Below are 72,089 nucleotides of genomic sequence, written 5' to 3'. Positions count from 1 at the left end.
TTCTGAAACTTGTTTAAGTTCCAAGCTTTCTTAAAATGTGTTCTTTATGCTTCAAATCAGTTCCTCATTCTATTGGCCTTGAACCTGCTATTTTATCTATTTGTTTTCACATGAATCCCTGAAAGAGACTTTTGAGCCTGTTTCAGTTATTTGCCTTCTCTTCTTTGTATCTGACTCGAGTTGAAAACCTTGGGATTTGGGGGTTTTGGGGCGAGGTTGATCTTGTGATTTGGACTACGGTTCTATTTGGGACCCTGGACACTCTCAAACTCATTCTGAGTCTATGTACTGGATTTGAGCCTCTTTGTTATGACCCAGAACTCTTCTATACTAGGCTTTTTCGCATGATAGTTCTTTCTTGTTCGATATGTCTATATGCTTTATATATGAGGAATTTTGCCTTCAAAAAGTTTTGTCAACTTGTGATTGATTCGGAATTCCTCTTAATAAGGTATGATTGATTGTTACTGATTTTCCTAAAGTAAAACCCTTTCCTCATTTTTCCTGACTTGGTTTATTAGAACAAAGCCTGCAATTCTGATTTTACTGACTATTGAGTGATCGCCTTTCCTTATTTGCACAAACCATGTACCACTAGACTTTTGCCTTAAATAACTTCTGTGTATTTACCCTTCTTGTGCTACTTTGGAAAAGATTTTGATCAAACTTTTTCCTTAATTATCTTTTCCGTTTGAAATCAGAATCCCTTAATTAAAGGGAGACCTTATGTGATTGATTTCAAAACTATTTTCTTACCTTTTCTTACTTGCTTTTTGCACTATAAAGTGCACGACCCTTCTGCACTTTTAGACACTTCCAATTCAATACTCTTTAAGACCTTGAGTTCAATACTCTGACAACACTTATTGAACACTTTCAATTTCAATACTCCTACATTCTCAATTCAACACTCTACTCTCTTCTGAAATCTTCTGGCTGTGTGTTTGCAATTTGGCTTTACTACTGCTCTTCTCTTCTTATTTCCCTGAAACAGGTATATTCTAATTTAACTTTCAGCTTCATCCCTATGTGTTTGCTTTACAGTTACAACAATCTTGTCTACTTTGCTGTTTATGTTCGGTATTGAATATGCTGTCTCTTTGCATCTATTGTTGTGTGAATTCCCCATACCCTTATTCCCTTCTATGTGTTTGAGTTAAAGTTCAAAGCATGGCAACATCCAAATTGTTGCTCATGTCTGGACTTGATCCTTTAATGGATCCTAACTCCCAAACAATGTGGCTAACAGGCTGGTTGGGGTGTGCCAGCACTTCCAATTGCTGGGTATGACCACCAGCCTGTCTTGGCTTTCCCCAAAATCCCCTCTATGCACTTGCACTCTCTCATAGATTCTAAGTTCTGCCCCCCCCTCCTATGAGCCTTGCTTTGGGACCTTGATCTCCTTCTGAACTTGGACATTTGAGGGCTGGCCCTTCCACACTACACTATAATCCAATTCTGCAATATATTTAGGTGTAAGCACTGCCCGGAGTCCACTTGAGACTCTTAGGGAACTCTAACACATCCCGTATAAGAGAAAGGCTTTGGAATTTGATCTTTGGAGTTGGTTTACTTCATGCTTCAGACAGAAGTCTGAATCAGGCTCTCCTTGGTTGGGATTTTTAGCTTTCTGATGTAATTTTATTTTACTTTTCTTTATTCATTCTGGGCTGTAATAATTTGTAATAACTTATGGGGTCTTAATGAAAAGGGGAGGGTCACTCATGTAAGCATACGGGTAGATATCATGTTCATAGGTATTTACTGCTGCAATTATGTCCTGTTTTCACTTCTGCATTTTTCATATAGAAGTCATGTTTACAAGTCTTGCACTTCTGCGTTTTTCATAGAGAAACCATGCCTACAGGTTCTGCATTTCATGTAGAAATCATGTCTATAGGTTCTGCATTTCATAAGTAGATACCATGTATATAGCCTCTGCATTTCATACATAGATAACATGTCTATAACTTCTGTATTTCATACATAGAGACCATGTCTATAGGTTTCTACGTTTCTGCCTATCACATAGAGAACATGTCTATAGAGCTTCCTGAATTCTGCATATGCATCTATCACTAGGCAAACGCATTTATAGGCTTAAATAATAAAAATCAGCTTTTAAGCATCATGCCTATAGGATTTCTGCATTTTCGTAAAGGTTAAACTCAATAACGCTTAGAAAGCATGTCTATAGGAGTAACCAACTGATCTGAATTATTTACAAGTCTAAAATCAGTAGTAACGTTACTCTATGTCTGCAGAACTTATGTTTTCTATAATCAACAGGCCTTCTTCTTGTAAAAATCAGTACACTTCTGCATTATTAGATGTCATGCCTATAGGTTTCACTTAGGCAAGCTATAAGGTAAAATTAGCTAATTGAATCAGACTCTGTTAATTCCAACCAGCAGGCAGGTTTGATTCTGGTTTCTTATCTGAAATATGTAATAGACCAGTCTGCCTCCTTAACGTTTAAGTTTAATTCAGACCATAACCAGTATCTGCAAGACAAGCTAAACAATCTGTCTTTAAGTGAGGAGGCCCATCTGAGCCTTTTAAATTGTTATGTGTTTCCCATATCTGCCTTATGTGTTTTTGTTTGTCGCTTTAGAATTTTATCCTTTTAAACCATACAAAGCCCACATTTCCCTTCCCTTTAGGACTAGTAGTCTCAAATGCTTCCGGGACTGATAGGATTGGGGCGGGGTACTAGCATGCAATAAGTAACAAAATCATTCCGTGTTTAAATACCTCAACGGGGTGGGAAATGGTAGATATGGATATGATGACCGGTGCGCTAATACCACGTGTAACCCCTCTTCTGAGGAGTGATTACCGGGTATTGCATTGATGTGATCCATATTATTTATAAACCTAGGACCCCCTTCCCTTTACTTGTTTATTTTATTACTTTCAAAATTTCAAACTCCTTTTTCTCAAATTTCAACTTCCTTGTTTCTTCAAACTTTAACTTATTTGCAATCACAATGTGACAACCCCTCATATTTGAAACCCTTAATTGATTATTTATTGTTTGTACTTAAGTCACAATTGTAGCATGGCCGGGAACCACACTAGTGGATCTTGAGGGGTGCCTAATACCTTCCCCTCGAAATAATTTCTAGCTCTTACCCAAACTCTGGTTTTTCTAAATAAATTCTTCCTAGTGTCCTAATGCACTTAATCATTAGGTGGCGACTCTTCAAATCAAAAAACCCAATTCCCAAAAGGGAACAAGTTGTCCTCCCAAATGTCATAAATCCGATTTTGCGAGAAAAAGGGGCGTGACACCATCCTCGATCTCAACCCCTGCAAGCTATAACTAACTCACCAGTATGCCTCAAACTGGAACCAACATAGCACATAACTGTGCAATGACTAATCTGTAGCAAACTCTCCCACTTGGCTCAAAACCATAGATCAAAACACACAATAACTCATAATGCCTATACTCTATTATTGCCATAATACCATAGTGAGATTAAACTCAATCCCTCATAAGCTCGTGCAACATAGACCATCTAGCACTTCAAATCTTCTGCAAATCTCTCATTCACCCTCGTAACAGTCAAGCCCACTCTCATACACGATCCAAACTCAAATAGCATCACACATATTTTACTGGTAAAAGAGAACTTACAATAAACAACATAGGGACCACACAAACTTCAGAACCACAGGAGATATTCCACCTGCTTTGCCTCAAACTAACATCTCTTTATACCCTTCCACCGTCATAAAAATCACGCAATCACTGAATCTTCCTGAGTATGAACTCATATCACAACATGAAATCTACTTCACTTCCCAACTAGACAACATGAAAGGATCCTTCAACACACCCACAACTCGGGGCTATGCATCAAATCACAATGGAAATCAAGCAATAGATTGTTATTTCTACCCTTAAGAAAACCCTTCTCATCTCACTCAAATCATATAAACACATCTCGCAGTCACGTCATACTCACTATGTACCTATCCAGTCATCACTTCCCCTAAGAGGGATACTATCAAACATATAAATCCAAAAGCACGTGCTCACACGATCAACACCTCGGTGCTCAAGCTACAAGCAGAGCCCGACCTCAAGTCCTCCAGACTGGCCCAACATCAACACACAGAAATCATATCTCGCCCCTCGATCAGGGAATCACAAGCTGTCGATGCATAGTTGATACCGAGCACTTATGCATGCATATGAACGCGTGGAAGGAATTTCAAGAGTTACATTTCAAGCTGAATCAATGTCGCACGATAAGAATTTAAGAATGTGAAGTTTTTCCTAAAGGTTCTACAGCCTCTCGAAGATAAGTATAAACATCTATGTACCGATCCGCGAGATTCTACTAAACCTGCTCATGACTCGTTAGACCTATGCAACCTAGGCTCTGATACCAACTTGTCACGACCCCAAAACCAACCCGGTCATGATGGCACCTATCATGGAACTATGCCAGCGACAAAACCCAAAACAAATCGGTATTTTCCAATCTTAGGAAAAAAGTAAATCTATTTAACAATAAACATTTATATAGTGTTTAAAACAAAACAACAGTGCGGAAAGAAAGCCCGACATCAGGGTGTCACTAATCATGAGCATCTACTACAACTGTGTGACAACCTCTAGACCAACATGGTCAGGAAAAATCACAAAAATACATTAAGGGAGAATAAGAAGGGAGAATAAGAAGGGAGAAAAGCAGGGTTGCGATCGCTAGGCAGCTACCTTGCTAACTCCGATGTACCTGCCATCGAGCTCAGAAATACCTAAATCTGCATACAAGGTGCAGGGAGTAATGTGAGTACGACAACTCAGTAAGTAATAAAAGTAAATAAAGACTGAGTAGTAGGAAAAAAAAGAATACACGTCATAACACCACAGTAACTACAGTGTGCTTCCACAACAATGTATAAATCAAATCATTTTGTCAAAATTTTAGTTTCCGGTGGAAATCATTTAAAGATGTGAAAAACTCCACTTAAAACATCTTTCGGCGATTCTCAAAACAAGTGATGAAATAGTGAGTAAAAATGGCGGATAACTTAGTTCGCCTCTCGGGCAAAACTCACTCAAATACAGCCCCTCGGGCAACATAAGTCATAAACAGCCCCTCGGGCAATCATTTATACATCTCATAACATAAAAATCTCAGTGAAAATTACAAAGCCAAATCAACAATTAAATTCCGAACATCTTTTGAAAACTCCAGTTTCAATGAAAGTTGTTTAAAACAATTGTTCAACATTTGCAACAGAGGCTTAATATAAAGAGGAGTGAAAACAGTAATTTCATAAAAATAAGCCCCTCGGGTAACGTATCACTCATGTATATATATATAGTCCCTCGGGCAACCTCTCAGTCACTCGAGACTCAGCTCTCATCAATCAGTGCTCACACTCAGCACTTACATTAAATAGTACCTTATAATAATCGTTGTGGCGTGCAGCCCGATCATAAATATATATAGTCGATTGCACTCACTGGGGGTGTGCAGACTCCGGAGGGGCTCCTACAGCCCAAGCGCTATATCGTTGCGGTGTGCAGCCAGATCCATATATCGTTGTGGCGTGCAACCCGAACACACACACACACACACACACACACACACATATATATATATATATATATATATATATATATATATATATATATTGATGCGGCGTGCAGCCCGATCCATAAATATATAATCCTCAAAACCAGGCCCTTGGCCTCTCTCAGTCATCAACCTCACAAAATATTATTTTTATACATCAAAAGAATAATAAATACTGAGTTACGAAATCAATAAGAACATAACATGACTGAGTGCAGATTTTAAGTCAAAACAGTGAGGAAATAATAAGAAAAAGCCCCTAAAGGTCCAAACAACTTGGCACGAGGCCCAAATATGGTATTCAACCCAAAACATAGTAATATTTTCCAAAGCACAAGTGTATCAAATAGGTTTCAGGCAAATACCCAACTTAAGAGTTGCTACGGGGCGGACCAAGTCACAATCCCCAACGGTGCACGTCCCCACGCTCGTTATCTAGCATGTGCGTCACCTCAATATAGTGAAACAAAGTGAAATATGGGGTTTCATACCCTCAGTCAAGATTTACCATCATTACTTACCTCAAACCAGACGAAAGTCTACACCGCGATGCCCTTGCCTCTCGACTTGGCCTCAAATCGCCTTGAATCTGTCCAAAATCATAATCATATCATCAATACATGCCAAAGGGACAAAGCCCATACGAAATTTATCAAATTAAACTCAAAATCCCAAAATTGGCCAAACCCAACCCCCGGGCCCACATCTTAGAATCCGATAAAAATTACATCACTAGACTCCTTATCCTCTAACGAATCCATACATACCAAATTTACCAAAATCCGACCTCATATGGTCACTCAAATTCTCAAAATCCACTCTCCAATTTAAAACCCTAAATTTCCAAATTTCTAGTCCAACTTCTCAATTAGATGACGAATAAGATCATAGATTCAAGAAATTTAAATCTTTATAGGTTAGAATCACTTACCCCAACATTGCTCCTTCAAATCCCTTGAAAAATCGCCTTTCTTCCGAGTTCATTAAGCCCAAAATCAAAATATGTAGAACAAACCTCGAGCTGGGGTTTTTCTGTCCAGCAAAATCGTACGTGCGGTCAAATATGTGCTTTTACGGCACCGCACCTGCGAAATTTCCATTGCAGGTGCGGAACCAACTAAATGTACCAATTTCGCATCTGCGGTCAACCCCATCGCACATGCGGTGCGCACCTGCGACTCAACTTTCGCTTCTACGGAAAAGACCTAACTCTATAGCGTTTGCATCTACGGCTCCCAACTCGCACACGCGACCTCGCACTTGTGGTCCCCAATCCGCAGGTGCGGAAATGACAGAAGCAGCACAATCAGCAATATCAACTCAAGGCCAAACTTTCCGAAAACTATCAGAAATCATCCTGAGGCCTCTGGACCTCAACCAAAAGTACGAACAAGTCATATATCAACACACGAAACTAGTCAAACCTTCGAAATACTCAAAATAACATCAAAACTCCAAATCACCCTCAGCTTCAAACCTAAGGATTTCCACACTTCCTAATTTCGCAACCGATCCAAAAACCCGTCAAACCTCATCCGAATGACCTAAAATTTTGAACACATGACACAAATGACACAGTGGACCTACTCCAATTACCGGAGTTCCATTCCGACCCCGATATCAAGATTTCCACTGCCGACCGAAAATGCCAAATTTCCAACTTCGCCAAATCAAGCCAAATTCTACCACGGACTTCCAAATTCCATTCCGGGCGCGCTTCTAAGTCCAAAATCACCCGACGGAGATAAACAAATCATAAAAATTCAAATTTGAGATCGAATACTAAAAAGTCAAGACTGGGTCAAACCTTTCAAATTTAAAGCTTCAAGCTGAGAATCATTCTTCCATATCTGTTTCGATTAGCCTAAAAACCAAAGTTGGCGATTTACACAAGTCATAATACATCATACGGGGCTAGTCATGCCCGAAAACTTGCGAGCAAAGTGCAAATGCTCAAAAGTTACAACTTGTCAGTTTAATTACTTAAATTTATAATTGAAATTTCATTAGGGATTATGTTACACCGAGCTTCATTATCTTGAGTTTTGGCGGAATACTTGATTGTTCGTAAATATTATGATTTCTTTATGTGCTCATCCTTGTGTTGTAGCTGTTTGACCCGTAGTTCGAAGAGATTTTCTATTCATGTAGATCGCGTCGTACGCCTCGGCGGTATATTTGAGATGCATATATGGATTAGGACATACGACCTCGGTAGTGTATGTACACGAATATTATGGATCGGGCCGTACGACCTCGACATAACCCATGCATAGTATCGCTAGGAGTCAAAATATACATGATATTTCCTTCTTGACTTGAGATTTGATATTTACTTGATAGTTCTTATTTATTGAGGTAGCACATGATATTTGGGGATTTTAAATTGTCATTAAGTTGAAGGATTATGTATTTACCATTTCTTATTCTATTATTGTTGTATTTTATGCCTATTTATAATTCTTGTACTTTATTTATTAACCACTAGTAAGTGTCGATGTCCACCCCTCATCACTACTTCTCGAGGTTAGACTAGATACTTAATGGGTACGCATTGATTTACGTACTCATGTTATACCTCTGCACTAATTGTGCAGGTATTGAGGCACAATAGAGGACTTGGGAGCAAAGGTAAGTCTCTTGCCTAATTTTATAAGAGGGAATTATCCACGTAGGTGCTTGAATTATTATTTTCTACTAGTTATGGGTGCTACGTACGTACGAGGTGATGAGAGTCCGTACGAAGCTAAAAGCATGTTTATGCCCGGGTAGACTTAGGACTTTATCATGTAGTATTTGTATTATTTGAACTCAACTTGTCAGTTTAATTACTTGAATTTATAATTGAAAGGGATTATGTTAGGCCGAGCTTAATTACCTTGAGTTTTGGCGGAATACTTGATTATTTGTAAATATTATGCTTTCTTTATGTGCCCATCCTTGTGTTGTAGATGTTTCACCTGTAATTTTAAGAGTTTCTCTATTCATGTGGATCGGGTCGTACGTACTAGGCAGTATATTTGAGATGCATCAATGGATCAGGTCGTACGACCTCGGTAGTGTATGTACACGAATATTATGGATCGGTTCGACCTCGGCATAACCCATGCATAATATCGCTAGGAGTCAGAATATACATGATTGTGAGCACGTGATTTCTGCCTCACACGAATTACTCCAAAAATAATTCCCAAAATTAGGACTTTTCTTTAATTATGTGTTACTCTAGGAATTACTGTGCGATTTTTCTGATTGATTGCATATTTTGGTGTGCATATTTAATTTTATTAATGCATTAAAAAATAAAAAATATATATAGCATCTGCACTTAGGATTTGATTTTACATGTTTTGGTAAATTTAGTAAAATGTTGTTTTACAAAAATGAAAAATTCACAAAAAAAAAATAATAACGTATTTTTGCATTTTAGTGTTTAATGTCAAAATTTTGCGATTTTCTTTTAATTTGGTATTAATTATGTGTAATAATTATTATTTAGAGATAATTAGTATTTTAAGATAATTTGGGTTTTTATAGCTTAATTTAGGATTGTAGTTTTAATTTTGAAAAATAGTTTGGGAAATAAATAGAAAAAGGAAAAGAATTAAATAGAAGAGGGGAAATAGATTTGGGCCAAAAATCCCCAGCCCAAATCAAATACACCCAAAACATGTCCCAACCCGGTCCGGCCTTTTACCATCCAAACGACATCGTTTACCAATCATTCATCTGAGCCATTGATTTAATATCTTCCAACGGTTCACATTAATCCCACATTTTAATAATACCAAAACCCCAAACAACCCCCACCCCTCAGAACCCCCCCCCCTCCTCTCTCTCGTCTCTCTTTAGAGACCAACCAACACACCACCGTGTTCCGCGCGCCGAAAATCGCCCACGGCGGCAGACGGTGGCCAACCAGCCCCAAATTTACACCTTAGAACCCCTCACTCCCCTCTTCCCAAATCCGTAACCCGTTACCTTCGAACATCCCTGGAGCCCTTCGAATATCGATTCAAAAGGATGAACCCTAGCGCCGCCTTAACTTTCTCTGGTGGCGGCGCCACCTCCAATAGACCCAAAACTAACACCCCTTGACCACCACAACTCTTTCCCTAATCCATAACCAGTTTTCTTCGAATAGGGCCCAATCTGCTCGAATCTTAAATCCAAGGGTCCGAATTCTAAAATCAAACCTAAACTCGAGAATTGATGATAATTTTAGAGCCGGTTTCATCACGAAATGGTGTTAATCGCTTGTTTTTAACAAAGAACAAGTGACTAACATCATTTGGCGATGAAATCGAAAAAAAAAATTGGATACCAAGTTGTCCAGTTTAGCCGGTAAGTTTTCTTGATTATTGTTTTTTTTTAGTATTTGTTTCACTTCTTTGGTTGTTGGTCCACTAACTTAGTCAGTTTAATTAGATCTTTTTAATTAAATTTGTTTGAATTTGTTTAGTAACAAGTCTAGTTAATTTGATGTTAATTGTTTTAAAGGTCGAATCACAAATGAGTTCATTCGTTGGTTATTTCTTGCTTGTTTCAATTCTAATCACTCATGTATGGGGGTTTTTCTGATTTCTTTTCAACGTTAAACCCTTATATATTCAGAAATTGATGTTGTTTGGTTTTGGCTGCTTGATGATTTTGTTTTATAGAATTGTTTGTGCAAGTTTGCAAATAATCAGAACTTTTAGTAGTTCTGATCAAATAATTAGGATTTGAGAGTATAGCTTGAGAATTGTTTATTAAAAAGGGGTATTCACCTAACTTAAGAAGATTCTAATTGTGGTAGGGTTAGAAGTGCATTAATTGAGTAAGTGGAATCATTTTAAAATGTTGAAAGGTCATTTTGTGAATCCAAGGGGCATTTTCCGTTGCCTATTTAAGAGATCTTAGGACTGAAAATACATGGGGGGAGATTCTGAAAATACTGGAAATAGAGAAAAATTAAGAGCTGGGAATAGTCTAAAAATCACAAAGCATATTTGTATTTTCTGGTTAAAATTGCTGTAATTTTTTTTTAAGGAACACTGTTCCATTGAGTTCTTGGTTTGAGTATTGAGATTCTCAGCTTCCAAAACAGTTTTTTGGTTCGGTTGAGTGTGGAATTGAAAAATATGATTTGAGTATTGGTTTAAAAATCTGATTCCAAGTCTGCTGGTGTTTGCTCGAGTGGAATTTTTCTTTTGGTTTGCTACATATCAATTTTGGGCTTAGAGTTGAGGTTCACTGATTGTGTTAGTCTACTGTTGTTGCTTCCCTTTAGTTTCAGGCTAATTTTGGTCTATCTTGCTGTTATCCAGGTATTTTCAAGCATTATGGATATCACCTAAGTGTAATATGGAGTTTTGACTTGGAAATATGATAATCTGATGTTATCATTATTGAATTTTATTTCTTTTTCTTTTAATCTCATCTATGGTGATAATATGTAGCTCTAGAGATATTTGATTATTATATCGGTCATGAATGGTATATTATAGTATGAAACTTAAACTTTGAGTGGTTGGATTCTCCTGTTTGGCATCAGTTTATCGAAAAGTAGCAGTAGGAGAAAGAAGTGTCTTAGTTTGTGCTGGTATTCGCAGTTTGAGTTGGATTTCTTAAATAAAAGTGTTGATTTCTACTGTAGTTAAATGCTCAATTCTGTTGTGTTATGATTCATTGGAGTGTGAAATTATGTATGATACAGTGCATTGCTAATTGATTTTCTATAATAAATGACGATAGAGAATGTGTATAGCTACAGTTCATAGATCTGGCTTAGATTGGTCAGATCTGTGAATTTGTTTAAGCAAAAAATTATTTCCTCATTTTCTAGCAGTTAGCGTTTCAACAAAAGCATGACAAGAGTATAATTATTGAGAGTTCTGGTAATTTTTGTTCAGATGTTGTTTGGATGGATTTTGTTCAAAATGAATCAAATAGATTTAATGGGTGGTGAATTGAATGGTTTTCATATGAACGCAGTCGTAGCTATGTCTTTGTCATATTTTATAATTTGAAGCATGCAGCCTCAATTCTAATAATACTTAATGCTAAAGCTCTTGGTAGAGCTCTTACGCATGTAAGATAACTATTTCATTATCACTTACACTTCTTTTTTCTTTCTCTAGAAAAGTTTCGTTTTCATATATTCCATGTTTATCTGCTTTTACTCTTTCGAAACTGATAACACAAAAATCATTTGAGTCAATTCAAGTATGATGAATTTGTTGATGCTAATCACATTTCTGAAAGGGAACTAATATTTTAAACGCCACATGATATTTGTATGATTAAAGTGAAAAGTTGAGGGAGATAATGTTGTGAAGTATACGAAGGAAAGATTGAAAGATGTGCCGAGTGAGGATTGAATGGTCACCTTCTGACTTGTTTTGTGGGATATAATCAGTGAAAAAGGTTATGCTTTTAGTATGAGTTAATTACATCCTAAATTTGTGTGAAATATTTCATTTGATACGCAACTGGCTTTAGTTCGTAGCTTCACAAAATCCCCGAACGTAAAAAGAATGAATTAATGAGCATCATAGTTTGCTTTAGGCCCGTTAATTAATAATTGAGTTGTGCCATATTAGATAAAACAAGTAGTTTATGGCCCTCCGAGCTTTAGTTTGAATACCTTTACTTTTTAACAAAAAAAATAGAATTGAGGTGCGCCGCATAAAATAAAATCCCAAATGCGTGGCGCCCTCGTTAATTACTTCCTTTAAAATACTTAGAACTTGAGGCATGCCATTTAGTATATTTCCATGGCCCTCGCAAAGTTAAAAACGCGTAGTTTCTTTTAGGCGCATTATTTTTGTACCTTCCTAAACTCGGGTGCGCATTTATGTGACCCAAATTTAAATCCCAACAATGTTAAAACATGATGAAGACCGCGGGTGCATTTATGTGATGTGGTCCAAGACGGGTTTTAACAGCGCTGTAATATTCCTCTAAAAATAATTAAATAAAGCAGTTAAAAGTTTAAAATGGCACATAGGTTCAAAAATGTTTTAAATCAGATAAATAGGCCAATAATAATAGTTGATCGATCGTGCTAGAACCACGGAACTCGGTAATGCCTAACACCTTCTCCCGGGTTAATAGAATTCCTTACCCGGATTTCTGGTTCGCGAACTGTGAAACAGAGTCAATCTTTTCCTCGATTCGGGATTTAACCGGTGACTTGGGACACCCTAAATATCCCAAGTGGCGACTCTGAATCTTTTAATAAAATAATCCCGTTTCGATTGTCACTTTAAGTTGGAAACACTCCCTTATTCCCTTACGGGTGTAGGAAAAAGGAGGTGTGACAACTCTGGCGACTCTACTGTGGACTAAACCCAGAATCTCTGGTTCAAGGTTCAGAATTCGAGCTTAGATAAATTGTTATATTTGGCTTTATCTGATTTTATTACATGTTTGGGCCTAATATGCTAAATGTTGCTTTTTACCGCTTTGATATTATCTGAACTGTATATATAAACTGCTACGAAATCCCTCTCTTCTCTCTTTTGAGGAGTGCACGTTGGTCGAGACTTCTTTCTGTTAGTGTCCTATTCCAAATAAAACGAGGTTCGGCCAAGTTGCAAAGCCGGATGATCTTTTGGTTACCGGTACGCAGCTCCCCCTCGGCTCGAGTTGTCCGCTCGGGTAAGCCAGGTCTAGAACAAATAAACCCAGGTTTTAAACCTAGTATAACAAGACATCATGCCAGATCACTAGTAGGAACGTTTGGCTGCATCACGTGCATTTTGACTTTGGAGACTCAACACAGGGGTTGGGTCTGTCTAGGACAGGTGTACCAAAAATGAAAAAGACCATCCTGATGCATCTTACTTGCTACTTGTGCATTTATTTGCTTCGAATTTGCATGCTGACCGGCTTTTGAATAAAATGAAAAAGTTTGGAAAAGAAAATAGCAGTGTGAGGGCTAAGGGAGATAACTACCTATTTTGAAAACCTATATCCCAAAATATACCGAAACTCTGCCGAAAATTTGAAAAGAAAAAAAGAACAAAAAGAGAATTTTTATTGTTTTCAAGAAAAAAAAAAGTTGGTTTTTTTGTTTTGTCAGAATTGCTCGAACTACGCTAGTTTGATTCTCACCGGATGTGAGATACGTAGGTAACCTCCATCAGGTCCAACTGCCCTTTTTGCAAAATAGCCCAAAAAGAACAAAAATTTTATTTTTCATTTTAAAAAATAAATAAAGTAATGTCATTCTTGTCAAAAATAGTCGAATGTCCCCAAAAGGGTGCCGGAAGGTTGCTTTTGCAAGAACATCCACCTTTGGTCATTATTCAATGTTTTGGCTGGTTAGCCGACACAGCCTTAAAATCTTCATTCTCGAAATGCTGAAAGGCTGTATTTGCAAAATCGGGTTTTTATTTTATTTTGAAAAAAAATGTGTGAGTCAAATAAGTCTTAATTTTTTCCTGAACACCCTAATAAACATGTAGAATGAGCACGAGTCAGAATTTGCCGGCAACAGTTATGAATAAAATCTCTTTGGAGTTGCGTATGTGGTGGGAAGATCTGGGCAAGTCAGAGCAAGATAAGGTCAATCTGCATTTGGAAGGTCTCACCGGGTTGATGAAGATAAGGCCTAGGGGAGACATCATAAAGGTGTTGGTCACATTTTGGGACCCAGCTCACAACGTCTTGCATTTCTCGGATTTTGAACTCACACCCACCTTGGAAGAGATAGCAGGTTATATGGGAAGTACTGAAGGTCTGAGGCATAAGTTTTTTCTCCAAGAATCGTTAACTCTCACAAATTCATGGATTTGTTAAAAAAATAAGCAAGGAAGTCCCATATTCCGAGTTAGAGGGTGGTTTTTCCACTTTACATTTTATATACCGGAGGTACGGGCATATAGGAGGGTTCAACGATTCGAAAAGTGGGGTTTGTAGCAAAGGGAACCAAGAAAAATAGGATGAACATAGGCGTTTCGCTTTCATGGTAGCTTTCTTAGGCCTTGTGGTGTTTCCCCGGAAAGATGGGAATATCGATCTGCGGGTGGCTGGAGTCGTCAAAGTCTTAATTACCAATGCCAAGAGCACCCTTTCCCCTATGATAATATCTGAGATATACCGAGCTCTTACAGCTAGTAAAGCTGGGGCAGATTTCTTCGAGGGATGCAATTTGCTACTACAAATGTGGATGATCGGACACCTGTGTCACCACCCTCAATATATGAGTTATGGGTCTGCAAAGAAACGTTGCATTGAAGAGTTCGACACAAGGATTTCAGGGTTCAAGTTACCGGAGGGGTTTGGAGAATAGATAGCCCGCCTTTGCGCCATCACTACGGGACAAATAGAATGGACACTAGGTTGGCTTCCTGTTGAAGAAATTGTGTATATACCCGCCACTGGTCCTTACTTCCTCCTAATGGGTCTTCGAGGTATTCAGCCTTATGCTCCCTACCGAGTGATGAGACAATTGGGAAGGTGTCAGGTGATGCATCCAGATGAAGATCTCAGTATTAACGTGGTCGAGATTAGCTCCGACGGCCAATTTCATGAAGAAACAGTTCGTTCTATCTGGAACGAGTGCCAATATTTGACGGTGAACACTCGAGTACGGGACCTATCTAGAGGCGAGGTCTCACCCGCCTATCTTGCCTGGTATAGAAAGAAGAACACTGCAAGGGCCAAACCTGAAAGACCGACCAAAAAACCGCACATTCAGGAATTTGTCGAGACATCGGAAGAACCGTGGGCTTGGTTGGTCAAAGAGAATGAGTATAGGGCCACAATAGGAAAGCTGGAAAAGCAAGTCAAAGACCATCAATTCGAGAATGGCTTACAAGCAGCGGCAGATGATGGTGAAAAGAAAAGGCTAGCCAAAGAAAATAAGGCCCTTCGAGCCCAGATTCAGAAAATGAAAATAGCGGCAGAAAATCTTGTCAGAAGTGCCAAAGATGAAAATCTCATATATAACCTGAGGCAGAAAGTGGGTGAATATAGTTTTGATCTAAACAAAGCAGAATGTGAACTAGCCAAGGCTCGAAAGTAATTGGCTAAACTTGCGGAAGAACGAGCATGCTCAGTTAAACAATTAAAAGAAAGATACGACAATGAGGTTGCGGGGTTAAATAAAAGGGTCGTCACCATTGAGGACAAAATGATCAAACAGGCAAAAGAATTCAAGGCTGAAAGAAAACACTTGGAAATAGATTTGCACCAACTTCAAGAACAAAATCAAGCAGCCGAACAAACTCTGGAAGCCATGGCACGGCAGATTGGGCGTTTGTTGCAAGAAAAGGGTGTCATAAGAGAAAGAGTCAGAAAGATCGCCGACTACATCACAATGAAGTGCAGTAGTTGTGAGGATATGACTAGATCTATGTTTTTTGCCACTGTGATGACCTTTGTCCACCGGTTAATGGAAAGTCTCTACCACCTCCAAGGGGATTTAGCACGTCGGCCCGAGCCAAGACTGAATGATGTCCCGCGGACCCCAGAAATAGTTGAGGCACTGATGTATTCGTGATTTTCACTTGAGTCTGTATTTTCTTCCTATTGGAGTCTGTCAGTTTGTTTTCAAACCTGTATTTTCTTCTGTTGTAATATGTTGGCTTGTTTTTCCTTTCATCAAAGTCCGTTAGTTTGAGTCGTTATAATCAAAATAGTTGTTTTTTGTGAAAATTCGAACATCCTAAAAAAAGGTTTTGTTATTTGTACCCCAGAACTACGCTCGGTCTGATTCATGCGGGGTCATGATACGTAGGCAATCTTCATAGGATTCGACCACAACCAAAAGAAAAGAATAAAATGAGAAAAAAAGTGAGGGGAATAAAAGATAGGCGTGAGTAACAATAAAAGGGAAAGGTCAGGAAAAGCCGGGATGACACAAGCAACCGAGCAAATACATGATAGAAATGACTAATTTCCTAGGTGCATTGCATTCCTATGTGTGGTTGCTTATTTGTTAAAACTCTAATCACTAACAAGTTTGGTTGTTGTTCCAGAATTCAAGCAGTTAGTTCACCTAAGCATAGTGGCAACCCACCCATACCAAACCAGATCCAAAGGAGAAATAATCATGTCTATCCCAGATGTAGACATCAGTGTCATCGAAGGAGAAGAGTTGGACGTTAACGCCATGAAAGAAGATATGTACAAATTGAAACAACAAGTGGCCGAAATATATCAGGCCTGGGCTAAAGGACAACCGCCATCCGCTTAACCGGCTAACCCTACCTTCACTCCACCACCAGCTCAAACTCAGGATCATCCTGCGACCAATCTATCCCCGAGATTTCCCATTTACCAACACTACCGGGGCACCACTTCTCATACACCACAATCTCCACCCCCTAAACCAATTCCATACCCTCCTCCACCAGTAACTCTTGTTTTCGTAGCACCTCCACCAGCTACACTCCACAAATCTCCTAGCGAGCCTATGTTCCAGGCCCAGGAAATCCAATACTACCCCTCGGAGCCCACTTTCAAAGCTCCAGAAACCCATTCATATACTCTTCGCTTTGACCTCCCGATAGAAGCTGATAAACCAGTCAAAAATTCCGAACAGGAGGAGATGTTCAGGGAGTTAAAAGCTTAGAACAATCATTCATAGACATGCGGGGATTGGGAGGGCAAGTAAGTGTGGCCTACAAGGACCTATGTCTATTCCCGAATGTGCAATTACCGGCAGGTTTCAAGATGCCCAAGTTCGATCTATACAATGGGCACGGTGATCCAGTAGCCCACTTGAGGGGTTTTTGCCGCAAGATGAGGGGAGCGGGAGGAAAAGATGAATTGTTAATGGCTTATTTCAGTCAGAGTTTGAGTGGATCAGCATTGGAATGGTATACCCGCCAAGACCATGGAAGATGGTACACATGGGATGATCTGGTGCAAGCATTTGCTTGTCACTTCCAATACAATCTTGAGATCATTCCAGATCGACTGTCCTTGACTAAACTGGAGAAGAAGCACAGTGAAAGCTTCAGAGAATATGGTTTCCGATGGAGGGAGCAAGCAACAAGAGTAGATCCCTCAATGAAGGAAAGTGTGATGGTAGATTACTTCCTATAGGCTTTGGAACCTACTTACTATGGACATTTGGTCTCAGCTGTGGGAAAGTCATTCAACGAAGTGGTAAATATGGGGGCATGGTAGAAGAGGGCCTCAAGTCGAATAAAATTATGAGTTATTCGGCTATCAAAGCGACTACACAGGCTATTCAGGGCGGCATAGGAGGGATTGGGAAAAAGAAGAGAGAGGAAGCACCAATGGTTGATTCAGGAACTTGGTCTGGATCCAGAGGTTCACCTTACCACTACAATCAACCTCGACCCCACCAACAAACTTATCACCACAATCCACCCCAACACTACTATCCCCTACCAGAACCTCAATTTTCCGTCCACCATGCACAAGCATACAACCAACCTTCTTGCCCACACGCAATGACGTGCTCCCATCCTACAAAATACTTATCCACATCCACGAGCCTACCAAAACACTCTCGGACCAAGTTTCCGGCCTAGTTAAGCATTCAAGGGTGAAAGGTTGCAGAAAAAGAAAACCTTTACTCCGTTGGGAGAATCATACACTAGTCTGTTCCACAGGCTAAAATAGCTAGATATGCTAAGGCCAATACAGTCCAAACTGCCAAATCTTCCTCCAAAGAATCTTGACTATATTGTCAGTTGTGAGTATTGTTCTGGTACTCCGGGTCATGATACAGAAAAGTGCTGGCACTTGAAAAGTGCGATACAGGAGCTTATTGATACCAATAGAATTGAAGTTCAAGCTCCCGAGGCACCCAATATTAACAGGAATCCAATGCCAACCCACCAGGAGACAAATATGATCGAAATAGTGCATGCGGAGGGAGAGCCCAAGAAGCCATCACAGACCGTCATGATGATTCGGTCTAGTGGAGTCAAGATAGATGAACAATCAGCAGGTGAGAAGTTGGTGCTCAAGCCGAGCAAAAAGAGTGTTGAGCCATCTGTGGCAGTTGAGAAGGGGTCTTTAAACAAAGTTGCAATGAAATAGGAAGGGGTGAAGGTGATTGTACTAGGAGCGGCCAGCAAACCCGTCATAATCGTGGAAGGTGCCCGTGCAGATCGGGTTATTATCAAGCCGGTAACCCAGTTACCAATAATCAACAGCAAGGCTATTCCATGGAATTACGAACGGGTAACAGTGATGTACAAAGGGAAGGAAGTCAAAGAAGAAATATGTGAAGTATAGGGTTTGACTCGCTCGGGAAGGTGTTTTACTCCCGAGGAGTTAAGAAGAGCTAAAGATAATCCAGTGCTAGTAAAGAAATCCGTAACTGAAGAAGAACCAGAAGAATTCTTGAGGAAGATGAAGCTACATGACTACTCTATCGTGGAACAATTAAGAAAGACGCCTGCTCAAATTTCCCTATTGTCATTATTGATCCATTCGGAAGAGCACCGTCAAGTTTTAATGAAGATCTTGAATGAGGCGCACGTTCTCGATAAGATCTCCGTGAATCACTTGGAAAAAATAGCCAACAAAATCTTCGAAGCAAACAGAGTCACGTTTTCCGATGATGAATTGCCTATAGAAGGTACTGAGCACAACAAAGCTCTTTGCCTCACAGTAAAATGTGAGAACTCTGTGGTGACCCAGATATTGGTTGACAACTGGTAAAGCGCAAACATCTGTCCTCTTTCCACTCTAAGCAAGTTAAAAATAGAAGGTGAGAGGATCTATAAGAACATTATTTGCGTGCGGGGATTTGATGGCGGAGGTAAAGATTCAGTTGGGGATATAGTGTTGGAGCTGACAATAGGGCCAGTTGTGTTCACAATGGAGTTTCAGGTGCTGGATATAGCTGTTTCCTATAATTTGTTGTTGGGTAAACCATGGATCCACGCCGCTAAAGCAATCCCATCAACACTACACCAGGTAGTCAAATTTGAATGGGATAGACAAGAAATAGTTGTGCATGGGGAAGACAGTTTATGCGCTCGCAGCAATGCCATTGTACCGGTCATTGAAGTGGAAGATGACCAGGGACCATGGGTCTACCAGGTTTCTGACACGATATTGGTAGAGAAAGTTCCGGAGGGGAAATACATTCCAAATCCAAAGATAACCGCTGCATCAGTCATGGTAGCCTATGATATGTTGAAGAATGGTTTTGTACTCGATAAAGGTTTGGGCTCATCTTTGCAAGGCATCATACAGTCGGTGTCCCTTCCTGAAAACTTAGGAACATTTGGTCTGGGATTCAAGCCCACTGCCGCAGACATAAGAAAGGCCAGAAAGCTAAAACAGAAGGCATGGGTCCTTCCAAAGCCAGTCCCACGTCTTTCCAAATCATTTGTCAAATCCGGTACCAGAAGTCGCCCAGTAACAACAACTCCCAGTTCTGTGATTGATCCTAACAAGGAGTTAATTGAAAGATTTGAAAAGTTGTTCGACAGTGTGAACATGGTGGAAATTGGAGAGGGTTCTAGAAACGCGGAAGTGCAATTTGTCGGGCCAAAAACAAAGCTTAACAATTGGAAGGCTACTCCTCTCCCCACTCAGAAGGAGTCTTGGTAGTTTATTTTGAGTTTCCTTCAGTTTGTCTGGGTTATTCCAAGGTTGTAATCCAGATTTTTTATCTTTCAGTCTGTTTGAAGTGTGCAAACCTTGTTATCTTTCATCATTCAATGAAATGCAGTTTCCCTTTCTTTATCATTCCTGATAATTTCCTTTTTGTTTTTCTTTTCTTTTCTGTACAGTTCTTTTTATGCTGGCTCTAATGATATGGCATGCATAACGAATCCTCATCCTAGTCTTAAAAATCAATCTGATTCCGAAATAATAGTTCAAGAAGTAGATTGTGACTACGAATTAGAATACAATGAGGATGAAGCCTTCGAAGAGATTAGTAAGGAGTTAATTCACTTCGAAGAAAAACCCAAACCCAACCTGAATGAAACAGAAGTCGTCAATTTAGGGGACATAGATAATATCAGAGAGACTAAAATAAGTGTCCAGCTCGAGCCAAAGATCCGAGAAGAATTAATCAAAGCACTCATCGAATATAAAGATGTTTTTGCATGGTCGTATGACGACATGCCGGGTTTGAGCACTGATTTAGTGGTCCACAAATTGCCCACTGATCCAGTGTTTCCTCCCGTCAAGCAAAAGTTGAGGAAATTCAAAACTGATATGAGTGTGAAGATTAAAGAAGAAATCACCAAGCAGTTGGATGCAAAGGTTATTCGGGTCACTCGATATCCTGTTTTGTTGGCTAATGTCATGCTTCTGCCGAAGAAGGACGGCAAGATCAGAGTATGCGTCGATTACCGCAATCTCAACAAAGCAAGTCCGAAGGATAACTTCCCACTAACCAATATCCACACTTTGATCGACAATTGTACCAAGCGTGAGATTGGATATTTTGTGGATTACTATGCCGGGTATCATCAGATTCTAATGGATGAAGAAGATGCAGAAAAGACGGCATTCATCACGCCATGGGGAACTTATTGCTACCGGGTAATGCCATTTGGTTTGAAGAACGCCGGGGCAACTTACATGAGGTCGATGACAACTGTGTTTCATGATATGATACACAAATAGATTGAGGTATACGTAGATGATGTGATCATAAAATCAAAGCATCAGGCCAACCACATTGGGGATTTGAGGAAATTCTTCCAGAGGCTTTGCAGGTACAACCTCTAGCTTAATCCTGCCAAGTGCGCATTTGGTGTTCCATCCGGAAAGCTGTTGGGGTTCATAGTTAGCCGTCGAGGCATTGAGTCGGACACGTCAAAGATCAAAGCTATCCAAGAATTGCTGCTCCCGAGGAACAAGACTGAAGTGATGAGTCTTTTAGGGAGGTTTAATTACATTAGCAGGTTTATTGCTCAGCTCACGACAACTTGTGAGCCGATTTTCAAGTTGCTGAAGAAGGATGTTGCGGTCAAGTGGACTGATGAGTGTCAAGAATCATTTGATAAGATAAAATGATACTTGTCAAACCCACTTGTGTTGGTTCCGCCAGAACCAGGGAGACCTTTGATTCTTTACTTGACAGTCCTGGAAAATTCATTTGGCTATGTACTGGGGCAGCATGACATCACCGGCAGAAAGGAACAAGCCATCTACTATCTTAGCAAGAAGTTCAGGGCTTATGAGGTTAAGTACACTCATCTGGAAAGGACATGTTGCGCCCTAACTTCGGTGGCTCAGAAATTGAAACATTATTTGTCATCCTACACTACTTACCTCATTTTGCGCTTGGATCCATTGAAGTATATCTTTCAAAAGCCTATACCGACAGGAAGACTTGCGAAGTGGAAGATTTTGCTCACAGAGTTTGACATCATCTATGTGACTCGGACTGCGGTAAAAGCCCAAGCATTGGCCGATCATTTGGCCGAGAACCCGATCGATGAAGATTACGAGCCATTGAGAACTTATTTTCCCGATGAAGAAGTGATGCATATCGATGAACTGGAGCAAATTGAAAAACTAGGCTGGAAACGTTTCTTTGATGGGGCTGCCAACATGAAAGGAGTCGGAATAGGAGTTGTGCTTATTTCTGAAACAGGGCATCACTATCCTGTTACGGCTCAACTTCGGTTTTATTGCACCAACAATATGGCTGAGTATGAGGCCTATATTTTGGGTCTAAGGCTAGCTGCAGACATGGATATCCAGGAAGTCTTGGTCTTGGGAAACTCAGATCTTTTGGTACATCAAATTCAAGAAGAATGGGAAACGCGAGATTTGAAGTTCATACCGTACTGACAATGTTTGCATGATCTTTGTCAACGGTTTCAATCAGTGGAGTTCAGGCATATTCCCAAGGTTCATAATGAGGTCGCTGATGCTTTGGCTACCCTGGCGTCAATGTTGCACCATCCGGACAAAGCTTATGTCGATCCTCTGCATATTCAAGTCCGAGATCAGCATGCTTATTATAACATGATTGAAGAAGAACTTGATGGCGAACCATGGTTCCATGATATCAAGGAGCACATCAGAATGGGGATATATCTAGTGCAAGCCACGGGGGATCAAAAGAGAACAATTCGACGGTTGGCAAGTGGATTCTTCTTAAGTGGAGGAGTTTTGTATAAAAGAACACCAGACCTTGGATTATTAAGATGCATAGATGCTAGACAAGCTACGACTGTCATGTCCGAAGTACATTCGGGAGTCTGCGGACCACATATGAGCGGATATGTTCTGGCAAAGAAAATTCTCCGAGCAGGTTATTATTGGCTTACCATGGAGCGAGATTGTATCAGTTTTGTGCACAAATATCATCAGTGCCAGATACACGAAGATTTGATTCATTCTGCACCATCGGAATTGCACACAATGTTGGCACCATGGCCCTTCGTTGCTTGGGGCATAGATGTCATTGGACCAATTAAGCCAGCAGCATCCAACGGGCACAGGTTCATTCTGGTAGCCATTGATTATTTCACCAAGTGGGTTGAGGCCAAAACTTTCAAATCGGTGACCAAGAAAGCAGTGGTCGATTTTGTTCACTCAAATATCATCTGCCGATTTGGAATCCCAAAGGTGATCATCACGGATAATGGTGCTAATCTTAACAGTAACTTGATGGAAGAGGTATGTCAACAGTTTAAGATTACACATCACAATTCTACCCCATATCGTCCTAAGGCGAATGGAGCAGTCGAGGTAGCCAACAAAAACATAAAGAAGATACTTTGGAAAATGGTAGAAGGTTCGAGGCAATGGCACGAAAAATTACCATTTGTGTTGTTGGGATATCGCACTACTGTCCGTACTTCGGTAGGTGCAACTCCTTATTTGTTGGTATATGGCACTGAAGCAATAATACCTACAGAAGTTGAAATCCCTTCCCTTCGGATTGTCGCTGAGGCTGAGATTGATGATGATAAGTGGGTTAAAACCTGTTTGGAGCAGTTGAACTTGATTGATGAAAAAGGATTGGCAGTTGTATGTCATGGCCAGTTATATCAAAAGAGAATGGCAAGAGCATACAACAAAAGGGTGTGTCCCTGAAAGTTTGAAGTGGGTCAGCAAGTGCTGAAACGTATCATTCCACATCAGGCTGAAGTAAAAGGCAAGTTCGCCCTGAATTGGCAAGGGCCATTTATTGTAACCAAAGTATTGTCCAATGGTGCTTTATGTTTAACAGATATACAAGGAAAATACATAGACAAGGCTATCAATTCCGATGCAGTCAAGAGATATTATGTATGATTTCTTTGTTATAATTGTTGATTATTTGTACTTGGCATTGTTTCGAAGAATGAAATGACGAAGGCAATTTGTTCCGCTATCTAAACACTCTACCCTTTGTTCCTCCTTTTTGAGCCTTATTTATTTCTTTCATACCCCTCTTTTGGAATTAATAACGAAAAAGAGAGAAAATAAAGAAAAGAAAAAGAGAAAAAAAAAGAAGTGAAAAAAGAGAAAGTATAACAACAAGGAAATTCCGCGTGAACTACGTTTGACCTGATTCCTGTTAAGGATACGTAGGCAGCCTCACGGCTCGGTCATAGTAAAATAAAAGTCAAAAGATCCCCAAGCAAGAAACTGGGGCAGAAGTTGTGATTGTAATAAGAAATGTGATTCCAAAAGTTGTACTTCTAACTCATTTGAAGTTGTTTTGAGCCCGTTTTATACCCTTTTCTTTCCAAAACATATCCAAGAACCCACATTGCTGTCCAAAGAAAGACCTCTGGATCAGTCTTCGAGAGATGACAAGTCAAGCAATGTAAAGAGAATTCATTTCAAGGACAACACTCCAATTTAAGCAAGTGAAAATCAAAAAAATGAGAGAGTCTTATTGGTGAAAACCCTCATGGGCACCATGAGGCGACGAAAGCCGAGAGAAAATAAAAATGAGAGAGTCTTATTGGTGAAAACCTTCGCGGGCACCATAAGGCTACAAGGAATTGAGGAATAAACAAATGAGAGAGGTTTGTCGGTGAAATCCCTTCAGGGTACTGCAAGTCGATCAAGGTCCGAAAGTTGGCGGAAAGTAAAAATTGGGTTGTGGAGATCTTGGAGCACAAAATAAAACAACTGGAAAAGAGAGTGGTTAAATAGACTTCGCTGATTAATCCAAAATGCATACCATGATCATTGGTGCCAGTGACACCACTCAGATAAGTTCCTTTTTCCTATCTCCAACAGTCATCCAAATTTGGATTTTCTTCTTTATTCTTAATTCTCAAAATCGTTGCATTTCATTGCTGTTAATTTTTACTCCTATAAAGCTCTCCCAAGGTTAGCCTTGTTCCAACAAATAAGAAGGAATGTCAAAGTGTACTACCAGAGTCAAAATTGCACAAAGCAAAATGCGGCTAGGACATGCTGAAGATAGTATGATGAAAAGTGGGACATAGGGTGTAAGCAAAGGTTAAATCGGTGGAATGGTTCAGTAATGTCATGGGAGATGTATGATTACGAATAAAAGGTTCAGAAGTGAAAAATAACAGTTGGGGATCCTGCAGTTAAAGATCAGTTAGGAGGTCAAAACAATTCTCGACCAGTTCAAGGCAGTCGGTCGAAGCAAAGCATGGCAAAGAGAAAACCATCCCCAGCAAGAATGCCACAACTAACCACCACGTTTTAAACTGACAAGATTCTTCTTTGATTTGAAACAGGGGCAAAGATGGCATTTGTTTCAAGAAGCACCCGGAAAGGAAAGCAAGTACCATGCAGGTTTGATCGCAGAATTCTCAGGACCCTCCTGGAAAATGGGACTTAGTTTAAGATCTAAAATAATCATGAGTAGCAGAATTTGGCATAAATGCACCCCAAAGGATTATAAGTGGAGCTACGAAGTTTGCATGTTTGAGATACACTTTGGACATTACCCCAGAGGCCTCGGATTTCAAAGCAATTTGGGGAGACTCTCATAGCCTCTATCCCTCGGGTTGGCCAACAAAGGGACCAAAAATAACCCGCCTCCGCTTTACTTCCTCAAGAAAGAAGAAACGCCATCTTTTTCCACCTTTTACCCCATGAGAATAAAGATTCTGACTTCTCTTCTTTCCCAGACTGATGATTATGATTTTCTGCTTCCTCAACTTTTTTCCCAAGCAGAAACACCATCTTTTTCCACCCTTTTACTCCATGAGAACAAAGATTCTGACTTCTCTTCTTTCCCAGACTGGTGGCTATGATTTTCTGCTTTCTCAACTTTTTCTCCCCAAAAGAAACACCATTTTTTTCCACCTCTTCCCCCGATTAATTGGAAATTTTCAGGACCCTCCTGGATAATGGGACTTAGCTTTAATTTGAAATATTCATGAGTACAATACCTAGCATAAGCCCTACTTTGTGAAAATATAAGTTGGTTTGAATTTTTTATTGTTTAAGACAAGACTCAATTTGAAACTTTAGGACCCTCCTGGAAAATGGGACCTAGGTTAAAATCCAAAACAAACATAAGTAGTGAATATAGGACAAATGTGCACCAAAAAGGATATAAGTTGGCTTCAAAGTTCGCATAAGAGTTTTCAGGACCCCCCTGAATAATGGGACGTAACTTTAAGCATTCCATTAGATAAGTAAGTGTTGTTATAAGAGAGTATAGTTTAGCGTTGAAATTGTCATTCGTAAGATAAGCTTTAATTCGAAATTTCAGGACCCTCCTGGATAATGGGATGTAGCTTTAAGACTGTCTTAAATAACAAGATTCGACGGAAATCATACCCCCTAATAAATATAGTGTAGCTTTGGAAACTTGCTAGAGATTTTCAGGACCCTCCTAGATAATGGAATCTAGCTTACAGATTATTAGAAATATTGAGTAAAATGATCCAATTAACACTCACAGATGCGCCCGGTTACCAAACTGGGGCAGAAAATTTTCTTTTGTTTTGTCTATTTTGTTGAAAGTCAGATACCTGTCTGAAGAACAGGGAAGAGCAACACGGATGTTAAGGACAAAAAGCAGTTCAGGATCAAGTAATCAGGAGCCCACCTGGAGAATAAGGGAAAACAAATCAAGTTTCAAGAAAGATTGGCACAAGTATTGGTAATCAGGCACCCACCTGGAGGAACGAGGGAGAAAAAGCCAAAGAAAGGCAGTTACGAGAAGAAGATGGACCAAGTTTCAGAAATCAAGCATCCACCTGGAGAACAAGGAAAAGCAGTTAAAGATTCAGCAATCAGGCATCCACCTGGAGAACAAGGAAAAACAGTTGAAATATCAGCAATCAGGCATCCACCTGAAGAACAAGGAATAACGGTTGAAATATCAGCAATCTGGCGTCCACCTAGAGAACAAGGAAAAGTAGTTAAAGACCCGGTAGTCAGGAGCCCACCTGGATAACAGAGGAAAGGAAACAATAGTCAAAGGAAGATGTTTATAAGGTTCAGCAATCAGGCGTCCACCTGAAGAACAAGGAACGACAGGTGAAGTATCAGCAATCAGGCGTCCACCTATAGAACAAGGAAAAACAGTTGAAGTATCAGCAATCAAGCGTCCACCTGGAGAACAAGGGAACACATTTCAAGTTTCAACAATCAGGAGCCCACCTGGAGAACAAGGGAGCACATTTCAAGTTTCAACAATCAGGAACCCACCTGGAGAACAAGGGAATACATTCAAGTTTCAGCAATCAGGCGCCCACCTGGAGAGCAAGGGAGTACATTTCAAGTTTCAGCTTTCAAGTTCTTATTGATATTTGGGAATATGATTCGGGTTAACAATCACATATGTGTCCAGCTACCAAGCTGGGGCAGAAGAATTTTCTTTGTTTTGTCTATTTTGTTGCAATCAGGAGCCCACCTGGAGAACAAGGGAATACATTTCAAATCTAGCAATCAGGATCCCACCTGAAGAACAAGGGAATACATTTTGAGTTTCAGCAATCAGGAGCCCACCTGGAGAATAAGGGAATACAATTCAAATTTCAAGTAGTCAGGAGCCCGCCTGGAGAACGAGGGGAAGAAGCAATTCAAGCTCGAGTAATCAGGAGCTCGCCTGTAGAACAGAGGATAAGCAATAATGGTCAAAGGAAGACGTTTAAAGGTTCACCAATGAGGTGCCCGTCTGGAGGAAAGAGAAAGCATCTCAAGAATACAATTCAAGTCAGCAGCAAAGGAACTTTCGTTGGAAAACACAAGTCAATGAGGCAACAAGAATCACAAGATCAAGCTTGAGAAGTATAGAGTAGATCTTTGTAATGCATAGATCATATTTTAGTGTAGCTTCTTTATTTTTGTCATAGTGTAATAAGGAGGTCAGTAAGCAGTAGCAGCAACAACAACAACAGTAAAATCACAGCTTCATGGTAGTCCCAGCTACCGAAACTTCCCGAACTACATTGACTTGATTCCTTTATAGCCAAGGATATGTAGAAAACCTTTGAAGCAGCGGTTCGGTTATATTTTTCAAAAAAAAATGCTTCCCACGGAGTATTCAAACGGGCAAAAATCGCTCATATCTGCTCACTTTATCTTTGCAAGAAAATTCTTCGTGTTTCTGAGCAAAGAGGGGCAGCTGTGAGCACGTGATTATTGCCTCACACGAATTACTCCAAAAAGAATTCCCAAAATTAGATATTTTCTTTAATTATGTGTTACTCTAGGAATTACTGTGCGATTTTCCTTATTGTTTGCATATTTTTGTCTGCATATTTAATTTTATTAATGCATTAAAAAATAAAATATATATATAGCATCGACACTTAGGATTTGATTTTATATTTTTTGGTTAATTTATAAAATATTGTTTTACAAAAATAAAAATTCACAAAAAAAACATAATAACGTATTTTTGCATTTTAGTGTTTAATGTCAAAATTTTGCGATTTTATTTTAATTTGGTATTAATTATGTGTGATAATTATTATTTAGAGATAATTAGTATTTTAAGATAATTTGGGTTTTTATAGCTTAATTTAGGATTGTAGTTTTAATTTTGAAAAATAGTTTGGGAAATAAATAGAAAAAGGAAAAGAATTAAATAGAAGAGGGGAAATAGATTTGGGCCAAAATCCCCCAGCCCAAATCAAATACACCCAAAACCTGTTCCAACCCGGTCCGCCACTTTACCATCCAAACGACGTCGTTTACCAACCATTCATCTAAGCCATTGATTTAATATCATCCAACGGTTCACATTAATCCCCCATTTTAATAATACCAAAACCCCAAACGACCCCCACCCCTCAGAACCAGAACCTCCCCCTCCTCTCTCTCGTCTCTCTTCAGAGACCAACCAACACACCACCACCTTCCGCCCGCCGAAAATCGCCCACGGCGGCGGATGGTGGCCAACCAGCCCTAAATTTACACTGTAGAACCCTCTCACTCCCCTCTTCCCAAATCTGTAACATGTTACCTTCGAACATCCCTGGAGCCCTTCGAATATCGATTCAAAGGGATGAACCCTAGCGCCGCCTTAACTTTCTCCGGTGGCGGAGCCACCTCCAATCGACCCCAAACTAACACCCCTTAACCACCACAACTCTCTCTTCCCTAATTCATAACCAGTTTCCTTCGAATAGGGCCCAATCTGCTCGAATCTTAAATCCAAGGGTCCGAATTCTAAAGTCAAACCTAAACTCAAGAATTGATGATAATTTTAGAGTCGGTTTCATCACGAAATGGTGTTAATCACTTGTTTTTAACAAAGAACAAGTGACTAACATCATTTGGCGATGAAATCGAAAAAACAAATTTGGATACCAAGTTGTCCAGTTGAGCCGGTAAGTTTTCTTGATTATTGTTTTTTTTAAGTATTTGTTTCACTTCTCTGGTTGTTGGTCCACTAACTTAGTCAGTTTAATTAGATCTTTTTTATTAAATTTGTTTGAATTTGTTTAGTAACAAGTCTAGTTAATTTGATTAATTGTTTTAAAGGTCGAATCACAAATGAGTTCATTCGTTGGTTATTTCTTGCTTGTTTCAATTCTAATCACTCATGTATGGGGTATTTTCTGATTTCTTTTCAATGTTAAACCCTTATATATTCAGAAATTGATGTTGTTTGGTTTTGGCTGCTTGATGATTTTGTTTTATAGAATTGTTTGTACAAGTTTGCAAATAATCAGAACTTTCAGTAGTTCTGATCAAATAATTAGGATTTCAGAGTATAGCTTGAGAATTGTTTAATAAAAAGGGGTATTCACCTAACTTAAGAAGATTCTAATAGTGGTAGGGTTAGAATTGCATTAATTGAGTAAGTGGAATCATTTTAAAATGTTGAAATTTGTGAATCCAAGGGGCATTTCTCGTTGCCTATTTAAGAGATCTTAGGACTGAAAATACATGGGGGGAGATTCTAAAAATACTGGAAATAGAGAAAAATTAAGAGCTGGGAATAGTCTAAAAATCACAAAGTATATTTGCATTTTCTGGTTAAAATTGCTGTAATTTTTTTTTGAAGGAACACTGTTCCATTGAGTTCTTGGTTTGAGTCTTGAGATTCTCAGCTTCCAAAACAGTTTTCTGGTTCATTTGAGTGTGGAATTGAAAAATATGATTTGATTATTGGTTTAAAAATCTGATTCTAAGTCTGCTGGTGTTTGCTCGAGTGGAATTTTTCTTTTGGTTTGCTACATATCAATTCTGCGCTTAGAGTTAAGGTTCACTGATTGTGTTGGTCTACTGTTGTTGCTTCCCTTTAGTTTCAGGCTAATTTTGGTCTATCTTGCTGTTATCCAGGTATTTTCAAGCATTGTGGATATCACCTAAGTGTAATATGGAGTTTTGACTTGGATATATGATAATCTGATGTTATCATTGTTGAATTTTATTTCTTTTTCTTTTAATCTCATCTATGGTGATAATATGTAACTCTAGAGATATTTGATTATTACATCGGTCATGAATGGTATATTATAGTATGAAACTTAAACTTTAAGTGGTTGGATTCTCCTGTTTGGCATCAGTTTATTGAAAAGTAGTAGGAGGAGAAAGAAGTATCTTAGTTTGTGCTGGTATTCGCATTTTGAGTTGGATTTCTTAAATAAAAGTGTTGATTCCTACTGCAGTTAAATGCTTAATTCTGTTGTGTTATGATTCATTGGAGTGTGAAATTATGTATGATACAGTGCATTGCTAATTGATTTTCTATAATAAATGACGATAGGGAATGTGTATAGCTACAGTTCATAGATCTGGCTTAGATTGGTCAGATCTGTGAATTTGTTTAAGCAAAAAATTGTTTCCTCATTTTCTAGCAGTTAGCATTTCAACAAAAGCATGACAAGAGTATAATTAATTGAGAGTTCTGGTAATTTTTGTTCAGATGTTGTTTGGATGGATTTTGTTCAAAATGAATCAAATAGATTTAATGGGTGGTGAATTGAATGGTTTTCATATGAACGCAGTCGTAGCTATGTCTTTGTCATATTTTATAATTTGAAGCATGCAGCCTCAATTCTAATAATACTTAATGCTAAAGCTCTTGGTAGAGCTCTTACGCATGTAAGATAACTATTTCATTATCACTTACACTTCTTTTTTCTTTCTCTAGAAAAGTTTCGTTTTCATATATTCCATGTTTATCTGCTTTTACTCTTTCGAAACTGATAACACAAAAATCATTTGAGTCAATTCAAGTATGATGAATTTGTTGATGCTAATCACATTTCTGAAAGGGAACTAATATTTTAAACGCCACATGATATTTGTATGATTAAAGTGAAAAGTTGAGGGAGATAATGTTGTGAAGTATACGAAGGAAAGATTGAAAAACGTGTCGAGTGAGGATTGAATGGTCACCTTCCGACTTGTTTTGTGGGATATAATCAGTGAAAAAGGCTATGCTTTTAGTATGAGTTAATTACCTCCTAAATTTGTGTGAAGTATTTCATTTGATACGCAACTGGCTTTAGTTCGTAGCTTCACAAAATCCCCGAACGTAAAAAGAATGAATTAATGAGCATCGTAGTTTGCGTTAGGACCGTTAATTAATAATTGAGGTATGCCATATTAGATAAAAGAATTAATTTATGGCCCTCCGAGCTTTAGTTTGAATACCTTTACTTTTAAAAAAAAAATAGAATTGAGGTGCGCCGCGTAAAATAAAATTCCAAATGCGTGGTCCTCGTTTAATTACTTCTTTTAAAATACTTAGAACTCGAGGCGTGCCATTTAGCAAATTTTCATGATCCTCGCAAAGTTAAAAATGCGTAGTTGCTTTTAGGCGCATTATTTTTGTACTTCCTAAATCGGGTGCGCATTTATGTGACCCAAATTCAAATCTCAACAATGTTAAAATATGATGAAGATCGCGGGTGCATTTATGTGATGTGGTCCAAGACGGATTTTAACAGCGTTGTAATATTCCTTTAAAAATAATTAAATAAAGCAGTTAAAAGTTTAAAATGGCACATAGGTTCAAAAATATTTTAAATCAGATAAATAGGCCAATAATAATAGTTGAGCGACCGTGCTAGAACCACGAAACTCGGGAATGCCTAACACCTTCTCCCGGGTTAACACAATTCCTTACCCGGATTTCTGGTTCGCGGACTATGAAACAGAGTCAATCTTTTCCTCGATTCGGGATTTAACCGGTGACTTGGGACACCTTAAATATCCCAAGTGGCGACTCTGAATCTTTTAATAAAATAATCCCGTTTCGATTGTCACTTTAAGTTGGAAAAACTCCCTTATACCCTTACGGGTGTAGAAAAAAGGAGGTGTGACAATGATATTTCCTTCTTGACTTGAGATTTGATATTTACTTTATGGTTCTTATTTATTGAGGTAGCACATGATATTTGGGAATTTTAAAATGTCATTATGTTAAAGGATCGTGTATTTACTGTTTCTTATTCCATTATGTTTGTTGTATTTTATGCCTATTTATAATTCTTGTTGTTTATTTATTGACTATTAGTAAGTGTCGATGTCGACCCCTCGTCACTACTTCTTCGAGGTTAGACTAGATACTTACTAGGTGCGCGTTTATTTATGTACTCATACTACACCTCTGCACTAATTATGCAAGTACTGAGGCAGATACATCTGGTGGCCATTCGGGCGTGTATCCCCGTTATCCGGAGACTTAGTGGTGATTTGTTCTCCATGCTCTAATATGCATCACCTGGAGTCTCCTTCTTGTTGCATTTACTATTTATGTCTATTTTGTTCCATACAGTAGTTATAGTGGGTTGTATATTCTGCTAGATTGCTCGTGCACTTGTGACATTGTGTTTTAGGAAGTCCTAGTAGATGATCATGGTTGTACCTGATATTATCATCATTCTGTTTCATGTTTCATTAACACTTTATATATGTATGGCTTTCTGTACTTAATTTTGTTTGTTATATAAAACCCATGATTTCGAAAGTAATAAAGTGAATAATTAAGTTTATAGTTCATCGTTGGCTTACCTAGCGGTGTCATTGGGCGTCATCACTGCTTATTGTGGGAATTGTATCATGACATAAAGTCTTATCAATTGTTATGTCTTGATGCTCTTCTTGAGCGATTGCCTCCACACTATGATCAACTTGATCATTTACTCTTTTCATTTTTTGAGGATTCTTATCGTTGGAACCAATAGGTCTACCACGTTTAAGGTATGACCTAGACTCATTTGCATTATCATACTGTCCAACTGGGACATCAACTCGTATTTGAGCATTTATAGCTGGAATATGCGATTTAGTAACTCTTGGAAGGTTAGTAAATGCATCTGGCAGTTTTTGCAAATAAATAATCTTTTGAACTTCTTGTTCACATTGATTTGTACGAGGATCTAAATGAGATAGAGATAATGGATTCCAATCTATCTCTTTTTTCAGTTGTTTATTTTCTCCCACTGATGTTGAAAAAACTGATTTATCAAAATAACAATCAGCAAATCTAGTTGTAAATAAATATCTTGTCATAGGATCTAGATATTTAATAATAGAAGGAGATTCATAAAAAACATATATTCCCAACCTTCCTTGGGGACCCATCTTTGTACGTTGTAGTAGAGCAATTGGATCATATACCGCAAATCCAAAAATTCTTAGATGAGAAATATTTGGCTCCTGACCAAAATCCAACTATTATGGGGAGATTTCATAATAACTAATTGGCCTTATGCGCACAAGTGCTCCTGTATGTAAAATAGCATGTTCCCACACTCAAAGGTAGGGTGGGCGTTCTGACAGTTCAGATTGGATTTGAAAATTTTGGTTTGGATTTTTGGTTTTTGGATTGAAGAAATGACAATCCAACTCCAATCCAAATAAGCTCGGATTGGACCAATTTTTTTAAGTTTGATTTTGGATTAATCGGGTTGGATATTTTGGATTTTCGATTTTGAGCTTATATGTTTAAATGTCTCTTATTTTTACGAAAATGAATATCCAAATGTAGTAATCATATTAATTGCCTGAAAAGTTACTCGTTCTCATCGTAATTATCCAAATAAAGTATTTAAGTAATGAAATTATAATCAAGAAAATGCAATAGAGACATTAGTACGATTGATGCAATAGTAAACCATATCCAAATAGAAAGTATTCTGACACTAACTTAGTAATTAATATTAAATATATAAGATAACATCTAATAGGTAGGGTATTGAGCTTATTATTATTGGAATATGGATAATGGACTAAATATAAAGTATAAAAAAAATGGATTTTCAGATATCCAAAAATTCAAAGTATCAAATTTAATTTCCTATCCGAAATTCAAAAACTTATAAAATTAAATCCAAAATCCAAGGGTGAAATTAAAAAATAGCCAGATTTACAAGTAGTAATTGAAAAATTTACACAATTTCAAAAGTAATCGAAATTTAGCCACTTTTTATGTAAAGACAAATCTGAACGAAAACACTGTTCAAAATTCGGAAAATATTCCAGCATAATATGTTGGAGTTCGAATTTTTTACATGTGAACTTCCAGCAAAATATACTGTAGTTCCAGCATAATACATTGGTCCAACATAATATGCTGGAAGTTTATACACAGGTGTTCCAATCTCCAGTATATTATGCTTGAACTTTCCGTGTGCTGGAGTTCCAGCATAATATACTAAAAGTTCATACACAGGTTCACCAATCTCCAGTATATTATGCTGGAACTTTTCGTGTTGTAGCAAAATAGTGGTTACTTTTCAATGACTTTATTAATGCTGGCTATTTTTCAATTACCAGTCCGAAAACTGGCCAGCCCATGCTTTTTTCACAAAATCCAATCCGTAATTCGAAAATCCAAAAAAACTGGATTTTGATTTGAAGTTTGGTTTTGCCCAAACTATGCCTACCCCTCCTGAAAAAGGATGTATTGTCTTCATTAGCAATGTTCTAGCTATTAATTGGAGGTGTTTAATCAACGATTTGCTAGATCATTTTAGTATGAATATGAGCAACCGGATGCTCAACTTTTATTCCAGCAGACAAACAATAATCATTAAAGTCTTGAGATATAAATTTACCAACATTATCAAAATGTCTTAATTTCATAATCTGGATATTGTGCTCTTAACTTTATTATTTGGGCTAACAATCTTGCAAATACCATATTGCGAGATAACAATAAGTACACATGTGACCATCTTGTAGATGCATCTATCAAGACATTATAATATTTAAATTGTCCACATAGAAGGTGTATGATCCCACATATATCACCCTGTATACGTTCCAGAAATGCAGGTAATTCAATCCTAACTTTACTTTTTGATGGTTTAATAACCAATTTTCATTGAACAAGTAGCACAAAAGAATTCCTTAAAGTAAAGAATCTTCTATTTCTCTAGTGTGTGCCCATTTGAATTCTCCATTATTCTGCGCATCAAATTAGAATCGGGATGGACCAATCGCTCATGCCAAATGATAAAATCATTAGAAGTAGTAAACCTTTTATTTATTATGGCATGTGATTTTACCACACCAATACTTATGTACTACAACCCAGAAGAAAATATGGGTAATTTTTTTGTAACGATCCGACCGATTGTTTTGAGAATTTGCACTTTACTCGGTAGTTTACGGGCATGATTAGCTCTTTATGATATATTATAACATATGTGAATCATCGGTTTTGGTTTTCAAGTTATTCGAAATCGATTTGGAAGAATGGATTTCAATGTTGAAGCTTTAAATTGGAAAAGTTAACTAAGTTTGACTTTTGTGAATTTGACCCCGGAACGGAGTTCTGATGGTTCTGGTAGGTCCGGATAGTGATTTTGGACACGGGATTGCCCGGATTTGTATTTGGATGTTTCTAGAAGGTTTCGGCACAAATTGGCAAAAATTAGAAATTTGAAGGTTTGAAAAGTTCAAAAGTTTGACCGAGAGTTGACCTTGTGGATATCGGGTTTGGATTATGGTTCTGGGAGTTGTAATAGCTTCGTTATGTCATTTGGGACTTGTGTGCAAAATTTGGGTTTATTCTAGATTGATTTGCTATGTTTTGGCACGAGTTTTGGAAGTAGAAAAGTTCTAAGTTCATCAAGTTTGAATTGAGGTGTGATTTGTCGTTTCGATATTTTTAGGTGTGATTTGAGTCCTCGAGTAGGTCCGCGTTATATTATGGGACTTGTCGGTATATTTGGACGGGGTCCCAATTGGCTCGGATGAGTTTCGGACGAGATTCAGATCATTTTAATTTTATGTTGAATTGTTGAGGCTGCTGGTTCTGGTGTGACTTCACCTGCGGAGTTATGGGCGCAGGTACATAGCAGCAAAAGCAGTAGTGTCATCGCAGAAGTGTGAAGGGGATCTGGGCATGAGGATCGCAGGTGCAGCTGCTTGGGCGCAGTTGCGCAACCGCAGATACAGATCACTGAGCCCAGGAGCGTGGTCGCAGAAGTGGTAATGGATTGCAGAAGCGGTGATGTCTATTCAGGGATTTCTTCGCAGAATTAATTTGTTCCGTAGAAGTAGAGATCGCAAATGCGACATTTTAGCCGCATATGCGAAAATGCTATGCAGAAGCTATAAAATCGAGGTTTTGGTTCTTCCTTCATATTTTGAGATGTGGGACATGGATTTAGGCGATTTTTGGAGTAATTTTCATCACAAGGATTGGGGTAAGTGTTCTACACTTGGTTTTGATTTTATTTCATGAATCTATCTTCATTTTTGACAATTGGTTGATGAATTTTAAAGAGGAATTAGGGGTTTTAGCCTAAAGTTTTATAAAGTAAATTTTTGAGCTTTGAACATCGATTTGGAATTAGATTTGAGCGAAACTAGTATGATTGAACTCGTAATTGAATGGATTGTCGGATTTTATGAGTTTTGTTGGGTTTCGAGGTGCGGGTCGGGGTTGGAATTTTGAGCTTTTGATTAAAGATTCAACATTTATCAACGAGTTTGTTTCCTTTGGCATTATTCGATGTATTAGAGTTGCTTTTGGCTAGTTTCGAGCCGTTCGAAGGTCGGTACATGAGAGATGGTATGTTTGGAGCATTGTTTGGCTTGCTCGGTATTAGATTTGGCTTGTTTGAGGTAAGTAACACTTCTAAACTTTGTGCTAAGGGTATGAAACCCTGAATTACGTGTTATGTGTTTGGTGTTGAGGTGACACGCACATGCTAGGTGACAGGCGTGTGGGCGTGCACCGTGTAAGTTATGACTCCGTTATTTCTGTGGTACATTATAGTTACCTGATCTTATCTATAACTATGAAATCTCTACGTACTAAAGTAACTAAGCTGTCAATCATGCTAGAGATCATATTTAGGCTATATGTTGGTACTGTTGGGCCCCATAGTGGTTGTTTCTTGCTGTTACCGTATTGATTTCATTGAAATTTTGTACTCAATCATATTCATTCATTACATATCATATCTCAGTCTCTTTTGTTATTTATTGATACATCATGTCACCATTTTCGGGCTAGTTTCATGATATTGTGAGCCCGTGAAAGAGAGACTGGAGAGATTGATGACTGAGTGAGGTCGAGAGCCTGAATATGAGTGACATTTATGGGATCGGGCTACACACTGCAGCGGGTTTTACTTATTTATGATAGCGCTTGGGCTGAAGGAGCCCCTTCGAAGTCTGCACACGCACCCAATGAGCTCAGTTGATTATATATATAAATGTGGATCGGGTTGCACGCCGAAACGAGCCTTATGGCTATATTATGTGGATCGGGTTGCACATGCAATGGACCTTATAGCTATATGTGGATCGGATTGTACACCGCAATGTGCCTTATGGCTATATGTGGATCGGGCTGCACGCCGCAGTAGGTATTGTACAGTGCTGAGTGATTGAGTGTGCTGAGTATTGAGCATGATGAGAGAGAATGCGAGACAATGAGATTGAGTACTCTGAGAGTGTGCGTACATGAGTTCATCACTGAGATGCATTGTATTTGACATGCGTACTTGAGATATATGCATAGAGATGCATTTCCTTCTGCTACCCGATTTTGGTGACATTCATGATTTTACCTGTATCTTGACATGTAAGCATAGAGATGTACTTTCCTCATGCTATCTGAAAATGAAACATCTTATTTATTGTTGAAAAGATTTTTGGAAAAATCACAGTTTTCAAGCTTACTCATATATTTTTTTGGCAATTTCGGTAAAAAATTTGAATTTTCACTGAGATACTTGAAAGCATGCCTATTTTCTGGAACTATGAACGAGCTGAGCATTCTATTTCTGAGATACTTCTTTTATTACTTGCACTATGTTGTTATGAACTGTTGTTGGCTATTGGTGTCAAACCCGAACTTTGTTCCAGCTCGTCACTACTTTCAACCTAAGGTTAGGTTTGTTACTTATCGAGTACATGGGGTCGGTTGTACTCATACTATACTTCTGCACCTTGCATTCAGATGTTGGATGCTAATGTTGTTGCGTATGCCGGGAGCTGGAGCGGAAGTCATACCTACGTTCCAGTCCCATCTGCCTCTTGTTCATGGTAGCTTTAGAATATATAAATCTGTTTATGTACTTCTCGAACAGATGATGTATTCATTTCATACTAGCTTTGTAAATTCTAATCTTAAAAGCTCATGATTTGTACTACCAGCCCTTAGGAAGATTCTTGTATTAAACACTTGTATTATCATTTCTTTTCTTAATAAGTCTTATTAAATTGAATAGTTGTTAATTGGCTTACCTAGCGGGTTGGGTTAGGTGTCATCACGACTAGTTGGATTTTGGGTCGTGACAAGTTGGTATCAGAGCTCTAGATTCATAGGTTCTACAAGTCATGAGCAGGTGTGACGAAACCAATGTGCATAGGATTTTTCTGCTCGTACTCAGTCAAATTCTAATATAGTTTATGATATCGTCCCACAGAGATTGGTTAACCTAGGCTACAGATTTTTAATATTTTTACTACTATTTGAGAGAACCAAATTGATGAAAGATGAGTTTTAAAACTTGTTAATTAATTAAAGCAAAACAAACAATTTTCGAAAGATTTATAATTTAAAAAGAGTTGGGAATCGTTGAATTCACTTGATAATATTATTACAATAAAATCTCAATTTATACATGTATTTCTCTAAAGAATAATTGCTTATTGCTAATACAATTATATTTGTTCACTAAGAAAAAGTCAATTAATAGCACTCTGTGAGGTTATGTAATTAATTGAGTTAAAACTAGTGACGATCAAACCGAAATATTTTCTTGCTTGAATTGTGCTAAAAGGTAGTAAAAACTTCGGGAGAATATTTTTACTAAAAATCAGTAATCTTGCCTACAACAATTCTTCCGTGAGAATTAAAACTGAGATAAACAAGATTATAGATTTGAAATAAGAGTTTTACGAAAAATTATTCTCACTCTACTATTTTATTCATTGGTTATTATATATTAATTTTGCTCCGTGAGAATTACAAAATTAATATAAGAATAACTTAAATAAAATATACATAAGTGATAATAATGATTAATTAGAAACTATTATTTCAGCACAGTATGAATTATATAATAAAAATTTCAAGCCAAGGATGTATTAAAACTGAAATAATATTATAAAAATATTTTATCAAGCTTCATCAACTATCCCAACAAAAGAGATTACTCCATTATGGAGTATTTAAATCTCACAACAAAAAGGAATTCTAGAATATTTCCAATACTCTTAGAAAATCCAAAAACTAATAAGAAGAAAATAAAATAGTTAAAGAAAGAAGTTAAGACCAAAGTTTAGATAAAAGTAGTTCTTCCTCCGCCTTCCCGATGCCAAATTGCATTCTCTTTATAGATAAATCTTGCAAGCATTAAATGATTAGACGTGTCCAAGGAATGAGTTTGCATGTGTCTGAGGAGTGAGCTTGGACACGTCTGAAGAGTGAGCTTGGATGTGTCCGAGGAGTGAGCTTGGATGTGTCTGAAGACATGAGCTTGGACACGTCCAAGATAGAAGCTTGGATGTGTCTGAACTTCAATTATAGGCTTCTGTTTCCCATCTCAATTCTTGTGCTCCCATAGCAGACTTTCATCGAGCATTTTGTCTTTTCCTTATGTTATTTTTATTCTTTTTTTTTTCTTTTTTTTCTGCAAAAATAGTTAGAAAGAGGCAAAATACTAAATATAAATTTAAGTATATTATTTAAAGTAAAATATTAATAATATATAATAAGTAAATATTTTATATTCATCAAGGTGTCTAGTAGAGTCTTGTGGATCGGTATGATGACGTCCTTACTTATCTTCGAGAGGCTACAGGGCATTTAGGATACAATTCTTATCTTTCTTTTCTTATCGTGCGTCATTGATTCAGCTTGAAGCGTAACTCCTTGAATTCCTTCCATGCATTCGTATGCGCATGTGAGCGCTCGGTATCAGCTCTACATCGGCGGCTCTCACTTGACTCGAAAACTTTTTCAATTGACTGACTTTTTCAATTGCAGGCTCTCAAGGTCATATGTTGAGTAACTCGAAAACTTTTCATTTGCAAAATGAATGGTTTTCACTTGACTGACCTCAACTAGCACTTCGCTGTGGGATCTATTAGATTGGTGACCTGTGTGACAAACACTCTTAGTTCTACATTTATGTGGTACAGGAAGAAGAAAGTACTATAGATAGATGTAAATGAGCAAAAGAAGATGTAAATTTATCACTCAAGACTTGTATAGTCTAGTGGCTTATAGCTAAATTTATTGCTGCATTATCAAAACATCCTCTAATATGGGATCTATCTGGTTTCTAATTAACATTAAGGAGATCTATAGATAGAGGATCCTAAAATCAAGGCTTACTTGTTCCTATTTCATCAGGCAATCTTGCTTAAACAATTTCAAAACTCCCACCACATATTTCTGCATTTTAAGAAAATGTTTTAACTCTTCTAGATGTCTTAAAATCATAGAGTAAGAGAAGGTAAGTGAAAGAGAAAGCCAAAGATTTCTAGCATTAGAAATTGAATTGCACTATCAGAACATCATGTTATGGTCCAAGAAAACTTCCCCACGTGAAAAAAGGTTTATGTCCAAAGAAAAAGACCAGATGCTTCCGTAAAGAATTCCGTCCAAGGGGAGAATACGAGGGCAGTATGCTACTAAGGAGAAATACAAAGTTTCTTTTACTCACAATGTGATAAAATAGAATCAAATTTTTGGTGTCATTGATAGCAACGACCATTCCACACATACTTTAAGTCCGCAATTGTAACCCCCCCCCCCCCCCATTTTGGACTATTGGAAGAGATGAAAACAAAGATGAGGGGCTAGTAAAAGAGAACAACTAGCATCATTATTACAACTTGCTATAATTCAAGATATGTCTGGGGAAATCGAAGAGATTGAAGAAGATACAATAAGCAACAGAGATGCAGCTGAAATTAATGATATTTATGTAGCTGTTGGCAAAAATGACTTGCATGTTCTTCAGTGGGCACTAGATTATGCCATTTGCCCAGAATTTCGCATCTGCCTTGTGCACATTTTTCCTTCCATTAACTACATCCCGATTCCAGGTAACTCTTTAACTTGAACTCGATCAATACTCATCCAAATAGAAATAACAGAAGCACACATATAAAGGATATGTGTGGTTGTTAAGGAATTCAATTTCCTGTCTGTTTCTCCACTCAATATCTTTTTCTTAATTTATTCTTTTTCAGTTTTTTAATTCATCTAGTTTTACCTATATCACAGACAAGATGGTATATCCAGGACAGCACATAAGGGGCATGTCAATTAACTCAAAAAAAGCAGGGAATTCAAGAACATGAAAAGTATATTGAATATACTGGTTCAATTTTCTTGTTTCTTGCTACTACAAGGCGGACCCATGTGTATGGGTGAGGGGTCACCGGACCCCGTAAATTTCGGCCGAAATCCTGTATATATATACACATATATACCTTGTAAATGGTTAATTTAAAGCAATTGGCATCCTGAACATTAAAAGTCTTTAGGGGGCACTGGTTGAACAGAATAATGTGTCCCCGACACGTAAAAATTCTGGGTCCGCCTCTGCGGCTACAAAGAGAGGGGAAAAAAAGAGAGCAAAATGAGACGACTTGCTAATGGACGTTGCTAAGTTGAATTTTGTTTAATATATAGTTGGGAAGTTAAAAAGAAGCCAATTGAGCCAAGAGCAGGTGCAAATCTACATGAATGAAGAAAATAACAAGAGGAAGAATCTCTTGGAGAAATACATCCGCCTATGCAATGATGCCAAAGTGAGTGCAACTAATTGGAAACTCCACACAATTCATAAACACTGTTTCATACTAACATTTCTTGATTTAACTTTGGCTTCTAGGTACCAGTTGATACTATGGTTGTGGAGAGCAATTCAACAGCTAAAGCATTACTTGAGTTAATTCCTATTGTCAACATTACCAGTCTAGTCATTGGATCTAAACAAGCTCTTTCCACAAGGTAAACATACTTCTCCACAACACCTTTTTAAGTTATAGTAGTATCGTTTTTATGCGAAAGATGAAATTGGCCAATCCATTTCAGCCGAGTGAGGAAGGGACAAGGTAAAGGAGAATACGTTAAAAAGAATGCGCCTGAATTCTGTGAGGTTAAAGTAGGTAATTCTGAAGGGAAAGGGAAGAATAATGGCCAAGTGCAGCAGCTAAAAGAAACTTGTAATCCTCCCCCCATTGCAAGACATTCTGAAAGGAATTTCCTTGAATGCATATGCTTCTCGGGGAAGTTCTATTGAAATGTTGTAACCAAAAATGTAAACATTAGTTCAACATGTAGAATCTTGTGCCATGTATTAGAAATTGTGATATGCAACTGAACTTGGTAGTAGACTGATATTTCAGTGTAAGATTCAATATTTTAACACCATATAAATTCATCAAATTCCAATGAAGGGCTGTGACATGAGCGCTGGAAAAATGTAACTAAATGTAGGTACTACTAATAATTTTTTTGGGGTCATTAGATGAACTCATTTTCCACTCCCTTGGTCCAGAAGAAATAACCGATGTTTTTCTTCTCTAAATTTGAATGAGTTTTTTTACATGGTTCTTGTAAAAGGTAAATCTTTTGCATTATGAAAAGAAAAGTTTCTAAGTTGATAGTACTTTTAGTTTATTCTTTTACATATAAATTTAGCGTTTGGGATCTTTACACGAATAGTCGGTCGAAATTATTATTTATTTTTTCTAGTTGGTATACAAACACATATCATATAAAGATTATTCATATATTATATATTCGCCGGCTATTTTTAATTTAAGCGGTTGGGTAGGCACTGTAGACAATAAAATTGCATCAAGAAAATATAATCAAGACCGAAAATAGTGCAACAATTATAGTATTTTATTTCAAATAATTTGAGTGCTACGATCTCTATGAATTCTCTAATTCTTCTTTTCAATAGTAAATAAAAGAGTCTTCGAGCTTAATCTTGAATTTTATTTTATATTAATCCAAGTGCTTGAGGTCTGATCTTGATCTTGACATATTTTTAACTCAAGGGCTTGTACCTTGTTCTTGAATCTTCGTCTTGATCTTTTAATCCTTATAATACTTGAATGCTTGTAAATTCTGCAGCGTTTGATCCACGAGCTCTCTTTTGATTCTTATTATAACTTATGATCCTCTTTCTAAGTTATGAAGACCCATATTTATAGTTGTAGAAGGGAAGAGTTGTGATGAGAACAAACTCTTTTCGACCAATCAGATTGAAGCGTGACAAGGTCACATTTGATTGGCCAGAACATTTCACTTGCACAGGTTGTAACGCAATTTCACTGGCCTTGTAATTGACTTGGCATGCTATGTCATTTTGACACGTGGCATGATCTTATTGGCTCTTCCGTTTGACTTGGCATGCCACGTCATTTGACAAACAGGACCCTTACAGTCAGTTCAGATACCACAATGGAAGTGGAACGAGGTCGCGAGTGTTGTATTTTAGTCGGGCGGGGGAAGCCTTCTTTTTATTTTAAAGGCATATAGTGCGTTCTCGCTTTCAGAGGGAATTCAAGTCAAAATAACTCCCATACCATCTATCATATCAGTCGACTCGATCTGATCCCTAATTCTTAGTAAATTTCTTCCTACTCGGACCCGCTGTTTGTCCGGGTGAGTGATCCTGCCATAATGAGGACACGTGGCAACAAACTGAGCCTCTAAGATAATATGACTTCCTCGGCTAAATAAAGTGGGCTTGTTATTTATAGCCCAATAAAATGGGCTAGCCCAACCCATTTGGACATATTCATTAAATCCATTTATTAGATTTAAATAATTAATCCAATTACATTAGCCCATAATACTTTTTTTGGACTAAAATATATTTAATTTAAGATTAAATCTATATTTCTTATGAATTTAAATTTAATCAAATTTTAATTGCCTACAAGCACTATTTAGGTTAATTCAATTAAAAAGGTACCCAATTTCATGGGAATTTGCATCTATACCCGCTTTTGGGTCACGTTTTAACTTATACCCGCTTTGCAAAAAAAATACAAGCGTACCTACTTTTCGCGTAAACTTCAGGCATACGGGCCTGAAGTAGCAAAGGCAATCACGCAAACTTTAGCATTCTAGTAGACGGGCCTGAAGTTGTTTGTAATTGCTGAACTTAAGCATTCTACTAGCTGAAGTTTTGTTCTCTATTTGCTGAACTTCAGCATGTTTTAGTTGAAGTTTTTCGCGTAAACTTAGTGTTGGCTGAAGTTTTTGTTTGTAATTGCTGAACTTAAGCATTCTACTAGCTGAAATTTTGTTCTCTATTTGTTGAATTTCAGCATGTTTTAGCTGAAGTTTTGTTCTATATTTGTTGAACTTCAGCTGATTTATGGACTATATTTAAAGTCACAAACTCGTTATAGGTCTACTTCCTCAAAGAACCTTTCCCTAAATCTGATGTGATCTTATTAAGTTTGTAGCAGTAGCTTGAAAAATTTCATAAATTGCACCATTTATGTTCATGAAGTAACACTGCAGTTTACATTACTATGTAAACTCTCCCCATCTGATTTCTTATGTTTGAATGAATTGGCAATGAAAACATGGAATTCCAACTCCCAATCTTGTTCCATGTTGGGCACTGCACTGCATTTGAACTGTCGAGTCAGAGACAGTTGGAGAAAGAAAACTTTGGAGGTGATGAAGGTGATTACAGCAGCTATTCTTTCCAGCTTGTTTGGATGGTTGTTACCTATTGTATCGTATTGTATCGTATTGTTACTTTAAATACAATATTTATTTTTATTGTTACTTAAATTTTATTGTATCGTATCGTTAAATCCGTTGTTACGTAACGACGAAATATGCCACTTTATGTAACGATCGATTTGGTGTAGTTGCATCGTTACCTTATCTTTTTCTCTCAATCTCACCCTTCATTGTTATTAAACAATTTTATTTTATTATTTAACCTATCTTTTTATATACTGTATCATAATTTTTCTTTATAATATTGCAAGTTTATTCATCATATTACTGATGCGTGATACCATGAAACGACGATAGAACGACACAATCCATCCAAACATTGTATTCATCAAACGATACATTACTGTACGGTACAATACGACACGTTACATTATGAAACGATATGCAACAACCATCCAAATAAGCTGTTCATGACTCATGTATTTTCTTGTGGAAAAAGATGAGAGTTTCATTTGTGGAAGAGGAAAAGAAAGGAGGAAGAAAAGAGCGCACAGGTAGCAGGAAGAAGGAGGGGCCTCAAGGTGTAAAAATTAGGATATAGGTTAAATAATTTTAAAAATATGAGTATAAGTTAAATGGGGGCGACCAAATAGGGCGCCCCATGCAATTTTTACCAATTTCATAGAAATCAAGCCCAATTGATTTTAAAGATTCAGAAAATTTCTTTTTAATGTATGAGTGTTGTTTGGTCGCCCCATATAATTTTTACCAATTTCATTGAAATCAAGCCCAATTGATTTTAAAGATTCAGAAAATTTCTTTTTAATGTATGAGTGCCTGAATAATGTAAACAATGACACAGTAGTTCTAGTATCGTGATAAAATAAATGAAAATAAAACAATACATAGTAAAGGAAACAATGATTCTTGATTGGAGTTACAACTTACCAATTACAACTTGGGATATCTTAGTAGCTCAATTGTTGACCGCCTGAACTTTCACTTTGCTAGTGAAGTTCGACTTCCCATCATGTAAGCCCCTCCCCCTATATATAATAATTTTTTTAATTAAGAAAATAAGCAATTACAACGTCATACTTCACTAGCGTTTGGATACGGATTTGATTGAAACTTGAAAAAAGAGATTTTTGAAGTTGTATTGAAAAATAATTTTTGAAAGTTGAAGTTGTGTTTGGACACATTTTATTTATAAAAATAAAATTTAAATTTTATGAGTGGAAGAAAATTTTCTGAAAAAAGAGTTTTCTTGCCCTAAATCAGTTTCAGGAATTTAAAATATTTTTTGAAAATATTTTCAAAAACTGATCATATTCCTTGAACCAATAATATTTAAAGGAAAATTAAAAAAAATGGCCAAACATGAGTTCATTACTAGGATGAAAAGCTTTTACCTTAAACGCAATCTTTAGCTTTTCTATTTGTCCATCGTCAATGAAAAAAGTAATATTATAAATCATGAATTCTTCAAAGTGAGCAGCAAGCCCGGTGTATGAGACACTTCGAACAAATTGTCAATGTGTTGTAGCTACTAGTTCAGCGGCGAGGCATGATTTTCAACAAGGAAATGCAACACATACAAAAAATATAAAATAAATAAACATGCGAAAAAGCCAAGAAAATTTAACGTATAATATATGTAATATTATTTGCTGTCCTTTAGTCCCTTACATAGACAGTATAATTTCGGCGAAAAAAGCTGGGCCCCTAGCTACTACTTTGACTTTGTTTTGTGCAATTATGAGACCACAAAACTTTATTTATTTTAGAATAGTTACCTCCTATGGCAAAGACTGATACTTTATTTATTTTAAATAAATACCTTTTTAAAAAATTATATTCTATGATATTCTATGACTATCTTTTAATTTTTGTAGTCAATATCTATTTATGGTTACCTCTTACCCTTAAGCCATAAAATACGCTTTGTATTATTTTTCTCTCATTCTTTCAGATTTTTCTCCATCCTCTCTCTCAACGCTTTTTATGATACCTAACGAGTTCTCTCCTGCTCCGTGAAGGAAATTCAATAGCAAGTTGGTTCCAGAAATTCCTGCCCAGTGAAGCAGGAATTTCGGGTATTGAAGAAAATTGAAGACGGCCCAAATTAGAAAACCGTCTGGGTTTAAGGTTCTGTAATATTTCGAGCGGTGAAACTGAGGATAATAACAGTGAGGAGAGTTCATTAAGATGTTGTGGGATGAGTTAGAAAATGGAGGAGTGTTGTTGTTGGATTGAGTCATAGGTGAACGTGGTCATGAGAAGACCACAACAGAGATGGTGAAAGAGAAGAGAAAATAAATGGGGGCTGCATAGGCTAATGACATCAAATTTGAATAGCCAAACGGGCCCCAAATGCTTGCTCATTTAGATGGAGTCTCTAAAAAGATTTTTAGCCGGGGTATTCATGAAAATCCGAAAATCCGAACCAAACCAAACTGACCAAAAAATCGATACTTTTTGGTTTGGTTTGGTTTTGGTTTTGATATTTAAAAACCGATCAAATTTAGTTTGGTTTTGGTTTTAATTTAAAAAAACCGAACCAAACCGAATATAGGAGTAGCTATTTTAAATTTATTATTACACACACACACACACATATATATATATATATATATATATATATATATATATATATATATATATATATATATATATATATATATATATATACACACACACACGTATACTTTTGTTCAAAGTTTTAAAAATTTTATAGTAAATATTAATCGTTTGCACTTTTAGTACAGTTCTTTACCTTTACATTCTAGTTTAATTGGTATTTTCTTTTGTTAAGTGTAAAAATCTATTTCATGTTAAGAATATTATATTTTTAATTGAGTCCTTAAATTATTCATCACTATTTGATTCAATTATTATCAATATATCTTGGTAAATAATAGATTTCTCAAAGGTCAATTGATTTGATAGTGTTACGTTAAAAATGTGATCGCCAAAATGTGTGTTTGGTAGTGTATGTCTTATATTTAAGAAAAAACTGACAAATAACCGAAAAATCCGAAAAACCGACATAAACCGAATCGAGAAAAAATCGCCTTAATTGGTTTGGTTTGGTTCTAATATTTGAAAAACCGACTTACTTGGTTTGGTTTCTTTTTAAGGAAAAACCGATCCAAACCGAACCATGAACACCCCTAATTTTTAGGGTTAATTGTATTTCAATGTATCTCGCTGTATTTTCATGTATTTTATTGTATTCATTGCCTTTTGTTCTCATTGTATTTCAATTTATCTCGCTGTATTCTACGTATTTTATTGTATTCATTGTCTCACTGTATTCCATGAATGTATTCATATGTTTTTTTTAATTAATATAATTTATGTATTCAGATGTATATATGTATTCAAATGTATCTGCAGTATATATTCATATGTAATTGAGTTAGTTGAGTTATATTAGGAGTCTATTGTGTTAATTGATTCACTTTCCGTTTAAAAACAGCTGAATATACCACGATTTGCGCTATTTACGTTATTGTATTCACAAATACATATCGTGAATACAGTCAAATACAATAATTGTCTAGCTGGAATTAAAGTTGTCTAACAGGTGGGCCGGGCCAGGCTGAGTAGGGAAAATTTTGAACCGTACGGGTTTGGAACCGGGCCGGTTACGGGTTAAGGGTTACCGGGCTTAACGGGTTCGGGTTCATCCGGGTAAAAAATGAACCGTAAGGGTTACGGGTACAAGGGGCCGGGTTAGTGTAATTTTTTAATTTTTTTGTATTTTGTATAAAGGTGTCAAACGGGCCGGGTTGACTTGGCCCGGCCCGACCTATACTGGTTGAAACTCGGACCGGCTTGACCCGGTACTTAGGGGGCCGGGTGGGCTGGGTTTCTGGGGTTAGAGGGTTGATCCGTTCACTTTAATTTATCCGCTTAACCGGACAGGTCAAATTCGGACAACCAAAATTCCTGTAGAACCGATTAACCGGCCCGGACGACCCGACCCGAACCGGTTTAAATGCTAGATTTCAATTTATTTATTTTTTGTTTAATGTTTTAGAGTCTAAGCAATGCAAAACCTTTGAATTTACTCTTTTTCATTAATTTACTTGTTGTTAAATGTAAACCTTTCAATTTGTAAGTTTGAATTTTTAAATAAATGTAGTACTTGCAATTTATAAGTGTAATTCTTTTCCATCTTCATTGTATTCTTTATATTTTTACTTTATATTAATATAAATTACAATAGTTATACAAAATACAAATAAAAAATACTAACTCAGCCCGGCCCCTTGGACCCGTAACCCTTACGGATCATATTTTATCCGGATGAACCCGAACCCGTTAAGCCCGGTAACCCCTAACCCGTAACCGACCCGAATCGAAACCCGGACGGTTTCAACTTTTTCCTACGCAACCCGGCCGACCCATCCATTAGACACCCTTAATTTTCTATAACTATAGTAAGTTATATTAATATAAAGAATACAATGAATATGAGAAAAAATTACACTTATAAATTGCAAGTGCTACATTTATTTCAAAATTCAAACTTACAAATTGAAAGGTTTACATTTAATAACAGGTAAATTAACGGAAAAAAATTAAATTCAAAGGTTTTGCATTGCCTTAGTAAGTTCTTCATAATCAATATGAACTGATTGGCCTTCTACTGGAGTGTTAAATTCAGATGGGTTACCATGTGTTAATATATCTCCAAGTTCCTCGTCTTCTGGGATATCAACATCTTCACGTCCTTGATTTCTTCATTCCGACCTAATCCAATCTCTGAAACATACTAAAACTTCCAAAGCATTGCTTCCCAATGAGTGACGGGTGTCTCCAAATTGTTGTCTTGCTTGGCTAAATTCACTCTCTGATGCAACAGTTGAAATTGGCACATTCAGCACGTCCCGAGCCATAGCGGAAAGAATAGGAAATTGCTTTCCATTCTCATGCCACCATCCCAACGGTGAAAATTTCTTTGTGCGAGGCTCTTTTTGCTTTTGCAAGTAGAATTGAAGTTCATCAATTTTCCTGCTACTAGTTTGAGTGTTAGAAAATGTAGAAAAAAATATTAAAACTATCAAGGCCTTCATCATCATCCACAGTAGTAGAAGTGGTACAATGCATAGTGGGATTAACATTGCCTACATTAAGAGCATCATCATCAATTGTATTTGCATAATAATTATATAATTATTGTAAAGAATCATTTAGCTCGTTCATACAAACATATATATTTGACGTTTCAGTTGGTCCAATCTCCATATAAGTATATAAAGCATTGATTAATTGGTGACAATCAGACATCTTAATAGAATGATTTAAAACAGCACCAATTAAGTAAATCGGAGGAATTGAAAAGAAATATTTTTTGAATTTTGCTTGTATTTTTTCAACAATATCCTTATATTTTTCTTTCTTCTTAAATTCAAAGAGTAGAAAAGAAATTTCAACTATATGTACTAAAGCCATAGTAACAGTCGGGTAATATGCTCCAGAAAACTCAACAGTAGTTGTATAAAATTTATGTAAAAATTTAACAATATCATTAATGGCCTCCCAAGTAGTAGTTGTTAACATACGGTTTGGATCAGTACAATGCGCATTAGCAACTTCAGTTATTGAGAATCTATATTTGTAGCAACATTTTAAAAATATATATGTATAATTCCATCTAGTAACAATTTCGTCTGGCATGAATCTAGGTTTAAGGTTATACTGGACACACTTATTCTTAAATTCCTTTAATTCTAGATTGTCTATTATTTCCTTGAATAATACCAACTGCTCTTCTAACATGAGTAATCTCAGTTGAAAATAAATCAAGGTCACTTTTAATAATTAAATTATAAACATGACATGCACACCTAACATGAAAAATTTCGTCAAGTGGTGGTTGCAAATGCAATTTTAGTATTGAAATTGCGGCATTATTGTTAGAAGCATTATCAAAAGACATACACAATATTTTTTGCTTGAGATTATAAAATTCAACAACTTCACAAATAGTAGTACTTATAAACACAACAATATGACTCTGATCTTCATCATATTTAAAAGCGATAATACGTTTTTGCATACAATAATTATCATCTATCCAATGACATGTAATTGTCAAATAATCATTTCCATTAACAGCATGACCAATATCAGAAGCTAGAGAAACTCTACAAGGAAGGTGATTAAATAAATAACGTATGTATGTTTGATATTGTCCATGAAATCTAAAAATATCAGATCTACAAGTACTTCTAGGGATACCTTTAAATAAAGGATTATAAATCCTTGGAATATACATAATAAGATATGATGAAGAAGCAAAAGAAAAAGGTAGACAGCCCAAAACAATTATTTTTGCTAACTCCCCACGATCTTTCATTTTATTATATTTCATAAGTCCTCCGGTAGCAGGGTTTAGAGTTGCTTGATTTTCATCTCCATCAGAGCCTCATTCTATAGGATGCTCAATTCTCATATGTCTACTAAGTGTCTCAGTCCTCCCTGATTGTCCTCCAGTCTTATGTTTAAAATTATCATTACAAAGTTGCATTTAACTCTATCAGTACCTTCTATTTCGTCAAAAAAATTTCAAACCTTACTTCTTTTTCTCCGATTAATAGTCGGGGCCACATGTGGTCTACTACTAGCACCACAACCACCACCCCTGCTACCAGCTCCAATACTACTAGTGTAAGTGGCATCTCATCTTCCATTTCTAATTCATTATCTTCTATACCAAATTTTTTTTGTAATTGTTCATAATTTATATTATTATGAGGTAATGTTTCAAGAATATGTGTAGAGTCATTTAAATTACTACCAGATGCTGAGCAGAAGTACTACCTCTTTTTTTATTTCCCTGATTAGTAACCTTATTACAAACTCTTTTTGCAACATTAAACATATTGTGAAAACTTAACTACTAGCAAAAATTAAATATGCAAAAAAAAAAATAGTAAATAAGAGAAAGAGTTGGAGGAGTGCACCGAATTCGGCAATAAATTGAACACTTGATGATTTTGCAACTCCAATATTACCACGAAAAAACGTCAATTGTTCAAACTCAAGCTTCAAATAATAAATAATACGATAAATTAAATTTCAAAAAAAAATGAGAGTCAAATACTTGATTTCACTTTAGGTGAAGAATAAGAGAATGATAATTGAGAATATGAGTTTGAGAAATAAGAGATGAGTGAAGAAATGAAGAAGAATTGGGGGGGGGGTGTATTTATATTTTTTCAAAGGGCGAATTAGGTAATTACAAAAGGTGTTAATCTTTAAAAAAAAAAATGGGCTATTTGTGCAAAACTGCCCTTGGGCAACGGCCCCAAGGGCCAGCAGACCGTTGCCAATGGTCAGAAAGTCGGGCCCATTAAAAAAAATAAAAAAATTCAAAGTAGCCGTTATACCGGTCTGGGCCGGTCCGGTTAACCGGTTCTACAGTAAATCCCGTTGACCGGGCCGGTTAACCGGTTGCACCAAGGTAAACGGACCAACCCCCTTACCCTATTAACCCAGCCCACCCGACCCCCTTTGTATCCGATCTGGGCCGGTCCGAAAGTGCGCTGACTCAGCCCGTTAGACACCTTTAGTTGGAATCCCCTGATTCACGCCGCGTTTTGCTACTGTATTCATGAATACAGTAGCTTAAATACATCGAATACACTCTAAAAAATTAAAAACATAAATATAAAAAGTAATATAATAAATGATAGCTAACAACTAGCTAATAACTACTAAACAATAATGGTTTGTGAAAATTTCGCTTTATTTTAACACATCTTATTTTCTTGGACCTGAAAGTAACCAGTCGTTATATTAAAGAAAAAATATTAGAGAAGAAAAAGGATAAAATTCTGGATAAAAAAGGAGAGACAATGAGCCATTTGCTGGATGAAGGCCCAAGCCCATATAAACTACTAACAAATCTCTCAAAACCCTAAGGGCTGAACCTGTATCTGGCCCAATCCAACAATCTTCCATCTATAAAATCTCACAAAACCCTAACCTCGCCATTCTCTCAGTGCCGCTCTTCCCTTTCCCCTACCCCTTCTCCATTTCGCAGCCTTGAGAAAATGACGACCAGATTCAAGAAGAACAGGAAGAAGCGTGGCCACGTGAGCGCCGGACACGGTCGTGTCGGAAAGCACAGGAAGCATCCAGGTGGACGAGGTAACGCCGGAGGTATGCACCATCATCGTATCCTTTTCGACAAGTACCATCCTGGTTACTTCGGTAAAGTCGGTATGCGTTATTTCCACAAACTCCGTAACAAGTTCCATTGTCCAACTGTTAACATCGACAAGCTTTGGTCACTTCTTCCCCAAGAAGTCAAGGACAAGGCTAAAGCCAATAATGGTGCTGCTCCGCTAATCGATGTTACTCAGTTTGGGTACTTTAAGGTTCTGGGTAAAGGTGTTTTGCCTACGGGGCAGCCTGTTGTTGTGAAAGCTAAGTTGGTTTCGAAGAATGCTGAGAAGAAGATTAAGGAAGCTGGTGGTGCTGTTGTGCTTACCGCTTAGGTTTGGTTTTATTAGTTGCGCCTTTTGAGGTTTTTTTGTTAAAGTTACTGTTTTCATTAGTCAATGGAGTATTTGAACCTTGGGATTTACTGCTTTGAAATACATTTGAGATGTTTCAGTTTATTGAGATGTTAGACTGTTAATCGCCTATTGATACAAATTAGCATATAATTTTGCTGGCCCTTTTGAATTCTTTTGGCTGCTGTTTAGTTTCATGATCTGTTTTGTGTTTTTTAGACATTCCATTTGATGTTTTCACATGGTTTGGCGATATATTGCATGCTATTTCTGAATGATAACTTTGTGAAAAATTGGGTCAATGATATTCTCGTGCTATAGTATGTACATTTTCTGGTGTACATGTTCAACAGATCTGAGCTACTTACGCCTCGAGTATAATTGATATTGTAACAGGTCTTTTTTTGGTTGTCTTTTTGGTACAGATTTGTTTTGATGAGTTGAATTAAGTCTTGACCTTCCGAATATGATGATTTTGCTGTTCTGTTTTCCTTGGTCAAATTGATATTAGTATTAGGAGTAGTTTTTTTGTAATTATTTTGGTGGATTTTACTAAATATGATTATTGGTATATTTTATTAATATGGTGTCTTAGTGGTGTTGATCAGAAGGAGCTGTATTATGAGGCTTCAAGTAGTGCTTGTGTAGCAAGAGTTGTAGGAAAATGTGTACATCCATTTTAGCATTTGGGAGATAGCTGATATGATCTCGTACATGAAACTATAATTGAATATGGATTTTTGCAGCATGTTTGTAACAACTTATGGGTGTCAGTGTTGTAGTTTGGTGATTTCCTATGTAAATCCGTTCAACTCTTGGGAAGTAACAACTTCTAGGGAGTGACAAATTATCCGTGAAAAGGCAAAAAAGGAGGGAGTAATGTTGGGTTGAGAGGGATGTATTCATTTTTGTGGTTCTTTGTGTGATAAGAAGGGTGTTTGCATTGTGTTAAAAAGAGGAAGTTGAATGATCGAAATATGAACTAGGCTTAAGATTAGAATTTTACTATTTGCAAAGAGTAGAGATTACGTCCAAGCCTTTGCTGTAATATTTCTGAGGCTGACCATGTTGAAGAGAAGGAAGTGGCGGTATGCCTTCGGGTTGATTACAATATGAAATCGATTGATGCTAAAACCTTCAAAGGCAGCTTTGACATAGAGGAAGCTCCCTCCACTCTGTTCACATTTGGATTAAGTTGAAACTTGTTTTTTTTTTGTTCTTGACGTATGTGGCTGGTTTTTCTTCCCTTTCTCCCTAAATATCAATTGTAGCAAATATTAACTTGCCCTTTTCCTCTGATTTCTTATTTGCGGTTCTCCGGCTTGAGTTTATCAAAAAGAAGTTTAAGGTGTTTAAATATCTCCGGTTGCATTCCCCCTCTTTAGGCTCCCCCTCTTTAGGGGCGGATTTATGTGGTGGAAGGGTGTTCACCCGACCCCTGTTCGCCCAAAAATTACATTGTATATGTAAGGCAAAATCTGTTTGTTACCTTTATATATTATGTTTTGAATCCCCTTGACATAGCCCAAAAACATAGTTTAGTGGTCGATGAGTTCAAAACCTTTGGAAGGTCATTGCTACAACCTTTCTAACTTTTTTTTAGAATCCCCTTGGCGGTTATCCTGGCTCCGCCACTGCCCCTCATCTTTGTTAGTTTACCATTTTACCGCATGTCTTGTTTGCTATAACGTGTAATTAATTGTGCCAGTGCAAAGAAAATGTTGAAGTTGTCATTTCATTTCACATTTTCTCCTAATTTAACATGGGGATGACTAGTGTATGTTGTTTTCTTGTTATGATATTATTCCCTATATACTTGTGGGTGGTTTCTTTTTATGCATGATATTTGGTGATATCCTACCAAATGGGTGATCCTATTAGAACATTGTTAGGTGAATTCTTAAATTTCAGGGTCTCTGTTTTCTCAAAGTTTCTCAACATAACTTTCTCGATTCAATTTTATCTTAGGTTTCTACAGTAGGGTCTCAATAGTTGTCCTAATCGATCTTGCTTAAAACAATTGGCTGCACATGAATAGCACGAGATCTTTTGATTTCTCCTGATTAAATTTGGCATAACTTTCTCGATTCAATTTTATCTTAGGTTTCTACAGTAGGGTCTCAATAGTTGTCCTAATCGATCTTGCTTAAAACAATTGGCTGCACATGAATAGCACGAGATCTTTTGATTTCTCCTGATTAAATTTGGCTGTCTCCTCAACTTTGAGGTGAGTTGATAATGTCAGCTCCTTTAATCTTTTACAGACGTAAATTGGCGTGGTTAATTACTCTATCCCATCAGAAACTGCATATTACGTTTATAAATTGAACAATGACTAAGAAATTCTATATGATAAACGAATTAAGTTTAAAGGAAAATTTGACAAATTTCTTGTGTTGAAGGAAATATGTTTGCACCATTTAAATTGCATTACATAAAGAGAATTTGTGAGAACTGAGAAGAACTGTAAGTTCAAATGTGTTTATACGTATCGGCTTCAATCTATCAATTCTTATTGACATATTGAACTTATGATTTTTGTCTAAGAGAGTATTGGAACTAGTTGCAATTATTCGACGCACTATTTAATCGAAGGATTATACATCCCTGTTCTACGCAGCATTAAGCGTTTGTACTTGCTACTTTAAAGTTTTTTACCTCTTCATTTGACAAACTTTTTGGTCTTTCTAATTTAGCTAGCTAGCCACTTGAATATTTTTTCTTTCTTTGCGAAAATATGTTTTATTAGGCGAGAATTATCTCTATAAGGTTGAGAAGATATGTTATCCCTCGCCCAAAGTTCCAGGGTAAAATGAAATTTACTCGTTGCTCAGAACTAGTATCAGATTGGGCTGACTTTTGATTCTTCGTTGGGCCGTATTAGAAACCACAGTTTAGTAGCTATTTTACTAGGTGTGGCTAGTATATTGATAATTACCATTCATAGCAACAATTATGCTGCTAGGCGCTTGTATCAATCTCGCTATATCAAACACATACGGTCGAGCTCAGATTTTGTTGTATAAATCTGTTACGAAGTTGTATCAATGAATACATTATTGATGAAAAAGTTATATCAATTGTATTCTTTCAGGTTGTATCGATGAATACAATTTTGATGGAAAAGTTGTATCAACTTTATTCATTCACGCATAGTGGTTGTATCACTAAATGCAGGTTTAATGAAAATTATATCAACTGTATTCATTCACATACACTCAATTTCATTCTGAAATTTTATCCAAAACCACATCAAAACAATGAATACAATGGAAAATTGTATCAGCTCTATTTGTTCACATACACTTTGCATGCACTCGAATTTCATTCTGAAATTTTATCCAAAATCACATTAAATCTGCACCAAATCATCCTAAATTTGAGATATAAACTCCCCAAAATGTTCTTAAACTTTTCGAACCACACCTAATCTGAAATTATTTTAATTTCTCAAACCCAAGTTTCAACTTTGAAGTTTCAAAACTTCATCAATGGTGGAATTCAAGATTGAATTGATTCAAGAAAAATGAAAATTGAAGACTGAGGAGGAGGATATGAGCTTGGATGAGTTGACGGAGGAGTGGTGGTGGTGGAAGAGATTGAAGGTTGAGGAGAAGAAGCTGAAGAAATTGAAGGCTGAGAAGAATACACTGGAATTGTGATTTTGCTATAAAATACAAACATTAGCTATACAATATAATTATTTTAAAGTGTATTTGTTTGTGGTCAATATGGTGTATAAATTAGTTCCCAGTGAAATTTAGATTACAAATGATACCAAGTAGCCACTTTTGGAGATGCTAATTGAAATATAGTTCGTGTTTGTAAAGCAGTTGAGAAATAGTCAAATCTAAAAACGATACAAAAGGAAAAAATTGTTAAGTTATGATAATTCTTTCGGTTATTTTGCAAATACTAATTAGAGAAAAGGCATAAGTACCTCTGTGCTATACACGAAGTTTCGGGACGCACCTTTCCTTTAACTATTACCTTCCTAAACTTTTTTTTCCCTAATATATTTGCACCGTAACGTGTTGACGTGTACCAAGACGTGAGAACACCTCCTTCGAGCATAGGAACTTGAAAAAAAAAAAAGGTTGTAAACTATACCGTTCTTTGTCTTTTCCTGGATTTTTCGAATTTTATTTGACTGTAATTTAATCATTTTCTCTTTTTATCCATCTAATGTTATTTTATTAATTATAATTTTTTTTACAGTAATACATCAAAGACATAATATAATATTAATCAACTACATATAGATTGAAGGGTGTATCACATATTTGTTTATGCATAAAAATCTTTTAAATTGATTTGAATAAATTCAAAATAGATCGAACGAATCGAATCGTCTAAATGTATACCCTAATTTAATCGTCTTCACTAATGATCGGTTTACATTAAAATAGTGGCATCCATAGCCATCAAATTCTGAATCCGCTTCTGAATATATGAAATTGCCATGTGTCAGTCTCAAATCTGATTTTCAAGAGCCCGTTATCCAAAACACACTTAACTTCATGAATATTTTATCAACCATTTTCAAGAGCTTCAAATATGATTTTGAGTCTCAAAATTCAGCAAAAACTCAACCAAATTCGTAATAATCAAGCTCAAATTTCGACTGCAACATCACAACAACATCATCACCAAACCCCAATGATCATCAATTTGGCCAACAATCAAGAATTTCAACAAACTCGTCTCTTTATTCTTCAAGATTTTCAAGGTTTAATAATAGTGGATTCAAAATTCTTTCTCTATTTTCGAATCTCAGTAGCAACTAGTGATTTAGAATGAGTTTAACACTTAAATCTCAACTTGAAAACTTCAACAATCTTCGAATCTGCTCAGCACCTCCAATTCTTTTTCAAGTTCATACAAAAACAATAACAATAACAATTGTCCTTTTTATTTTTTTTCCATTATATTTTGGAATTAAAAAAAAACGTAAAGGAAGAAAATAATAGATTTAAAAAATTATTTTAAAAATTGCAAAATTGCATGTGGTAGCGCGTGTATTTCACTGTCTACCAAGAGTTTGGTTATCTATGTCACGTCAACACTTAGGGTGACATTTATTACACTTTAAAGTAATTCAGAGAGTGTGTTCCTGAAACTTCGGGTATACAGTCAGATCTCTCTATAACAACACTTCACTATAAAAGTACGCTTTTCTGGAACCAATTTTCATGTTATAATATATGTTCTCTACAACAACACTTCACTATAACATCCAAAAGTCAAAATACATAAGTACCCACCTAACCTATGGCCCAAATCCCCCTTACACACTTTTTGTGGACGATAATAATATTATACATGCAACCTTTCTAAAGTGTAGCTAGTACACACCACTTTTTTCTTGACCAGCTTTTCAAAATATGTGTGAGGTCACGCGCCAATAAGGTCGTGACACGTGTCCTAACTCAAGAAAAAAAAGAAAATACTAAATTTACACAAATTGATAATATTTAAAAGAAAACAAACAAAAAAGAAACAAAGCCCCCCCTCCCCCACGTTTCTCATCTTCTTCTGAACCCCATACCCGTCGACACTCTTCCTCTAAACTCCATCAGCCATGGAAAATCCCTACCAGAACAAAATATTAACATGAATTTTCACCATTTTTTTAGTCTATAAAATTTTCACTTTTTTTTTTAGTTTCTAGGTTTTGTTTGTTTTATTTGCTGTGGAATCACCATTGTTACCGATGGGTTTGCCACTGTAACAGTGGTCGAAAATGGAGGTCGCTGTTGTTTGCTTTTTTTTTAACCAAACGAGGCCAGATTTGAACGAAGAGCACCAGCTTGCCGAAAGATCTGATAGCTCCACCCACGCGGAGAAGATCTGAGCTCATCGATCATGAACTGACAGTGAAACTAATGACCTGACAATGGAGTTCTCGGCTTGTTGCTTGAGGTCGTTGCCGGTATTACGAGTTATGACTGACATCTTCTTAAAGGAGATGCAAGAGGGAGGAGATGAGGAGGCTGCGGTTGTCGCCGGCTTCCGGGAAGAGCTCCAAATGGGGAAGAAGGGCTTGGATATCATTTTCTTTTCATTTAATTATTAAATTAACAAAAATAAGTGGACAAATAAGATTTAGACACATGCGCTTATATAAGGACTTGGACATATAATGCACTGGTTTGACGCGCTCATTTCTTTTGTTAAACACGCGCGTGCCATCTGGCAAACGTAGTGTGTATTAGGCACAATTTTAAAAGGTTGCGTGTGTAATATTATTATCGTCCACAGAAAGTGCTAAGGGGGATTTGAGTCATAGGTTAGGTGGGTACTTATGTATTTTGTCCATCCAAAAATATTCGAAACAAACGAGGTTGTTATAGAGAGGTTTGACCGTAATTAAAGGAGTACTTATACCTTTTCCCTGCTAACTATATTACAAACAGAGAACCTACAATGAGCAGTGCGAAAAGTGGATATTTGTTGAGTGATCCAAATTTAAACCTCCAATTTGGCCTTAATTTCTGTTATTAAATATTTAAAAGAAACTTATTATAGAATATTCTCATACTTATATGGAAACTCCCCCCATATCTTATAAATGCACAATAACTAACTATTAATCAGATGTGTTTAACAACTTTCACTGTCTCATGGTTTATGGACGTCCAAGCAGTGACAAACAAAAGTGAAGGCGCCATTTTATAGGAAAATGATGATGACGCCTTCTCCTCTCCAATATATAGTCATTACATGAGGAAGAACAATAAAGAATTAGGGTGTGTTTGGTACGAAAGAAAATGTTTTCTGAAAAATATTTTCTATTTTTTTAATATTTGATGGCATATTTTAGAAAATATTTTTCCTTTGAACTCATTTTCCTTTAATTGGAGGAAAATGTTTTCCTTATCAAGAGAAGGGAAAATATTTTCCAAAATACTTTCTCAACCTTCTCCACCCTCACCAACCCTCACACCCACCCACCCAACCCCATCCCAACCCCACCTACCCCATCCCCCCTCTCCAAAAAGGTTTTTTTTTTTTTTTTTTTTTTAAATTTCATTTTTTTCGTCACCACCCACCTTGCTACCCCCATTTCTTTTTGTTGTAATTGCAAATTTCTGTTTTTTGTTTTTCTGTCCCACACTGCCCCCCACCTGCACAAAAGTTTTTTTTTACTTTTTTTTTTGTAATTTTTAAATTTCTGTTTTTTCGTTTTTCTGCACCCCAACCCTCCACCCACCCCACTGCCCTCCCACCCCGCACAATTTTTTTTTGTAATTTTAAATTTCATTTATATATTTTCAGTTTTAGTTTTTTCATCTTTCGGTTTACAGGTTCGAAATTTTACAAGTTTCAAAGTTATGAGTTCGGAGATTTATGTGTTTTGGTTTGAAAGTTTATGGCTTCATGTTTATTGTATCTAAATTATTTATGAATACTCTTGAGAAATTATGTTTCTTAATTTGCGTACCAAACACCGAAAAATAAATAAGATTATTACTTGTTTTCCAAAAAAATATTTTCTAGGAAAACATTAATTTTCATGAAAAATATTTTCCTTGGTACCAAATACACACTTAATTACGTTAATTTAGCCTTGAGTTGTTAGTAAAGTTTCCTGCTGTATTAGAGTTTAAATAAATTCTTTAATACAAAATGAATGAGAAAAAGAAGAATCAGAAGTCTAAATATATCATCTATTTAGGCTACTTACTAGAGACAAGACAAACTTGAATATATGTGAGCCAAAGTATAATGGGAGTAGGTGAGTTGAAAGATTAGCTCAAGAAAGAAACATATAGAGAAACTATGAAATTGGCAACAACGAGAACCTAGTGGATGTCTTGTCGATTCTATTTCTTTATAAGTGAATTAAACCCCCTCTGGAGAAAGAAAAAGGTTCCAATAAGCATATATATACATACAACTGGGGCGAAGCTACATTTACATAAAGGTGATCAATTGACCACTCTTCGTCGAAACATTACATTATATATATAGGTAAAATATTAAATTTTAGAAGTATATAACATATATTGAACATTCTTTGTCGAAGGAATATTTTTTACTTTTTTTAAGTTTGATCACTCTTGAAAAAATTTCTGGCTTCGTCACTGATATACAGAAAGAATATCCAAGCAACACTCTGCTGACCTCAAATTATTGCATCATAAGAAAGTAGTAACCAAAGAATTCTCAAATTTAGTGCGTTATCTTGCTCCTTTAAGGTTATAAATTATGATAATTAATGTAGTGATATTTAGGATTGTGTTATCAGTGGATGTCCTGATCATGATATGAATATTAGGCGATCATGCACTGTGCCTGTGGTTTAATTTCTCATCAGATTGAAAGGGATGAACGCTTACCTATATAAGTTAAGCAGATAAAAGGCCACTTATATTCTGTTTTGATTCTTGTGGCTTAAATAAGATAAGGCCCTGGTGGAAGCCAGATAATTCAAATTAGAATTACTTTTTAAGTAGGCTGAGGGACGCTACTTTTAACTGGTACATGCAAGATAAAATTACATTTACCATACGCATAAAAAACTAATACTTCCATTTAAATTTGGGATTTAAGTTATATGCATCGACGGTATAAGCTTCTTTTACATTATTATCAATATGTGATAGTAAATTATTTATTGTTTTGACGAGATTATCAATTAATACTTGTTATTAAGAGATTTAATTACTTAATGAGTGATATGATTGTGTGTGTGTCTATATATAAATATATATATATATATATAATTATTTTACTAAAGCAACCTGAGTTAACCTGGTTAATTCTTTCCTGAAACAAACAACAAAGAATACAACAAAACTACACAAAATATGCGATTAGATTGGGTGTCATAGATAGCCCACGTTGATGTCATGCATGTGAATCTCAATTGTCGGGATTGATCGATAAGAAGTTGTTGAATAAATTTAAATTAAAACTTGCAAGTGGTTGTAACGTAATGAGAATAAATTAAAGCAAAAATACTGAAAATGCTGGTGGGAGAAAAGAATATGTTATAGGAATTAATCAGGCAGATTAAAGAACGTAATCCGTCATTGTCTACATGTATTAAAAAGGAAGGCCAAGTGATATGAGTACAAAGGACTGCGCAACTCATAGCTGGTTGGAGTTTGTTTTTCCTTCTATTATTATTATTATTATTATTATTATTATTATTATTATTATTATTATTATTATTATTATTATTATTATTATTATTATTATTATTATTATTATTATTATTATTATTATTATTATTATTATTATTATTATTATTATTATTATTATTATTATTATTATTATTATTATTATTATTATTATTATTATTATTATTATTATTATTATTATTTTTATCAATTGGGAAAATCGATCTTGACAACGATCTTATCTTGTCTTTTTGCTAGTCTTGGTTAATGATATTCTTTTAGTCCACTTCATGTGGGGTAACGGACTTTAGCGTGAGACCCTATTTATTTAGTGATACTATTAAATAGCGTAAAGTCACGATTTGGACTTTATAAAATCGAGTTGGGGATTTTATCATAACTCATTTTGATTTATTGAGTTCGAATGAATCCATAAATTGCACTCTACTTTCAGTGGCGGATCCACCCCTTTAGAAAGGGGTGGCATGACACCCGCTAAGATAGTAAAATTTTTATATACCTATGTTTAAATTTTCTTAAACTTGGTTAAATATCTGATCGTGCCACCAACAACCGTAAACTAGACAAATGTGCCATGACTGGTAGATCTTTTTGAAAGTTTTTCTCGTGTGTAAAATTCAAGTTGGAATTTATCTTGAATCTTGTCCGATTTTTCTTTTTATCTGTGCCTTCTATTTTCTTTTGTCCCAATAATTTTCCTTTTCGGTTACCCCTAGTTTTCTATTTATTATTTTATTATTGTTTATATTTTTTCTCTCGATTCTATTATTTTATATGTTGTCTCTAGCCAGAATACTGAAAAAAGAGACTCAAAAACTTTAAAATTATATAAACAAGCATTCCACTTAATCTTAAATTTCTGAGTTTTCTTCTTTCATCCGAAAAACTTGGGTCTTAATGGAAAATTTTGATTGAAATAAAAAAATCATATTTTTATTATATAATAAAAATTTGTGTTATTCTATGATTATTAAATATAATTTAAATCTCTTACTATTAAATTATGATGAAAATTTCGTAAGCATTGCTTAAAGTATATGAGATTTATGATATTGATATTTGGGAACTTGTAGTTAATTTATTTTATACTTATGGGGTATAATTTATCTATTGAAAATATTTTTTAAAATTTTCTTATTCTGATTGATGTAATTTCCTTATTGAAGATGTTACATGTGTAAATTTATTAAGAAAAAGATGTAATTTTCTAGTAAAATTATTAATTTTACTTGTGTTGTTATAATAAAAGTGTGCTTCCTTATTTAAAATGCTAATTACGTTTGTTTATTTAATATCCGAGATGTAATTTTTAGACTCACAAATAAAAAATACCTATTAGGTTGATTCCAGTAAAGTCAAAAAAATCGAATAAACGTTTCTAACAATTTCCATATTAGTCATTATAAGGTGTATATTAAAGGAAATTATTGTACCCGCCACCTTCACATCCTAAATCCGCCTCCGGCTACTTCCACCCCTGATACTAAATTGAATTATCATTTGAACAAGGCCTGAAACCGATATATTTGTACTAATTTCGCAGCAAGCATGACAATATAATATATCCATAAGATAGTGTCCATATTTTTTGGTTTTAACTTACGAATTCGCCTTTCTTTTTTCATAGCAAACGTGAAGTTGAATATTCTCTCGACTCTATACATTTTGATAAATTTGCAACCAATGATTTGCTAGTGCAGTGCCTAAAGTGAGCGATAAGTGACTCACCCATGGTCAAAAATAAAAGAAAAAATTCCAAGAAAATACACCAGACTTCACACCATAATAAAAAATAGCTTATGATTTTAAGTTTTACCTTATCTAGTTCGCATTGTACATATTTTGAAAGCACTAACAAATTAAATATATTTATTCTTACAACCATTGCTTCTAAAAGCTATGAAGTTAAATATGTGTTCTCACAACCATTGCTTTCAGTCTCTCTTCTTCTCACATCTTCTACATATGCTTCAAGGGACCGTGTATTTTCTGCTTCTCCTCTTGTGTCACCTGCTTGCAGTGTAAGAAAATTGAAGAGTAGAAGTCCACCATTGAAGACCATTCAAAGCTTTGTTTTCGAAAATGAGTCTTTTTGAATTTGTTAGTTGTTTGGATTGAGTGTTGTTACAATTGATTGAAAATATCAAAAGGAGTTCAAAATTTGAATTTGAAGTGATTTGGAGTAGATTTGAGCAAGATTTGAGTTAAATTTCAGAAAAGACGCAAGGAAGAAGACGAAGTCAGTTTTTTGTATAATTATGTATAATCTTGTATAATAGTGTATATGAGTGTAGAAATACACCTTATACACTATTATACACTTTTATACTGCACCTTTATACAAGCGTCTGTAGATGAACTTTTTCCACGATTTTTAGTTGCAATTTTTGTTCAAAACCAGTCCAAATCTCCATTAAATGACTTCAAATTTTATATACAACCTCCTTATACTATTTCTAACAAGTATAAATAACACCCACTCTAAATTTTTCATAAAATCAAATTCGGAATTTAAACCCACATATTTAAGCTTGTTAAAAATCTAATTTTCACCACCGAAATGAATTTGGTTTGTTGAACTAATATTTGAGTCACAATCGTTACTGATTCGGAAATTAATTTAAAAGCTTGAGAAATCTCTTTTAAAAATTAAATAGTAATTTTGAGAACCTATTGGAGTTGGATGTTGAATCTTAGCCTATTATTTTTGAACTAGTTGGTTGTAAATTGAAATATAGGCTATAAAATTAAAAAGTAGGGAGCCCAATTGTTCTAATGTGAAATTTTCCCAAAATAAAATTAGGATCAGTGATTATAAAAGGAACATGTTGCAAGAGGTTTCAATAATTAAACTACTGTAATTTGTACATCCTTAATTAAGCTGACCTTTAGCTTATATGGGCAGTTGAGTATCTGACAGTTGAATATCCGAGCCATTTATACACACCTCGGCTAATTCTACCGAATAGGGAAAAATTTACCTAATGTTTTTACCTTTATTGACAGTTGAGGTAAATGTTTTTACCTCAACATTTAATTGTTAGCTCTGCTAATCAAGCACTAGATGTACCTCATTTACAATTTATTCGTAGCCGGAGTTAGGAAGTCCATTTATGACTCATTATAAATGATGTTTTAGTTATGGGATTTTTTCCTTCATATACCATATATGAAATTTTATTATCAAATATGTGCATAGTATCTAAATTACCCGCCTAATCCACATTTTTTCTACAATTTCTGTACCATTCATTTATTAAGAATTAATAGGGCAGAATCTTTCCTTAATAACGCGCGAAAAATCAGGAAAGAATCTTGGGATTGATTAATTCTACATTAAATTCAAGTTTTGAAACGGAAAGGAGATTTCGCATCTGCGTAATTTACTCTTAAACTACAATTCAAAAATTTTAAAAAAAAATATGAACAGCTTCAACAAACTACGAACAACTTCAACAAACTGAATTCAAATTGTAGAATTCAAATCTTCGAGATTCAACAACTCAACATTGCTATATTCTGTTCTTCGTCGTTTTCAGAAATCAAATTGGCGATCATATATCTGTTCTTCATCTTTTTTTCTCTCAATCTAGAAATCCAAAAAACGAAAAAATTTAGAATAATATATCAGCAACAACATGCAATCATGTCCAAAATTGCAATCATGCTACAATTGAATGAGAATTGGGATAACTATGGCTGATTTAGAGATTTTGAAGTTGATGCCATTGTGGTAGATGAGAATGCAAGCTATAGTATTCTGATTTCTACAATTGCAGAACAACTATCGATTGATACTTCAGAAAAAATTGTAGAAATCAAATACATGGTGAACGACAATTGTCCCCTAATGGAGATTAGAAATGATATGGGGGTTCGTGTGTATATGGAGACCAAAAAGGAGAATAAAAACTTAGGTTCATATCCGTTGTGTATAAGTGTACGAGATTTCAATATGGAATTGGCAATCACCAATGATAACACAAGTGCAGGTTTGTATAGTTCGAAATTGTATAGAATTATGATTTTATGGTATTATCTACAAAATTACTACATTTACCTACAATTAAACTACAAATCAGTTTAATGAATGAATAAAGCAATGTTGTTTTCAAAATTATCTACAAAGTTACTACATTTATACGACAAAATAAACTACAATCTATGATTAGAAATTGTTGATTTCAAAATGTTGTCTTCAAATAAAACAACAATCTATGTTTAGAACAAAATCTAGTCAAATAAAATACAAATCAGTTTAATTATGTACGAAGCAGTATTGTTTTCACAAATTTCTATAAATTGCAACAGTTATAGTACAATTTAACTACAATGTCTGACATCCTAAAATAGATGACTACAAAATTTTCACTGTATCTACAAATTATCTACAAAGATTCTACAAAATTATAATGACACTGTTTATCTTTATTTTGATGTAGGTTCGTCTGGATCCCTAAAGTTACTTGATATGCCATCCTCTCCAGCTATAGAGGAATATCAAAGTGAAATAATAACAGAATCTACGCAAACTGCTATTGAAGAAGGACAAGTGTATCTGGACAAGCAAACTGTAGCTGCTGCAATGAAGCACTTTTCTGTGATGCACAAGTTCCAGTTCAGAGTTAAAAGATCTAGTCATAGAAGGTATGGAGATATTTATGGAGAAAAGATCATTAAAAGCAGTGTTTTACTCAAGATATGTATTTTTTAAATATTGTAGATAAATTGTAGTTACATTGTAGTTAAATTGTAGTTTATGTTACTTTATGTTAAAACAGTCCTTTTGTTGCATCTACATTTATAATCTATATTAAATATTGTATTTTTTGTAGCTACTGGCTTGTATTCATTGGTGAAAACTGTAAATGGCACTTCAAGGTAACGTCAATTAATGATTCCGCAATGTTCAAGACAAGGAGTTTCAACCGACAACACACATGCTCCTTAATGGATGAAACATTCATACAGCGCAAACATACTACAACTGTAGTTGGTAGCATGGACATTCCAAAGTATTGTGATCCTAAGACTGTTTACACACCAAAGGACATACAAACTGGTATGTTATCCGAACACGGAGTGAACCTAAGCTACATGCAAGCATGGAGAGCAAAGGAAAAGATTTTACAGTTTTTTAGCGGGAATCCGTCTGACTCCTACATGTTATATGGTATAGGAAGGATATTTTTTCTTTCCTATACCATATATGAAACTTTATTACCAAAAATGTGCATAATTTCTAATTTACCCGCCCTTTCCACATTTTTTCTACAGTTATTATACCAATCAATTAATTAATAGTAGCTGAATATTCCTAATTTGTCGAGCTAAAATTGAGCAATAGAATATTCTAAAAAGATTTGGCTTAAATCAGATCAAATCATATTCTTCCAGATATTCCTATTTAGGCGCGCTACAGTTATGGAAGTAAATATTCTTCCAGATATTTTCCATTATTGATAGCCATTAAAAAGCTTGAAAGCTTTGAATTCAAATTTGGGTTTTCAAAAATCATTATTTGTTTGGATGGGGTGTTGTTGAAAATAATCGGGAATATGTTTTGGAGTTTATATCTCAATTTTGAGGGGTTTTGGTGAAGATTAGACTTGGTTTTGACTGAATTTCAGATTGAAACTCGTCGAAGAAGAAGAAGAAGACATATTGCAGAAATTATAGATTATTTGTATTCTGATTGTAGATGCTTTATTTTCTGTTTTCACTAATAAAAAACGGCTAAAACTCCTACAAATCTTCTGAAAAAACGCAATTATATCAAAAATCACAATTATGCTACAATTGGATGGGAATTGGGATATAAAAATTCAATGTACCCAGTTTGTAGATAAATTGTAGATTATTTGTATTCTGATTGTAGATGCTTTGTTTTCTGTTTTCACAAATCAAAAACGATTAAAACTTCTACAAATCTTCTGCAAAAAATAGTCTATAATTTATCTACAATTTTTCTACAATTGCTGCAATTCTTCTTCTTCTTCTTCTTCGAGTTTCAATATGAAATTCAGCCAAAACCAAGTCTAAATCTTCACCAAAACCCCTCAAAATTGAGATATAAACTCCAAAACATATTCCCAATTATTTACAACAACACCCAATCAAAACAAATAATGATTTTTGAAAACCCAAATTTGAATTCAAAGCTTCAAAGCTTTTTAATGGCTGTCAATGGTGGAATTGCTGCTCTCTTGTCTCTTTGAAGGTTTGTTCTTCTTTATTGAGAAAATTTGAAGCTGAAGGTAAATGTGTGTATAAACTTTGAAGATTTGACTTCAATTTTGATGAACTTTGTTGTTCTTCATTGATGAACTTCAACTAATGTAAAAATGGGGAATCAACTTTGTTGAAGGGTTTCTTCAATTTTCTGTGAATTTAGAGGGAGAATTTGGTTTCAGAAGATGGAAAATGGTAAAAAGAACATGAGTATGGGTAAAACGTGGGTGGGACTGAGGGGTTAGGAGAGAGAAACGTACAGATTCCTTTAATTAAAGAGTAAAAAATGTACAATTAATTATACCCTTAATTAATTATGGTATATAATTGGTAATTTGGTATACTAAGTGTAATTAAGTCAAACCTTAAACATTGAGGGTAATAAGGTTTCCTATGTGGCATAGGAATATAAAAATACCTTTAGTTATATGACCATCTTCATATGACATTGATAAATAACATAAGAGATTCTTGTAAGGTCATTATGATTGTAACTAATTATAGGATATTATTTCCTCGAGGGTAATGAGAATGATTAACACTCCTATTATAATACTTACTGAAGAAATCATTTTAAAGTTAACGGGTAATTTATTTGTTATTAATATATATTTTTATTTTTTTTGCATATATATGCTATAGGTGGCCACTTCGTGATGCAAGATGCAACTATATATAAGTCTCAAATGAGCAAACCCCTTGGATTTTGAGGTGATTTCTTTTAAGAATTAACTCCCAAATTGATTTAATTAGAAAACTGCAAAATTATTAAACTAAGCGAATAGCAAGATTGTTGAATAATCTCAATTTACAAAAAGATATATAGGAATCTCGATGTCCTGGATTATGGGCAGCAGGTGATTGTTTCTATATGTATTGGTGACCTGTCAAAATTGACGAATGTTTTATTACACATTGAAAATGTTATAAAGACTAAGTATTTGAATATGCAGAGATGGAATAAAGTGAAACAAACATGACTAAACACGTGACGACAAAAGATAGACTAGTTGTAGATAATATTATGGGGAAGTAATTAAGCGGCAGCACACGTGAAAATACGAGTAGATCAGCCAAAACCTACTCTACTACGAGGCGAATACTGTGGATGCAAAACATCACCGCAAACAAAGCAATTATTTTAACCGTTTAATAATTTTCTTTAAGTTTTGCCATACGAAAGACATTTTAATCATAAGAGTATGTCTAAATTACTCTTTGTTTCTGTTTACCTCGAAAATACGAGTAACAATTAAACTTAATTTGTGATTATAAAATATGTGATTTAGCTCAATACCAATTAATAATCAAGAAGTATAAAGTATAAATGAAGAAAATGAGTGAATCAAACCGGTGTTACTTAAGCAATATCGACCTCGAGCCCAGTAATCTCGAAATGGGCTAAGAGCAGTAAGGTAAGAACAATAAAGCAAGAACAGTAAAGCTAAAAGACAATTCTGATGAAAAATGAGCGAAAAAAGTAGGATAGTATATTTTTTGCCAATGATTAGATGATCGTTCCAAATGGTTGGAGCCCCTTTATATAATGGGGGAACCCTAAATAAGGTATATTTCTATTTACAGTAAGAAATCTTATTGGACAGCTGTCTAACCGCCTAGTACGGATTAGTAATAACTCGTACAAATCTATTCCGGACTTTACGCCATGATCTTGGGGATGTGGCGGGAATCTTGCTCATTCTGTTACAAACTCGTAACGGCATTATCTCGAGGCCGGTCATGTTCGGCCTCGCATCGGACATTTTGATCTTCGAAGCCTCCCATCAGGCTCGCTCCTGGTCTATTTCGATCTCGCTCTCGAAATGACCCTCGAGCTCACGAAATCGGGTAACCCTGATTTCTACCCTATATAGATAGTCCCCGTGTTTCTTAGAGTATAACGGCAAGAAACGAATTGAGTCCTTGATTTTTACCCCGATTTGCCACGACATCATCATCGTGACGCAAGCGACTGAAGAAACGAAAGCTTGGAAGCTGGCCTTTCCCGAGGAAAACTCCGAGAACTTTTAGCGAGTCCGGCGGCGGCGAAGATTCTGAGGGGGAAGACACTTCTGCCGTTAAGGACCGTGCTGCTTAGGTTTCGTGCTCTTAGCAATTTTTTTTGTTTTTGAGGTCGATCGGCCCTTGCGAGGAACTCTTGATCGTGATCTATAGCTCTTGTAAAAAGGTTTATACAAAGCCCTTTTCCTTCCATGGCTTCTGAATTTGTTACCCTTTTGTTCGGGTCAAAGCGCCTTAGCATAAAGTTCCTTTTGAATCTCCAAAGTTTGAGATGGTAATGGCCGACAATAAGTTCTTCCCTCGAACGTTTCCGATCAATGGTCCTCGAGTGACCATTCGAACTTGAGTTTGAGTAGCTTTTAGGCTCAACAGCCGATGAGGTAAGGTAGCCCTTGGGCTTGACAGTTGAGTGAGTGCACATTCGAACTTGAAATGAAAATAGCCTTTAAGCTTTATAGCCGAGTGAGGATTTGCTCGAACTCGAAGTAAAGTTATCCCATAGGCTTTATGGATAGTCCCCGAGTGAGGGTTTGCTCGAGCTCGGGTTAAGATAGCCCTTGGGCTTTTATGATCGAGTGAGGACTTGCTCGAACTCAAAATAGAGTTAGCCCTTAGGCTTCATAGATAGTCCCCGAGTGAGAATTTTCTCGAACTCGTGTAGCCCTTGGGCTTAGTAGTCGAGTGAGTACTTGCTCGAACTCGAAATAGAGTTAGCCCTTAGGCTTTATAGATAGTCCCCGAATGAGAATTTTCTCGAACTCGGGTAGCCCTAGGGCTTAGTAGTCCAGTGAATACTTGCTCGAACTCGAAATAGAGTTAGCCCTTTGTCACACCTCCTTTTTCCGACCCCGCGAAGGGCGTAGGAGTTTTTCCAATTAAAGGACAATCAAAACGGGATTTATTTATTTATTTCAGAGTCGCCACTTGGGAGATTTAGGGTGTCCCAAGTCACCAATTTTAATCCCGAATCGAGGAAAAGAATGACTCCATATTACAGTCTGCGTACCAGAAATCCGGATAAGGAATTCTGTTAACCCGGGAGAAGGTGTTAGGCATTCCCGAGTTCCGTGGTTCTAGCACGGTCGCTCAATTGTCATATTTAGCTTAT

General features: G+C 36.1%; 2 protein-coding genes across 2 annotated transcripts; both read left to right on the top strand.

Moving 5' to 3' along the window:
* The first annotated feature begins 41,118 nt into the window (after nucleotides 1–41,118).
* On the top strand, nucleotides 41,119–45,216 carry LOC107779019 (U-box domain-containing protein 33). The gene is made up of 4 exons (XM_016599359.2): nucleotides 41,119–41,423; nucleotides 42,016–42,134; nucleotides 42,218–42,336; nucleotides 42,421–45,216. Exons 1-4 carry the CDS (start codon nucleotides 41,228–41,230, stop codon nucleotides 42,626–42,628), a joined length of 642 nt encoding a protein of 213 aa, XP_016454845.1. The 5' UTR covers nucleotides 41,119–41,227; the 3' UTR covers nucleotides 42,629–45,216.
* Nucleotides 45,217–53,010: 7,794 nt separating this feature from the next.
* LOC107779018 (large ribosomal subunit protein uL15x-like) lies at nucleotides 53,011–53,742 on the top strand. Its single transcript, XM_016599358.2, has one exon. The coding sequence runs from the start codon at nucleotides 53,115–53,117 to the stop codon at nucleotides 53,559–53,561; it is 447 nt and encodes a 148-aa protein (XP_016454844.1). The 5' UTR covers nucleotides 53,011–53,114; the 3' UTR covers nucleotides 53,562–53,742.
* The last annotated feature ends 18,347 nt before the right edge of the window (nucleotides 53,743–72,089 follow it).

Source organism: Nicotiana tabacum, chromosome 8 (genome assembly GCF_000715075.1).
Source record: "Nicotiana tabacum cultivar K326 chromosome 8, ASM71507v2, whole genome shotgun sequence".
NCBI lineage: Eukaryota > Viridiplantae > Streptophyta > Magnoliopsida > Solanales > Solanaceae > Nicotiana > Nicotiana tabacum.
The sequence above is the reverse complement of the archived record's forward strand: the minus strand, read 5'-3'. Positions and strand labels throughout refer to the sequence as shown.

Coding starts and splice junctions, on each gene's coding strand:
- LOC107779019 (XM_016599359.2), top strand. CDS start 41,228: ATGTCTGGGGAAATCGAAGAGATTGAAGAAGATACAATAAGCAACAGA. Junction 42,135..42,217: donor GCCTATGCAATGATGCCAAA/GTGAGTGCAACT, acceptor TTTGGCTTCTAG/GTACCAGTTGATACTATGGT. Junction 42,337..42,420: donor AAACAAGCTCTTTCCACAAG/GTAAACATACTT, acceptor AATCCATTTCAG/CCGAGTGAGGAAGGGACAAG.
- LOC107779018 (XM_016599358.2), top strand. CDS start 53,115: ATGACGACCAGATTCAAGAAGAACAGGAAGAAGCGTGGCCACGTGAGC.